At 40.7% G+C, this 51,227-nt stretch overlaps 4 protein-coding genes across 4 annotated transcripts in view; all 4 read left to right on the forward strand.

Moving 5' to 3' along the window:
• Positions 1 to 450, forward strand: part of nppal (natriuretic peptide A-like) — a 1,744-nt gene extending 1,294 nt beyond the window's left edge. The window contains exon 3 of the mRNA XM_054609942.1: positions 346 to 450. The gene's annotated coding sequence lies outside the window, so the exon portion shown is untranslated. The remainder of the gene's footprint in view (positions 1 to 345) is intronic.
• Positions 451 to 3,358: 2,908 nt separating this feature from the next.
• On the forward strand, positions 3,359 to 5,775 carry nppb (natriuretic peptide B). Its single transcript, XM_054608636.1, has 4 exons — positions 3,359 to 3,481; positions 4,025 to 4,311; positions 4,477 to 4,483; positions 5,755 to 5,775. Exons 1-4 carry the CDS (start codon positions 3,368 to 3,370, stop codon positions 5,773 to 5,775), a joined length of 429 nt encoding a protein of 142 aa, XP_054464611.1. The 5' UTR covers positions 3,359 to 3,367.
• Positions 5,776 to 7,573: 1,798 nt separating this feature from the next.
• nppa (natriuretic peptide A) lies at positions 7,574 to 10,391 on the forward strand. The gene is made up of 3 exons (XM_054608639.1): positions 7,574 to 7,684; positions 9,771 to 10,089; positions 10,387 to 10,391. The coding sequence occupies exons 1-3, from the start codon at positions 7,574 to 7,576 to the stop codon at positions 10,389 to 10,391; spliced, it is 435 nt and encodes a 144-aa protein (XP_054464614.1).
• Positions 10,392 to 15,120: 4,729 nt separating this feature from the next.
• LOC129099642 (rho guanine nucleotide exchange factor 10-like protein) lies at positions 15,121 to 50,977 on the forward strand. The gene is made up of 28 exons (XM_054608954.1): positions 15,121 to 15,323; positions 17,985 to 18,042; positions 22,523 to 22,795; positions 22,880 to 22,907; positions 23,730 to 23,803; positions 26,250 to 26,480; positions 28,212 to 28,345; positions 31,056 to 31,169; positions 31,419 to 31,527; positions 31,690 to 31,793; positions 33,310 to 33,387; positions 33,782 to 33,961; positions 34,836 to 34,952; positions 35,599 to 35,691; positions 37,331 to 37,501; positions 38,575 to 38,720; positions 39,078 to 39,244; positions 39,378 to 39,493; positions 39,746 to 39,873; positions 40,025 to 40,125; positions 40,909 to 41,030; positions 42,102 to 42,188; positions 43,086 to 43,306; positions 43,678 to 43,835; positions 43,969 to 44,111; positions 47,368 to 47,539; positions 47,949 to 48,065; positions 49,428 to 50,977. The coding sequence occupies exons 2-28, from the start codon at positions 18,006 to 18,008 to the stop codon at positions 50,021 to 50,023; spliced, it is 4,017 nt and encodes a 1,338-aa protein (XP_054464929.1). The 5' UTR covers positions 15,121 to 15,323; positions 17,985 to 18,005; the 3' UTR covers positions 50,024 to 50,977.
• The last annotated feature ends 250 nt before the right edge of the window (positions 50,978 to 51,227 follow it).

Genomic DNA, 51,227 nt, shown 5'->3' on the forward strand with positions numbered 1-51,227 from the left:
GCGTCCACATGCCCAAGGTATATATGATTAAGTGTTACAGAGAGGCACATTAAGGAATATACAGAATAAGCACATTGTTTGAAAATCAATAAATATACTCCATTAATAGTTTGTGTGTTTCAGGGGGGAGTTCATGAATTTACCTGAAATGAAAATGCAATCATATAACGCTTAAATATTTTTTTTAGAAGTGAGACACCAAGGGCACCTTCATCATTGAGCATCAGTCTGAGGTTTAGTGGCTCTTTTACTCAGCAGCTGCAGTTTTTGGCCAATGCAGATATGAAAATGTAACAAAGTGCCCTTTAACCCGGTGTGTTGACGTGCCTTTTGTTCGGTCAACAGGATGGATGAGTCGGGGGTTCTCCACTCACATCAGTGTGACCGTTGAAGCAGCTCCTCACCGCTCTGACTGACACTTTAAAGGACGGCTCCTCAAGTCTCTCCTCTCCACAGCTCTCTCTCAGAACTGTCATTTCTCTTTTCAGCTATTAAATGATAAATTATTGGAAATGTATTTATTATTTATTATTTTCATGTTGGATAAAGTACAGTTGCCTTGTATTGCAGTAAAATAATTATTTTGCATAACAGCCGAGTCTGTGATTGAATTTTTCTTTCTCCTTTGGGCTCTACTCAAAGCAGCTTGCTCACTTCTAAAGGGAATGCTGTCATGTTGTATGCACGGTAAATAAACCGGCCACGGTGTGTTAGATGGGGAAGCATTTTATTCATATTGATTTCTTTTATGTAATGTGTTCAATCTGAAGCGGTTTGTTCAGACGGTCTGAACATCAACGCGTTTCTGTCGATTTTTTTGTTTTATTCTCACATGTGATCAGTTACACACAATCGATCCGGTAACAGTTTGTGTTTTAGCATAAGTAGGTTAATGTTGAGTAACATGAATGACGTGAACACGACTGATTTCCGTGACAAGAATACTGGAATTATGAAAGGCAACCTGCTCTGATACAAGACGCACCAGACTGTCTTGACAATGAACCGTGAATAATCCAGAAATGCACGCGGTAAATAAAAGCTGATGGAGGTTTCAGAGTCTCTGGCAGATAAAAGCCTTCATCTGGTGCAACATGCAGATGTCGGTCCTATAACAATGAGGGGCGATGGAAGTCTGCATCGGAGCGAACGACCTGTACCTGACACTGCAGGGACATGGAGTGAAGGATCTGGTTCCACAGTGGATCCACAGTGGATCCCTCACAACATGAGATCGACTAACTTGGTATGATGCATCGACCGTGGCATCATCAAAACACCTGAACACATCATCAAAACAGTATAGAACTATGACGCACGCACAAATTTCTGCTTGAAGCTTGTTTTAGGCACGATCACAAACGCCACGTCACAAATAATAAATGATAAATCTAATTATTTCACAAGGCATATAATCATTCTGTACACATGACATCTATTGCATTCTGTCCATCCTGGGAGAAGGATCCCTCCTCTGTCGTTCTCCCATAGGTTTCTTCCTTTTTTCTCCCTGTTAAAGGGGTTTTTTAGGGGAGTTTTTCCTGTGCCGATGTGAGGGAAGGACAGAGGATGTCGCATGTGCACAGATTGTAAAGCCCTCTGAGGCAAATTTGTAATTTGTGATTCTGGGCTATACAAAATAAACTGAATTGAATTGAATTGAATATAAAGCATAAGAAGAAATACGTTCCCACAACAGCTTCATTCTTACATTTAAAAAAACTCTTAAAAGTTTAAAAACATACTAACTATTTTACTCAAGCACTGTACTTAAGTAAACATTTGAGGTATTGTACTTTACTTTTATTTCCATTTTATGCTACTATATATGTCCATTTTCGATTACGACTCCAAGTATCTGTCAATTATACTTGTAAGATGTAAAATACAAAATAAGTCATGATAAGCTTGTAAAATAAATAAAATCAGTGCTTCATAATCTTTTTTGGCTCGTGACCTCTGAGACAAACAAAAACTGTGTCTGGTTGAAGCTCCTCGTCATGTTTCTGATTCCATGAATTGTTAGCAGTTCCACCAAATAAACAATTATCCCCTGAACTTGTCACATGGTTTTAATTTAATAATATCAAAAGATGAGAGCAGATATGTGTTGCAGCACTTTCCCCACCACTTGACCAACTGTGTAAAGAGTAGTTAAAACTACAACAGTATCAATTCATCAGTATGAAATCATGAGAGAATCATTTAATATCAGCCTATTTTATTATTGATTTTTTAAGTACATTTAGCTGATAATATCTTACTGAAGTCAAATTTTATATGCAGGACTTTTACATGTAGGTAAAGTATTTGGACATAGTGGTATTAGTACTTAAGTTAAAGAGCTAAGTACTCCTGTACACTGTCCTTATGGCAGCTTGGACAGTATTCACTGTTTCCATTAATGTCACAAATAAAGAAGGCCAAATCCCAGAAACAATCAGGGCAGGTAACATGTATTACTTTGACAGGTTTTAGGGTTTTGGGTCAGATTCAAATAGGAACCTCAAAAACCAAGGTCCACTATGTTCACCAGCTAGTCTCTAACTGGGTCTGTCTGCTGTGGGTGCTGGGCAGGTGTATGTAGGTAGGTGTGGAAGGTTTATCAGAGCTTTTTCACTGAAAACAGCTGCCTGCTGCTGGAGACCAGAATGATGAGAGCGCTGAGTCTGAACCAATACTGTAAAACCAAAACAATGAGCTGATAGAGGCCAAACCGCTCTGTGGAGCTGAGGGGAGTGCAATGGGGGATCATGTGGGTGCTTCACTACAGGCAGACTGTAATATGCATAATGAGAGGCGTCACAGTGTTCTTGCTTCCCGCAACAGAGAGGTCAGAGGTCAAAGCCTGCCACTGAGCAGACACTGAGAGCTGGTAGGGCCCTTGCATCCTTCTCAAAGACCCTTGAGTGGAGTGTTGGTCTGAGTTGTGTTCCTCCCACTGAAGGCTGATCTCTACCCCACCACAATCACGTACACCCCTCAATTTAGAAACACCGTGACTCGCTCTGTTACTTTACTACTTCCCGTAGCTCAGTGACAACAATGTCACGCGTTCATGGGGGTTGGAGTATGTTTCTCAAACAAAGGAGCAAACGGAAGCAGCTATGTCACACGAATGCCCCATATCTAAGAGACAGCGCTTTAAAAGGAGCAGTTTCCGACAGCTCCTGTTATCAGAATCAGGTGTCTGGAATGCCCGTCAAATTCCCGGCATACCAACGAGTGTCCAGCTTATGTATAAAAGAGCAGAGGCTGCTGCTGTAGGCTCCAACATCCAAACAGCTACCAGGCAAAGAAGCCAAAGAGCATCCATCCATCCATCTATCCATCCATTGATACGACCAACAGGAACTCACAGAGAAACATGCATCTGTCTTCCATTCCTCTCTGTGGCCTCTTCCTCATCTTACACCTGCAGCTGTCCAGCACATATCCCATCAGCACCGGCTTGACTGACACTGACATGGACATCTTAAAGGTGAGTCCTCTAATGAATGATTCTGAAACTTGGGTTTGGAAAGTTGGAGTTCTAGAGGACATGGGTCCTTGTGGAAATCTGCAACAGCAAGACAAGCAAGCGCTTTAATTTATTGTACAGTATCTAACTTCAGTAATCCCACTCATATGTTGTATGAAGATCATCACTCAACAGCAACATCCTGTATGGACCTCGGGGACCATATATGTTTTAATGGGACTCTTTGATCTCATGTGTGGTAAATTAAGTTAAATTGGTGCTCTAAGTAAATAACAACAAGTGTAATGAGTATGTAATAAATAAGTAATGCTGCAGCCGTTTAGTTAACATTAATAATGTTTATGTGGAGCCTACACTGCAAGAGAAGATCTCACATGCTTCTCATGGTCTTAACATCTGCTTCTGATGCATCACAATGCTTAAAAGTGCTACAAGAAATGTTTGAAGGCCCGTCCTGTAAATGTAAATCCACAATGAAAAAATGAAATGTTTATTTTAAATATGCAAGAGTTAACCTGACTTATGTTTATGTGGATGTTGCAGGTGCTCCTTCACACTCTAGAGGAGTCAGTTCCTGATGTGGACCAGAGAGTGTCTGCAGGGAGGGACAGTCTGGACAGCCTGGAAATAGAGGAGGCCTCAGACGAACAGCAGCTACAAACTAGACTGGATGAGGCAGCGATCAGGGAGTTTCTCTCAGCAAAGAACCTGAAAAGCGTCCGCAACGACTCGTCCAGGAAGTCCTCAGGCTGCTTCGGGCGACGGATGGACAGAATAGGCTCCATGAGCTCTCTGGGGTGCAACACTGTGGGCAGATACAGTGAGTTACAGTCACACATCCTGTGTTTACGCCTACTTATAATGTGTTCATTTTCATATTCTATAGTTAAGTTTAGTGTACCATGAATTTACCTCATACACATTTGTATTAGTAATGAAATGAATCGAGAAATATGAATTAATAACAGAGTTGTTGCTATCTTGCTCTCTTGCAGATCCAAAGTAAAGATGAAGTCTTACCATCTCAGTCCTGGAACTGCAACGTCTCTACCATTTTTATTTGAACGCTATTTATTTACTAATATTTATTGAATATTGTTCGTGGCTTACAAGTATTATTTATTTAAGATAATGTAAGATTGTTCTTTATGTACCGTTGAATGTTTTAATAAATGTTTACAACTGCAAATCATTGAACCGAGTGTTGCTGAAGCATCAACATGCACACACACACACAAACACACACACACGCACACACACACACACACACACACACACACACACACACACACACACACACACACACACAAACACACACACACACACACACACACACACACACACACACACACACACACACACACACACACACACACACACACACACACACACACACACACACACACACACACACACACACACACACACAGGCTATAATGTGAATAAATCCAATGATTCACATGCAACTCATGTATCTCATGTATCCAATGATTCATTTAATGGACACTTCTTAAATTCAACATAGTTGCATCTCACAATGACAGAAGATACTGGCACATACACCATATCCTTAGAACAGTCTCCATAGTTGCATCTCACAATGACACCATATCCTTAGAACAGTCTCCATAGTTGCATCCTTGGTAATAACTCTTATGGGAGAGGGTTCATTCGTCTTGCACATGATGGTGTGACTCTGTTGTTGAGACGGTGACTGACAATGAGTGATAGCCCTCAAACTGGTCTGGTTTCTATCAGCATCTATCTTTTTTTATGTAAATAAACTGAAACCGACAAAGTTGAGCTGGGCCCTGTCCTCTCAGCTGCCTCTGACAGCTCAACATGTAGGTTGGACTCTGTGTGGACTGAACGGACTGGACGCTTCAGTATCACGTACGCACCTTTGTGTCTCACTTGTGATATGCAATCCAAGTAAGACACTTTCAGACATCCAAGACCCCACCAATAACAGAGATTAAAAAAAGTTCACTCCTGAATATTCGTGGAGAAATCTTGTAAGGGGACCTTGAGTTAAGAACTGCAATTACCAGTGTGTTAGTCGTAATGTAGGCGAGCATCGGCTAATTCCATAGCTGACTTTTGTAAAATATCTATATCTATGAGAACATATATATTGAACTGTTTCCACTCATTCAGACAGATCAAGTATGAATGTATTTATCAGTGAAAATCACTGACAAACGATATCCACTCAAGGCCCACTTACATTTTTGTTCCCGAGCTTTTAACCATCATATGATCTCCGTCCGCAGATAGAGTTTGCTCAGCCGTAGACGTTTAAACTTTCCATGACTCTTAGAACTCCAGGTCTTCGGTTCATGTCCATGGCCTGAGATTTGATATTAGCAGTTCATCCATTGGTCAACTTACTCTCTTGTTATTACGAGAGCTGTAAAATGTAAAATGTGGTTCAACTTTTTGGGGGAAATACATTTGTTACTTTTCTTGGCGAGAGCGAGATGAGAACATTATTGTCAATCCCATGTCTGTGTGTTAATATGAAAGTACATCCACAGAAGTTGATTAGCTTAGATTTGCTCTCCAGACACTGTTCGCTAAGAAAGATCTCCAGACCCTAACTGTTTGTTTAACCACAAATAGTTAACATTTCTGTTTGACAAATTAGATGTTGGCAGATGTATTTTGAACATTCGAGGAAACCAACCTAGCGGCTGCAGGTCTTTATGCTCAGTTGAGCTAATTGCTTTGTGGCTCTAGCTCCATACTTAATACAGACACGAGAGTTGTATCAACGCTTCCAGGGTCCTATGATCCCCAGCTCAATATCCTCCCAAGATGACACATTAGGAAACCTTTCAAATGATTTATGTCCTCAGCAATGTTTTTTCCATGGGTCCAATGTGTATGTTTCTCATTGGAAGTCATGTTGAAATTACCCACCTACAGCCCATAGCCTACTGATTTTATACTTTTCTTTCCTTTAGAAATTGATGTCTCAGCAGTGACTGAATAAAACATTTCTGTAAATGTACCAGAGTTAGCCAAGAGGCTATTTTTCATCTGTAGTCCCTACATCATCAACCAACTCTATCTCCCTTGATCCTTTGGTCATTTTGAACTGCTATGACAGCCTTTACCAATCTCTTACAAAGAGGACTTTGGAAACATAGGGGTAACTCTGTATCCATCTTTTCATCTCAATAGTATTAAGAAAGAGAAGTAGATTATTTTATAAAATGTCCAACAATTGTTTTAATATTTGACATCATCTACTCCTAATTCATCTTTACTGGGTTTTGTGGAAATAGCCCAGTAATGTTTTTCTGTACTGCCAGCATTCAAATGAGCATAACAGATATGCAATTTTACAAACAGCTAAACCCTGCCTCATAGACTGAACCATAACCCCAAACCAGTCAATTCATGAATAAAAAATCTGACATATAATGTAGCGTGAATGTCTTAAATTGATGATGACATTGGTTCCTTCCTCTCCTAATCTACACCATGTAGCCTCCATGTAGCCCAGCAGGAGCATCCGTTTTAACCTACTATGGTATTTCTCAGGCTTAGGAGTGTAGACAGTGGTAAATATTTGCATGATGGATGCTGCATTCCTATCAATACACACCACGTCTGAGCTCAGAGCTCCAAGATGGCTCCTGAGGTCATGCCACTGCTGGCTGGTAAGCGTGATGATACACAGACACATATACTGTACACACACACACACACACACACACACACACACACACACACACACACACACACACACACACACACACACACACACACACACACACACACACACACACACACACACACACACACACACACACACACACACACACACACACACACACACACACACACACACACACACACGCACACACACGACACCTACCACCAAGCACCACTTAAAGGGACATCTGACCAGCTGCCTTATCATGCTGAGGTGTCAGAATGTACTTGAGGCGATCTACAAAACGATGAGCCACCGACACTGACTGTCTGTTGCGTGACGAGTGTATGTGTGTGTATGTGTGTTGGCGTGTATATAAAATCGTGCAGGGCAGGCAATCATATCAGTAGTCTCAGAAGAAGGATAACATGGGGACTGCGGTCCTGTGGGGCCTGCTGGCCCTGCTGTGTCACCACACGCTGGTTAGCAGCCACATACTGGGAAGGCCCTCCTCTACCAGTGAGCTGGCTCAGATCAAGGTAAGAAACCACCACCTTCAGTCATCACGCCTGTTTGTGTGAAGACTGAATTAAAGACAGGGAGTTGGTTAACAATAACACGGTCAAAGGTGAGAACATGCTCTACAGGAGTTGTTGGAGATGTTGTGTTCATCCACAATGTGTCCAAAAATTCCACACTGTTACATCTTTAAAAAAAAAAGAAAATCTAATTTATTACTTAACTTGTGGTTTCTGATTACGTAGATAGTTTGAGATCTATTTGTTCAGAGATTTCTGCCTGGGACTGCACGGTTGTAGCTCCCACCAAGGACACTGAGGTCATGTCCTCTTTCCAGGACAATCTTGCAGTACGCGATCAATAACTTTAACATTTCTCAACTGTGATTACAATATTTTTACATTCAATATTTTTCTTCAATACTTTGCAGTTTTATTTATTTATTGCAAGACAAAAGTCAGAAACAACACAAGGAAAGTCAGAGAACAAGATAAGAAGGAGGTGTCAGTTGCTTGTTGATTGGATGTTGGTGTGTGTGTGCAAAAAACATGGAAAAAGAAAAAGAAATAAATGTACTGTTAATACTACTACAGCTACTACCACCAACACTACTCCTACCAATGTTACTGATAACATTAATAACAAGACAATAAGTAGATCTTAGTACTCAAAGTTTCCTTTAAAATAATTAACGCTTGTCATTTCCATCCTCATTCCAAGTCTGCCTGAGAAATCACAAAACTGTAATATATAAATTTGAAGGTTTTTCCTAGGAATCAAGATACAAATCCTAAATGCACGATTCATAGGGTTGGTCTGCGAACAAAGATGCAACCCTTAATCTAACCCCTAACCCAAACCTAACCTAACACTAACCCTGTGTAACACAGGTATTTTGTACGAAACATACTTATCCACTCCAGCAGCAGAAATTGTTAATGTGCGTTTTATCAGGATAAACTTGATCGAGATAAACTGCAGGTAGCGCAGATTTTCTCAGTGCCATAAAACCGTTGCAGAAGAAGAGGCACGATGAGAAAGAGCGTTTGTTTCACGTAGTATGTTAGAAAGGTCTGATGTTTCATCCGCTGTCAAGGAAGCTTCATGCATGTCATGAATTACTTGTTAAGTCTGTTTCCATTGCTGTTTGTCACATTTTTTTCAATACACCAACAATTCCACCTGAGCCGAACCAAAAATGTTTCTGCGTTATTTGGACTTTTGCTCAAATTTATGCCGTTTCCGCTTAGGTTTTTATTTGCAAAAATTACAAATGCACATTAAACAGGTAGATGAGTTACTCCATCAACACTACATACCATATTATATAGTGCAACTGGGACATACAGGTTTTTCTTTATGTTCCAGAAATATGGAATTCTCATTTCAAAAATTCTAGTTTGGGACATAACCTTACTCAACAGTATACGTATGTGGTTGATTCCATATGAGCACCACCTATGTTAAACACACACGTGGTGTCTTGCACATGCCTGTGTGGCGATACATTTACATCAGTAAGCTGCACTACAATAGCTACTTATAGTTCAAGAGGATTAAAGCATTAAAAGGTGTGATGTCAGTGAAGTGAGGCTTAGATTTGTATGAAACATTGAGTCTTTTCCACTTTCTCATTTATAAATGTGGTACATAAAGATTTATTGAGAGTAGGTTTGGTGCAGGCACAGACTCCTGGTCCAAGGCGGATCAGTTCCAGGCACCTCTGAACCTACCCGAGCCAACAATGTGAATTAAATCACCTGTTAAAGCCCTACTCAGTGATACTCCCCGCTTATCTCCTTGGGTCGGTCAGCCTCAAGGTCTGAATTGCGTCAGGGTGCTTGGACTGCATTATACTTGCTTGCAATTCTAGTATAAAAACTTTTGAACTATTAACTTCTACTTTTCTTTCAAACCATTCCTTTTCTAGCAACCTTTAACAACACCATCAACGTTACCACCACAAACACCAGCCAAGTTCACAGGTTCACTAGAAGGCTTACGGTTTCCTATCAGCATGTGTTTCCTTTGTCAACTAACTTAACCAGTATGAATGTAACCAGTTTGAGTTTTGAGTGTAAACCCATCTTCAACTCTCAACACCAGTCTTTACTTGAGCGCTTTGAGGAGACTCTGGCTGATGCGGCCCAGGAGGAGGACTCTGAAGCTGATTACGAAGGGACAAACCAGCAGCCTGAAAACAGCCAGGCCAGCAGGGGATGGAACCTGGACCAGGAGGGGGATCAAGAACCTTTGATATCAGAAAGATCCCAATTACCAGCCGAGGGCCACAGCAGGACCCCGAGTCAGAGGAGCCGTCTGCAGGACCTGCTGTTGACCGCCAGGAAACGGACCTCGGGCTGCTTTGGAGCCAGGATGGATCGAATAGGAAATGCCAGCGGTCTGGGATGCAACAATGGAAGAGGTAAGGCTGCAGCAGGAAATGGAATCCTGATTTAGATTAAAGATTCTGAAACATAGCGGTCAAAGGCTTGTGCTGGTTAGGTGCCTTGAGTCCAGCTCTGTAAATAACACACAGATATGAGATGGAGATTTTAGAATCAGCAGTATGTTGTTTTTACTCTCTAACTGTGGAATATGATGAACACTCCAGCCTCTAGAGGCTACTAACATTAAACAAATATGCATAAATCTGATCCACACTACATGACCAGTTGTTTATTACAAATCCTGTTCCTTTTTTGTGTCGTTTTCCCTTCAGGGTAGTCGGACCGTTTCCTGGGATGCAGGTTGGATTATAGTTTGATCTCCAACTGAGGACACAGCCAAAGAGATTGCATATGTATTATTTTGCATTAGTCACAGTTCAGCTGTGTGTGTATCTTGTATGTATTTGTCTATTTGAAGTCACAGATGGGCTGCTTCTCAACTATGTTATGAATGATCTATAGAGTCCATTATACACCTTGTAACATTAAAGCCCTAAAGGAGATGAGTTCACTACTAAAGTGCGGGGGGAATGCTAACAAGTAAATAAATAAACTCTTTTTTCATTTGTAGAATACAGTCGTTTTTTTTGTCTTCTTTGCCTAAAAACTTGTGAATTCAGAATTGCCAAGCAGCCAAGGGGCAAGTCATTGAACAAATTTTAATTTTAACTGATGCAGATTGGCTTCATATTTGTAGAAGAAAATGTAATACTATATCATTTCAGTTTTGTTTTACTTTGATATTGTCTTTGTGTATTCAGAATTCCTCAGCCGCTGCCATATTTGATCATATTTGATTTGATCCACTGGATTGACATTCATGGGATCACCAAAGTCATTAGGATACATTCTCTGGGAACCATGAATATATGTACATTCATCCAACATTTGTTGAGATATTTCAATTCAATTCAATTCAGTTTATTTTGTATAGCCCAGAATCACAAATTACAAATTTGCCTCAGAGGGCTTTACAATCTGTACACATACGACATCCTCTGTCCTTCCCTCACATCGGCACAGGAAAAACTCCCCTAAAAACCCCTTTAACAGGGAGAAAAAAGGAAGAAACCTATGGGAGAGCGACAGAGGAGGGATCCTTCTCCCAGGATGGACAGAATGCAATAGATGTCATGTGTACAGAATGAACAGCATAACAGAGTTACAACACATTCAATGTATATGACATAAATGATTCATATAATAAGACTACTTATAATAACAGCAGCAATTATTACAGTAGAATTATAGTTATGAAAATAGGGATAGTAATGTGATTAATAATAATAATCGAAGTAGCAGTGGGTGTCAGTCGGCTCACAGCAGGAGGCACGACTACGGTCCAGGTACCACAACGATTCATGGAAACCTAGCTTTCAGTCTAGTGTTACTTAATTAAGTTGAGTTAGTACATGTAAAATAAAAAAGTAAAGAGAGGGCTGATTATCATTTCAGGAGGTTTCATCCTTCTAACCACATCTTTCAAAATAAGCATGGATAATCAGGAATAGAAAAAGGATGGACGCACAGAAGCTAACTTCATGTAATGCTTCTAACTTGCTGTCATATACACATAGATAGTTGAGAGAAGAACGAAGTGATTCATGCAGGAAATAAGGCTGTGATTCACCCAGTGACTATTGTTGTCTAAATGCATTTGACAGGCAGCAAGAAGGAGACGTCACTGTGGGTTACAGTTGTGACAAAGGTATTGTCACACTGTTCTGTCCAGTTACGCTATGGAGATAATGGAGATCAATTAGACTCGGGTAATATACCAGTGAAGCATTTCACCTGATGGAAGGAACCAACCACACAGCTGCTGAAGTAAAGCAGCTGACCTGAGTTTTTAATGCTTTTGGAAACGTGCAGGACAGAACAGAGTGTTGAGGGGCTGCTGACAACAGTTGGATCCCGGTGATATCTTATCAATGAGAGTTAGGTTACCGTATCAGACTATGTGGAAAACTTGAATCTGTTCTGTAGAGATCTATCAAAGTAGTTCCCCAGCAGGATTCATTCTCTAACTGTACGACCGTCAAGGTCACTCTCTCTGGAATAAGTGTTAACCTGAAGAAGAGTGGTCGAAATAATTGTACAATTGTCAACAATATAAGTTATAAGTTCATAAGTTATATAAAATACATCTTGAACAAGCTGTACCTTATAAGACTAAAATAATTGGTATTCCTTTTTCATTTTACCTCCAAGCTGTGGCTTTTTGTGGAGAACCAGCACTTGAAGATTTTTTTTTTTATCACAGAGCACCCTCATGTGGAGCTTTTCATGTTCGTTTTCATATTTGAATTCTATTGAATTCTATTATCATTGTCACTTCATCATAGGCATTTTTAATTCGAATAAAACATTTTTTAATCTTATTTTATTCCACAATTACATTTTCCCCAATGACATCTTTATTTCATGTCAAGTTTTATGCCCTTTGTCCCTTTCCCAACTGCAACCAGATTTAGCCAGTAAAACAAATGTATTATTATATCTCATTTATCATATTTCTATGTATATAATAAAGATATTACTGATATTATTTAAAAAAATGCTGCTGAGGTGAAAGATAACATGAAATAAAAAACTGCTGTGTAAATAAAAACATCAATACAAATTCCATCAAACTTTTATAAAAATGAATCTTTCTTAAACAAAAAAACTGAATGAAATAAATCAAACTAATAAATAAATTTGATTAAATTACGAAATGCATTGAATCAAATTAAATGAAAAAGCATGTGATGATGTGAAAAAGAGTCTTTGGTGGTGATAAGCCTATAGAGATCTATCAGCTGAAACTATTTTAGGTTAAAATCTTACAATTTACATTTAGTTGTATTTTTATTTTTTTTACATCCTGTCCACTATAGTGGACTAAATTACCATTTTATTGTGAAAAGAATTCTCAATATAGTTTGCAGATCTCTTTGATTTGTGAATGCTGCTGATTCCAGTCTGCACGAGTAATGGGTCATCTTGACATTCAGGAAAAACAGGTGGCACAGGTGTGAAACTATTATAATGGAAGTAACACCAATACATAATAGGTGATAACAGGAATAATAATAAGCATCACACAAATCTAATTAGATCAAATATAGTCAGGTTCTAGTGTTTCAGTGGAACAAGTCCAGTGTTATGGATGTGATATGGTCTCACACTGACCATACTCATAAGAACAAATGAGATGAGCAGATGTAAACAAATTTGATGTTCCTAGACCAAGTAAATTTAAGTCACGTTATAAAATAATCTTAGATATAAATATCTTATAACGGTGCCTAAATCATTTGAACTAAATTGAATGTAAAACGTCAAAATATGAAGTTGATTAATCATTCAATGACGAGTAGTTGTGGTTTATTATTCAGTGTACTCTTCATCCTAATCTTTATCCTTTCCCTTTTTTCTGTTTATTTTCTGTTTAGTAGTTTAGTTTTGCAGTTTGTCTAATAAATATTTCATTTATAAAGAACTTGATCATTTGATTTGTGTGTAAATGAAATAATAGGTCCCTGTACACCTTTAGAAGAACTCCGTAGCAACCCTGAGATTAACATTACCAACTAGTTTGCAGCGACACACAGTCCAACGCAAAGTCTATTGTCCATTAATGTGTGCACACAATACACATGCACGCTGGGAGCTAACAACCTTTCTGAACGACTAGGTTTAATGGTTCCAGAGTTCAAAGTTCAAAATGGTTCCAAAGTAAAAATACAATTTCTGACCTTTTACAGTAAGTTTTATATTTTAAAAGTATTATTTTAATAGTTGTGTTCAGTTTGGGTTTGTTGGTACAATTGAAGAGTCTGCAGGTTGAGCCTGGGGCAGCAGTTGGGTGGTTAAAGCTTCTGACTGAAACATACCTCAGCATGTCTTCTACCACTACATCGTAGATCTGCTGGTACTCTTCCACCGTTGTAGATCTTGATCTTCTTGGCAATGTGGACCAACATTCAAAATTCAACATCAGAGAACATTGTCAGTCATCATGTGTGGTAAACATTGTGCCATTTTTATTTAGACTGGGCAGGATTGAGGCTCTGGCAACAATGGCTGAGGATTCAGGTGTTTGTTCTCCATAGGTCCAATACTACCAGCACCCCCTCCCACATTATCAGCTGATACTGTGTTTTATTTAAAAAAATAAAAATGGATTAAAGCCGCCTTAAGCAGGACAATGTTCTGAATGCAGGACTAGTAATGGAGTAACAACATATCACCAGCAACCTCTGGACCACAGGAGAGAAAAGGAGCAAACGTCGCCATCTAGCGTTCATTCTGATGCAGTGAAGAGCCTCCGCGGCCAACCTGTGCTTCTAAACTGGATTTAGTTATTGATAAGTAGGCCTCTAGTCCTAATCCAAACCGTATGGGCCTACTGAGTGGGACTTTTTTTTTTTATCCTAATGAAATGTCAAAAGATATACATTTATCCAACGGGCCATGGTTTAAGTCATTTAACATCAAATGTAAACTTTTCTTGTTGGTTCGTCTGATGGCTACACAACAAACCAAAGACAGACTGCTTCTGTTTATGTATAGAATTTACGGAAACACACTAACAACGACTTAGTTACCGGTGCTAATCATGGTTACTCTACAGCGCCGCCATGTTTATGTCGGTGAGCGCTGAATGTACAGCGTACAGACAAGAAGGACCTGGTGACTGACAGTAGGCAGGACTACAGTAGAGTGCTCACAGCTCTCTTATAAACCAGGCAATACATATAAATATAAATATAAATATAATATATATAATATATATATATGTACACACCTAAACCTATGAACATGTGGTATGAAATAACGGTGAGCTCAGCCTACACACCGACAGTGTGAGGGGGAAGCCTATAAAATCAATCTCCGCCCCAAAAAGTTCAACCGGCTACTCTCTGCAGCGGGAGAGCGGGACCGGGAGAGGAAGAGGAGGAGGAGGAGGAGGAGAGAGAGAGAGAGAGAGGGAAACACAACAGGAAAACCCCGGAAAGAAAGAGTTTCACACGAGTCTGTGTCAAACCAAAGCTCCAGGTTTTTTGGAAGTAGGAGTGCCGGGAAGCTGCCTGCGGGACGGCCGTGCTAGCGGGGACCGGAGGAGGTGAGCTACTGGAGCGTCAGAACAGATGGTCACAGACGGAGACGCTCGGATCCTATGTTCAGTTTATTCATAAGCTGGGTGGTGACCTCCAGACGGCAGGTGAGTGACACAGTGAACATGGATTATTAGTCATTATTAGTTATTAGAACCATGGAGGAGTGAGTGCCCTGCATGAAGACCCTGTGAGGGCTGTCAGTGGGCTGGTCTCTATACATCTTACATGCACACATATATATAGAGATATATTCATCATAGTAAAGTGTAGTCTATTGTCAACTGTTTTTTTCTTTTTTAGAGTTTATATGTAAATATAGTTCATAATGTAAGAAAAACAGACCACAAATTGTTTCCACATGAGACTACATTACATTGAGACAGAGGTGACAGCAACAGGACAGACTGCATGACCTGCTGTGAAAAACCAACATAGACCAATCCTGCTTCGTGAGTGCATTTGACATTTGACATTGCAGGTTTATTATGTCGAGGTGTGTCCACTACAGTTGGTTCTGCTCCAGGAAGACCTGGCGGGAGTGTGTGCAGGAACCTGCCAAGGGCAAAGTCCACTGAATCTCAGCAGCTGGACTTGTTTCTGTGATAACAGCTGACACTGCGGTCAAGACAGCCGCCTCTCGGGTTTGCCTGGTTACACAGTAAAAATACTTCATATTATTTGTGCAATTAGTCCAAGAAGTACTCTGTCCAAAAATATTAGACTCATAAACTACTTATAGAAGAAATAGTTTTTATCCCACATCAAAGTTTGAGAAAAAGGCTGATATATATATTCCATTGCATTACCGTAAGTATTGGAGCAATCGCACACTCCGAATACAGCGGCGGCTGGCTTGACCGCAGTCAGCTGATGAGGTTCTGCTATTCTGACAGTTAGCACTCACGTGAGACTACTTTAGTTTACTGTTTAACTGAGAGCATTTTTTTTAAAGACTGTAGTCACACACGACCTCATACCTTCTCCCCCCCCCATCAAGCTGCTGAAAATTCCACTGATACACTTTATAATCTGTTTGCACTGCCAAAACAAATGTTTACACTGCACTGTTTGCACAAATTGTAAATACTCACCTGCTGTACATAGTAAAGTTTTCATTCCTTTTGTGTATTTTTAATCTTGTATATTGTTGTTATTGTGTTTGTTGTTCGCTGCTGCTGGCTGGCTTGAGGGCTACCAAACGTTGTATCACTACAATGACAATGTTAACATCTTTATCTCTTTATCTTTATCTTATACCTGTTCTCGACCCTGAAACCCCGGCGAGAAGCCAATGGGGCATAATCTTGGCTTCAACTGAATGCTGCCATAACAGTGGGAGTCAGTAGATCACTCATCTCGACAATCAGAGGCAGTCTTCTCATCACAGCTGACAGCAGAGCTCCCTCCCTCTCGCTCTGCTTTTGTCCATTCAGCTGCCAGGCCCACGGCCCAGGGCTGTTTTTCCATACCGCCTGCTGAATTATTCATCAATCTTTCAACAAGAGTTTGTTATTCCCTGGGTCTTTTATGTGATGCTAATTTCAAACAAGACTTCTAGTATTGAAAGGTCAGTGTTCATGTTGTGGTGGGACGAACAGGTCTTTGCCATATTAAATACATATTTTTATGTCTGAATAGAAAATTATTTTGGGTCCTATTACTTAGTTTTGAGAATTATCAAAAGCTATGGTTTCGTGTTTAAGTGGCTCGCCATTCGGTTGAGTAACCATCAGGGAAAGAGCATGTCTGGATGTGCTGTAAAGGAATGTAATACTCACTTTTTGCCTCAGGGAGAATGCAGCAAAATACAGCTATAACACAGGTTTCCCAAACCTCTACCTGTCATTACCAGCTGAGACAGCGTGTGGCGGGTGATGTTTTCACCTTTTGAGTCTGTGTGTGAGTCAACACAATGTGGTCCTGGAGAAACCTACTGTAGCGGGAACCACCACAGAAGAGGGTATGAATACTTATTTCTGTCTGTCTGAGGACAGGTTTGGTCAATGCAATAGAGTCACAGCTGTGCAAGACGCAGTCAAGAACCTTTTCAGGTGTGTAGTTGAGGTCAAAATGAAGGTGGAGTTTGAATATGGGTGTGTTCAGAGTCAGGGCTTTGGATTTAGGGAGGTAGGAAGCGGGGAAATACTTTACTTTACTCCTCTGGCCCGATTTGGCGTCGGTGCTGATGTGATCCCAACGTAGGATGTGCTCTAGTTATCTAGCTACCTGGGTGTGACAATATGCATATGTGAGCAATCTGACTTTTCTAAAACGAGAAGAAATCCTTTACAATTATTAGTTTTATCATATTGGTACAATTGGTACACGATTATGTCATTGTAATGTATGTTTTGAATTTTTCTTTCAAACATCTTTTGGAATCCTAATTTTTTGACTTAAGTTATTTCCTCTGTATGATAAGTCTTCAGGTTCAATAGTTGTGTTAAGGATGACCACAGCAGAGGGCACAAATTACTTCTTGTGACTTCTCTGGAATGAAGAGTGAAGGGGTGGGTTGGGTCATTATAGACCTGGGTTGCCTTTTTGGTTATGGGCTGGTTGTATAGGTTCCTTGAATTCTAATTGCAGCAGAGGTCTCGACAGCCAATAATGACAACTGAAATCTATGAAAACGGGTTTAATTGCATTTTTGAATTTATGTTTAAGCAGTTACAGTCGTGTTTAATCTAAAACTAAACTGTTTTAACAAGTCACAACTGTTAATAATTGAACTGTCTTCAATGAGGTGATCTGTGTGTTCCCAGGAGCTGATGTGACCATTCAGAATGAGCTCTCCACATCCACTTCTCTGCCGCCCTGTGGGTGAGTCATTCAGCCATCATTCATTTAGATTTATGTGTTTGAATTCTTTATGACATAGCTTCAGAACAGCTCTTGGCCTACGTGGTAGGCCGGATTAATCATCAGCCTCTGTAACATATTTAACTAAGTCAATACATTCTAACATATTTGGACTTTAATTTGTTTGATTGATTAATACCTGGTAGGTCTACCATTAAGCCTGGCACAAGTCATAAGCCAGCACTTCTACTCCCATTAAAAACATCATGATTCCCCCAAAAGTATGTTAAATACAGGAAAAGAAAATTGAGAGGGAAGTATGCTAGTGCCAGGCAGCAGTATCTTCTTTTCATCGCAGTGTTTGCTGTTAGAAAATAACGCTTGACATAATAGTCATTATTTGTGTTATGTGAGATGAAAACTGTATTTTCACCAAGTGGTGCTGATGAATTGAAGAATTGATGGTTAGTTCATTAGACATCATATCAGGACCGTGTGCTGTCCACAGTATAACATTGAACATACATTTCCAGATATTTTGATTTGTCATACTATGAACTAAAGGACTACTGCAACTATTTAGTATTAGGGGGTATATGTTGACTTTTAAACTGTAGTATGGGTCAAGTTTCAAAAATCCTTGCTCCTACATTTCCCATAACGCAACTCAATGGTGTCTTTAATTAGTCTCTCCCTGCCTGTCCATGTATTCAAAATCTATGGCCACAATTTGTAACACAAGAAGTCTTTGTGAATTCTCAGAAAGTCTCCAGTCAAAGCAGAGATAACCCTAATGCCAGGAGGAGTAGTACTCTTCAGGACCTGAACAATATTATTATGAACCCACCATATTTTACATGTTAATGTTTCATAATGGCACTCTGCCCTGACATCCTGCAACAAGAAAAAAAGGTCTAAATTCAACTCGTGCAGCCGGTTCCACAGAATCGCCTGTAGGCAATGCCTGACTCATAATCCCCTGCTGGTCTGGGGAAAGGGCCTACTGGTCCAGCTACCATATGCTGTGTAAGAAGGAGCAAGCCTCCACGGCCATATGCTTCTGAGACAACCTTGACACAAAACTTCCTGTTAGGCTGACCTCAGAGGCACTTTAGCAGCAGTAACCAGGAGGATTGGCACAGTGAACTCTAGATGCCTCCCAATAGAGCAACGTGCTGTAAATATGCTGCAGTCTAGCAAGGGAGACTGAAGTGTTATACTGATGTTATCAACAAAGTAAAAAGGTGTTTTTATCACTCACCAGAATATCTACAATTTAATTTAAAGATAGAAATTAGATCCTGGGCCCCTATTGATTCCTACTTTCCTACTAGAGATGCGCTGATCGACTCTAAAGCCATTCAAATACACGTGAATGCATAAATCATCCACCTGCCACCCACCTTACTGATTGATTTTCTCAGATTTAGAGATCTAATAGTCTCTGTAGGCTTTTACTTTAAGGATAAGCAAAACTGCTTTCAGTAATTGTAAACGTTTCCATGCGTGCTGTATTGTCACTGCAGCAAATATCGTGGTTAATTGTAGTTAACTTAACGGAGGAAACACAACTAAACTTTTAGCTTTTGAAATAATTAGTGAAGTAAGACTGCTGTTCCTTGTGCGTAAATGTGCACAGCGTCTCTCACTTCTCTGACAAAAATGTTAAATGTGTACAGTTCTGAGCTGGAACACTCTCTGGCCCCATGTTAGATGTGTGATGTATTGATTAAACACAAATGAAGCCTGATGGACCCAATACTGGGCTCACCCCTGTGGTATAGTAACCAAAAGTAGTGATGAAAGATGTCTATTTATAGAAGTTATGCATGGTACACTGTTTTAAAAACAGGAAGTCTTCAGCTTTCAGAATCCGTTAATCTGTATGTTCAAACTTATTGTGAAGTATTTTAACACTAAATTCATACAAATTTTAACCTTCACAAATATAAAGAGTGATGTGTTCAAAAGATTCAGGATCATTTTCTCGTCAGTCTACAATACCATGCTTTGGATCACTGGAAACTAATAATTCAGAGCTTTCTAATGCACTGAGCACCAGCTATAAACGTGGAAACTAAATAGTCAAACTTTACATTTTACAATCACACTGACACAAATCTACTGATGCTAAAATATTTCAAAGTAAGGACGATGGCTCTTTCTGTATCAAAGCACTCACACCAACAAGTCGTATACCTTTGTATTCAGCTGGCTTAGATACATCTGTGGAGGACACTTAGAGGCCTGTGGGCCCTCCATTCTCTATATCTGCCTGTATAGCATGGAGCTCTTCAGTCATATGAATATTGATCCAATTTATTTTGTTAATTACTATTTCAATGTTTTGGGGAGATTTATGTTATTGGTGACATGGCTTTAATAGAAACGGATAGTGTTTGGAAGTAAACTCCCAGTAAGTTGTGACCGTGAAATGTGTCTCACCAGCACCATGTTGTGAAGACGGGCAGAAGAAAGTTGAAACCTGCAAAATACTTAACAAAACTACCACAAACTTATGCCATGCGGTGAATGCAAGGCTTTTGCGGGCCCGGGGGGGGGGGGTCTGGAGCCCTGAGGGTAATGCCTTGTGGTTGCTTGGGTGTGTATGTCTAAGTTGTGGTGCAAATGAGGAGTGACCGGTGAAGGGTAAGTGCTTAAACGCCATATGTTTGAGTGTAATCTCTCCAGCACTAACAGCTCTCCTGGGTTGTGGCATACAAGTGACTAATCCTCTGTTCTCAGTGGCTGCTGTTTCCCGTGCTGCTGCTCAGTGGAGCACTGGTCCACAATCTGTTCAGCATATTGCATTATCTTACAGTGAATGAGATGCTTGGTCTGGTCTCTGCCTTTTGGTTGGTCTGCCTGCTGACAGACTTAGTGAGATTTACTGAGATGACTCCAAAGGCACAGAGGACTCAGTTTGAGGGAATTTGGTAACACCTGCTAGGGCAGTTTACTGCTCTGCAACATACTAAAGCTGTGACATAAATAATTTTGACACAATTGTTTAAAAAATGAACATTTTTAGTGTCCTGGTAGCTGAGTTTTTACAGCGCATGCCAAAACCCTGTAATGTCCGCGGTTCAGCCTAGGACCCTATGTTGCATGTCATACTTCCCTCTTTCTCTCCTGTCTCCTCACTGTCAACAGACAAACAAAGATGACATTTTCAGTCCCTATATTTAGACATGCTGCGGCTCAGTAATTAACCTTCTGCTTTTATCAATGGGATGCTGCTACCAAGTATATAACATAGCTGGTTAGCCTAAGGTAGCATTCAGACTGCACCAACACCACTAACAGCTAATGGCAATTTAAGGCGAAATCACATGCTGAAACTATTTCTTGAAAAACATCAGTGTATCCATTCCCCTGAATGGTTTTGAAAAGCAGGAGTGGGGTCAGGGGCTTTTCCCCGTCGGAAGATTTTTTTTGTATTTTTAAATGAATGCATCAATCAATCTGGTGCACTTTGAAATGAAGTGGCTAGATCTATGAAGAGCTTTGTGCTCTTGTAAACAATTTTCCCTCTCAATCTGCCCAACCTTGCTTGTTTCGCCCTAACCAACTGATGTAGCTGTACATCAGGATTCTTAAGGTTCACACAGATGTGCATTAGAGTTTGCTACAGATTGAGCCATCCCAGCCAGTTTCCCAGCCAGTTTCCCAGCCAGCTCAATAACTGCTCAATAATGTTTGCCGCCCTTCAGTTATCAATGGTTATAATTCACATATTTTAACAGCATAAACCCTGATACATTTACTTATTTCAAAAATAGAAAATGTAATAATCTAAATATTACATACTGTAAAGCTTTAGTTAATAGTTACTTAGTTTATTTATTTTGTATCAATATAAATATTATATTATTATAAGTCAAGCCACCAAATGAGCTCCACCTTTACCAGCTGCGACATTAAGGCGATGAACAAATGCATCAATAATTATAATTCAATGATAAAATAATAATAAATCTTAAATGGGCCATTCTCCATAGAAATAACTTTACTTTGGGCACTTTGGACACTGTAGTGTTGTTAACTCTACTTTCACTCAATTCATTGAATACTTCCTCTACCACTGCTGATATTCCATTTCACCTTAAGGACTTTTAAATTCATAAAGATAAAAGAAAACACTGTCTGATGGTTTCTCATATAGGCTGACTTCTATGAAGAGCTGGAACAAGCCAATGCTTGTTCCAGCTCTTCATAGAAGTCAGGATGTTAACACTATTTGAAATATTCAAACCAAGGACTCCATGTTTGTGTCACTATTCTATTCAATTTTTTTCTCTTTTATTTTATTGTGACAGTGGACACACTGTTTGTTACCTTTTACCTAGCATTTTATTCTTTCAGCAAAGAAGTCTTGTATTTGCTTGTTGACAGTCAAAATCTAAATGACAAGTTTTCTAGGTGAACATCTGTGATAATCTCCACTAACTACAGTGAACAAGGGGGTATTTAGCACTATATCACCTGTTTCTTTCCTTAGTGCCTATATCTGATGGGGCGTCACTCATAGAGGAAGATGAGGAAGAAGAGGAGCAGGGGGAAGAGTTTGAGTTCGATGACATGGATGACATGGGACCTCCAGAGATGAGTTCCAGCTCTTTGATGAAGAGTCACTGGACCACAGACACAGCAGTTACAAACCTTTACGAGAAGACAATCACAGCCCCGGAGACAGCAAAGCAGGGCATGAATGGAACAACCAGTAGTGGGCAGAAGGGCCAAACCCCCCCACTGTACCAACAGCACAGCTCAGGTGAACATAGCAAGCACACACTATGTGTATGGATGATAAGGGTTCTATGCTTGTAGATGATAATATAATGTTCTTTTGGTCCAGATAAGGAGGTCAGGGAGTCACCAGAAGGGTAAGTTATGAATAAATAAATTATAGCCTGTTACGCATGCTAGAGAACACATTTAATTGATCACACTAAAATCTTTAAGCCAAACATAAGCAGACCAATATTCTTTGGAATTTCATTTTTCAATCAATGTTGTGTTTAATTTTAAGTACCTATACAACGAAAAACACATTGTAAACATTAAGGTAGAAATCTGACCACGTAGTTCTGGTACCTTCGCAACGAAAACCACAAACCAGTTCAACTCCACTGGAAACAAGCTAGATAGATAGAGATATTCCCCAGCTTTAAAATGCAATAAACACATTATTTATATAAAACTTCTATATCAATAGAAATCATCAGACTTCATCTCACCTAATACTTTCTTGTTATATCATAGGACAGAATTTGTTATTTACTACCATAGATTTGTCATTTTGTGGGTGTCACCAGTCTGGGATTGATTCTGTTTATGTGTATATGCTTCCACTGGACTGTTGTCTCTCTATTTAATGTAAGATTACAGCTGAACATGAATGTTCATTCTGGAATGGAATGAAAAAAACCCCTGAAAAAAACGTTTACTTACCGACTGTCTTTATCACAGATTGCATGATCCTTAGTAATGAATGTAGATTGTGTCTCAACAGATTTGTCTCCTATATACAACAACCTATTGTTTATTTTTTGGCAACCAGGCTTTTATCTATTAAGAGGTTCTGGAGTGCAGTTTATTCCCAAATGGGAGAGAACCCACCTCATGGGCTTATAAAGTATGTCTTATGATACTCTGGAAACGTCCTTTAAACTGCTATGACCTTCAGATTAAAATGCTTGTTGCAGACGTTCCATCTCCTCTGATCTGGGAGTGACTGGAGAGTCCGACAGTTTCCATAAAGCGAGCAGTATTTATGAAGGTAAGAAATATGAGGAAACATCGGTATCTGATGAGACCCTCAAGTTCAGCTGTGAGCCGGAGCTCTGGTCTGTGTCCATATGCTCACCACAGTGAGGATGTTTTTGTGTTTGATTGCATCCGGACAGCACAGACATCACTTCGAGCCAAGGAGTGGCTCAGTGTGGTCTCAGAGCTCACAGTGCGATTACACAAAGGTAAACAACCTGCCTGTAGTGTTAGCTCTGGTAGCTACGAGGTGCCATCTTTTCATTGGATAAATGTAAATGAATGAAGTTGGAATAGAGAGTCCAAGTCCTGTTAATACAGTCATTACTTCAAGCTTTCACCTAGCTGTTAGCATTAGGAATAGCTTGCTGTCCTCTGTTCCTTACCCCTGTGATGTATGAGTACTGTGTATGTTGGTGTTCACCCAGTAACATAGACCATTCTGTCTAGCATCTGAGTGGTAGTTTACAAGGAATTCAGTCAGACGTAATGTGCAGTAATAGTGAGTGTGTGGCTGTGCAGCAAGTTTTGTAAATTGTATTATGACAGTCTCTACAGGTCGGAGTCATGCATATAAGAAACCTGTTCTTCAGAAGCTTCCTTTGTCGTTAATTTAAATGCGTAATCTTCCCTGAAGGCGGTGAACCTGAGAAGTATTTAACCTGAACACCTCATGAGGTGAACTCTCCCACTTCTATGGATACAATCAATTATAATGCTGGTGTGTGGGGAGGTGCTGACTTCTTGTGTCGACCTGGTTAGGTTGGACCCCGGAGCAGAGACAGGACACCGGAGGATTTACACAAAAAATAGTTTATTAACAAAGTCACCAGAAATGATGCAAAGCGGGCAGTGGAGGCAGGAGGCTGGCTCGCAACAAACACACACCGGTCTGGAGGAGCGAACACATGCAGGTTCACTGGCACCAAGTAAAAACAAAAAGGCAGGTAGAGAGACCACCAAAAACCTGAAAACACGGAAAAACACGAATCAGAACACACTCCCGAAAATACACGGAGGAAAACTATACTTAGCTGGATGTGTCAGCTCTACCGAAAGGAAACTGAATTATCTGGCTGATCGGCAGCCAGCCACGCCCTCCTGCAAGAGGAGAGACAAGAAAAAGAGAGGAGAAGGAGAAAAACAACAAAATACATCTAGGGAAAAAAAGAAAAACCTAACACTTCTGTTACCAAAGTGAACGATGACATAATAAAATAAGGCCTTTTCATCAAAAGTATCCAAACATACATATATGACACCACATCCCTCTTTCAAACTACAACATGTTATAGAAAACTAAGTTTGACCCTAAACACAGTGTAAGGCCTAGCTTAACAAAGACCTTTGAACCCAAACATAATGTGTGTGCAAGGTAAGTTTGAGGGAGCCAGCCACATGTCTGAGAAGCTGCCTGGAGGCAAAGCCTTAATACCAACATTGGTTTCTACCACGGGGAAGGATCAGCATGCAGATTCCAATCCATCATAAACTGAGGCCAGAATGTTGAGATTAAACATATCAGGATTATGAGGAGGACAGATTGCTCCACACTGAAGTCATCAGCTATTGTCCATGTGAGAATAGAAACTATGATCATCACAGAAAAGAATACGGTCAGTCATGTAGCGCTGCAGGATGTGCTGTAGTGATGTATTACACAACATCAACGGGGAACAGAATCCCCTGTACTATAGTAGATCACATGATGAATGATGATGAATTCCTCATGACATAATCTTCATTTCATTAGCACGACAACCACAATACTGTGCTCTGCTTTTTGTTGGATGACTAGCTGCTACTATTAAAGAAACAGCTCTTGGTGCTTTCGCAATTAAAACACAAAAAAGGTCCTGAAAGGGAGCAGATTACTAAAGCTCCTGAACTGCTGAAAAACAGATTGACGTGTTGAGTAGGAAGAGACTTCTTCTTAAAACACAGTTTCATAAGATATCAATCTAAAACAGGGGATTACAAAGTCTGTGTCAAAGAACTCTTTAAGTTGAGGTCATAAAGTCCCTGAATACACACACATACTAAGCCCATAGTCCTTGAAAGGGTTCCAGGGATCTGGTCAAATTGACAGATTAGTATCTGTCAATTTGACCAGATCCCTGGAACCCTTAGTTTCACAAAAAATAAATATAATTTAGAGAATGTATAAAATAGTATAAAATACTTAAGAGCTTAATCAACATGAACAACAATGTTCTTATAGACAGGTTCAAAGGGACATTTTATTTTCCAAGTTATTTTAATTTCATAATATTCCGACTTAATAACCATAAACTTGCATGTTTACTGAATTGACTCCTAGAATTGAAATGATAATCAATGGCAACTGAATCTTAAAAACACACTGCTGCATGTTTTAGACAGCAATCAACAAAATGTAAAGTGTATGTGATATTAAAAAAAAGGTTTCTTTAACACTGTGTTTTGTTCTTTAATGGCAGAAGGCGGTCAGGATGAGTCCGGCAGTGTAATAAACGGGGGCGACCCACAGCAGGACAGGGCTGAGACCAAGGTGTCCTCTTTAGCCGGTCCACAGACGCAACATCACACAGCTGAGGAGGACAGACCAACCAACCAGAGTCCAGAGATCTGCAGTCCAGACAGTGTGGTCAAAGACCCGGAGGTCATCTATGACGACGTGCCCGCTGAGAACCTTCAGCACCCAGTGGAAGGTGAGTCATTGATTGTGTCTTACATAACTCTGACACCAACACGCAGCATTCAACACTGTGGACTACATCATTTTAACAGGCTGCCTGAAACAATACAGGCTTAAAGGTTCTCTATGTCTCAAGGCTAACTGCGCTTACAGGGCAAACAGCGCTAACAGGGCAAACAGCGCTTACAGGGCAAACAGCGCTAACAGGGCTAACAGGGCAAACAGCGCTAACAGGGCAAATAGGGCTAACAGGGCAAACAATGGTAAAAGTTCTGACAGCGCTAACAGTGTTAGCCTGAGGGGGAACTGGAGGGTTGGTGATCGGTCCCGATATGTCACGGTTGGTCAGGGCGGCGTTATCAGCTGTAACCGCTGTATGAAAGCAGCGCAGAGCGGCGGCCGTTAGCTAACGAGTGGAGCACACTAGAGGCTCTCATGCACTAGGAGCACGCACGGCCCAGCTATGTAAAGAAAGCACAGATAAGCTCTGAAAACAACAGAGAGAGAGAGAGTGACATTAATCTACTGTATCTATACATGTGCTGCTTTATTAACGCATAGAATCCTATATAACCTACAGAACCTTTGAGGATATATTATGCAACTTCTTTTACACTAAAATATCAGATTCTTAATAGGGAGAATGGCACCTCTTTAATTCCCACTCTGTGCCCTGATTTAGTTTACTTGGTTTGGGTTAGCTAAGAGGCTATTTTGTCTCTGGACAGGTGCCACAAAGTCATGCTTAAAAAACAGAATATCAATTTCAAATTGCAAAGTTATTCATCATTACTATTTATAGGCATGCAGACACAATATAAAAGAAGAGAGAATAATAATATAAGTAGAAACATCATTGAAGACACCCTTATACAATATTGCTAAGTACTAGTAAGACATGCCACACAGAGGCTCATGAAACAACACATGCAAAGCAAATAAATGATGCATAATTATGTTAATAGAAACATGGACTAAAGACAATATGATGCTGCATTGTAAGACTCTAAAAACATATAGAGCAGAAGCACAAAACATAAAATCAATCTGAGACAGCAGAACAACGATAAAAGACATGCATGCAGGTTGATGAGGGATGACAGACAGACTGAGGGAAGTTCAGCACAGACAGATTGAGGAAGTAAGGTGCAGTTACATTCTAGTGATGACAGAGCTGTGTACTAATTAACCCTTTCTTTAAAGAAGCTTTAAATGAACTGTACATGTCCAGTTTTCTAATGGTGACAGGATGGAATTCAATTCTAGTGCAGCTTTTACAGAAAATGCAGACTGACTGAAAGCACTTTTTCTGAGTTGGATGATGCAATCCCCTCTGGCTGCACATCTAGTGAGCACTATGTTCCTTTGGTGAGCAGGTATGATCTCCCTGGTGAAGTGAGCACACACATGATATTGAGTGAGCTAATGCAGGCTTGCAAACTGTTTATACTGTCCTGACATAAGCTAGAGTAGTCTCAAGGCTAACAGGAAAACCACAACAATCTGACATCAGAGTGTTTATCACTGCCAATGTTATTTATGAATGATGCAACGTTGCCGGTGTCATCCCTGTCCCTGTGAGTTTTGAAGTTTTTCCACATGTCAAAATTCCAATTTAAACATTTAGCAAACTGTGTATATGGTCTGAAAGTACTAGCCATATTTCAGCAAAACCAAGGCGCAAAAATACCAATTATTGACCCTATTATATGAAACTGCACATTCTATTGGCTTCTATGTATAGATGTTGATGACATCTACGAGGACATCCAGAGACCGGATCACCGGGGCTCCAACGGCTGGAGCTCCAGTGAGTTTGACAGCTATGATGAGCTGTCTGACAGTGAGACTGTTCCTCCAGCCAGCAGCAGTAGCAAGGTAACTCATTGATGTGATGAGGTGAGATGTCTTTTCAATGTGAATACTAAGATTAAGACTTCCTCATTACTGTATATTCCACTGTCTGGCAGGAAATGCCAATTCCACAAAAGTAGTATGGGTAATGCTTCCTTTTAGTGGAGCTGAGATTGTGTGTAATTGTTCACTGAAAGTTTCCATTTACTTGATCATATGAGTACATGAATCATGTGTTCAAGAGTTGATGCCTGTTGAGAAACATTCAGCTGAAGAGGTTTGGGTCATTTCAATGCCATGCTACAAATGATGTGACCTTTTTGCCCACATGCATGATGTTAACGTGCATTCAGACTGTATGGGTTTTATGCTTGTTTTATTTACAGTACCAGTCAAAAGTTTGGACACACCTTCTCATTCAATGGACTTTCTTTATTTTTATTTTTTATTTTTTTCTACATTGTAGATTAATAATGAAGACATCCAAAATATGAAGGAACACATATGGAATTATGTGGTAAACAAACAAATGCTCAGCAAACCAGAATATGTTTTATATTTGAGATTCTTCAAAGTAGTTGAATGAGAAGGTGTGTCCAAACTTTTGACTGGTACTGTATGTATTTATTTAGAATAAGTTCACTGGTTTGCAAACTGCTTTACAGATCAGGAGAGGGGGAAAAAAATACTAGCTAAAGCAAATGTTGTTTTATGAGGTCGTAAAATAAAATAATGAACATAATGGCAAAATAATTGGCAGTCATTAGGAGTGTTAGGGTCCATGTGATGAATGTCAGTCCACTATTCTCTTAGCTCTGTCTTTGGTCTCCACCAACTCCTGATGAAACATCTACTTATTGGTGTTCACCAGCTAGTCTCTAACTGGGTCTGCCTGCTCTTTGCTGCTGAGACTTAAGACTGAACCGAAACAGTGAAAGTGCTCCCCGGCCAATCAAAACTGAACCGAAAGAAGGCAAAACACTGAGAGGAACTGCAGAATTTGTGATGAGTCTCTCTAACCACTTATTTTATAGTCATGTGTCCTAATGTTGATAGAAGAGTAAGGTTTAATGCAGCTTTAAGGTGAGGATTCTAGCTAGATGTCCAGTGGAGCTCCGTTTCACAAATTTGCTTTAACATTTACACAGTTTTTATTATGGATCTTAAAAAGTCCATGTCAGTCCGACCCAAAAATCACACTGGTGGCTAAATAGCCACAGCTCCTTTTTATAATGACTGTACAGTGTGAATGAAACCTGGTTTGATGTAAAGAGGAAGTGAATTATTTCTAGCAGTGCTCCGCTCAGTCAGCACTTCTGTGTTCTGCTTCTGTCACCATGTGTTACTCCTGCGGAGGACTTTCCCCACTCATCTTATGTGTTAGTGTTTTGAAAAGAACACAGTGTGACTGCCGTAAGCTTTCAGTGTGGAGATGTTATGAAGGTTATAAGGAGTTTATCAGCTGGAGTTTGGAAGGAGAAATCATTTGTCTGAATAGAGGGGATTCACTGATATATGAGGTATGTGCCTTGTCCTCTAAGGTTATAAGTAAGAAACAGCAATAACTAGAGCTGGGTATTTATCACATTACTCTTTGAGTACATATGAAGTCACCCACCTAAATGTTGTGCAGATTCTGAGTCTTGTTCAATTTAATTTAATTAAAATGTAATTTAAAACATTTATACTACATAGGCATGTTCATGTGTGGCTGTGAATTCTTGAGACAGCATTGGACATGAATGCACATAGTCTCAGTATCAGTCTGGCCATCAGCCTGTGGTGTATACGTAAATACCAAGGTCCAGTTTAGAGTTCAAAGAGGGGATGCTGCTTCCTTCAGTGTGTTTAGATTGTATTTCTTCAATGTGTCTCAACAGCAGTGGTCTATTTGATATTTTCTGTCAGTTTTAACAGATTGGACATTTTTTTTGCTAACTAAATAGTGAATTTTGTGCATTCTGCTAACAAGTGATGGAATTCAATATGCTCAGTCATATATTAGTTTCTGGTGACCTATCTAATCTTCATTTGTAAAATCAATTGAGTGCCCCTCTAATTATTTCATTTTTACTGAGGTCCAGTGTGTTCAGTGTGCTGCTGCCATCAGCAGGAACAATTGTTGGTCACCACTTCTGTGACAGTCAGTTGGTGTTGACAGTCGGCAAATAAGATGACTTACTCCTATGATCCAGTCATTCATTATACATTCTAGACATTAAATACAAACAACTGCTGAAATCGTGTAATGAGTTATTTTAGAATCAAGTCCATCATGTTGAAGAGTTAACTGTCCTTGTCATCTCATTCACAGTCTAATCCAGAATTAGCATTTTCCCTTTTCTTGCCTCTTTTGGAATACTGCTGATGATTGAGCTTTTTCTTGTTGGATTTTGGCAGTTGCTTAGCAGAGTAACTCAATCAAAGTCGTCCAGTGTGTCAGTGGTGCTTCTTTCTTAATTGCCAAGAGTACAAATTTGTTGGTATAAAACCATGTTTGGTATGTACTGTATATTCTTTGTATGTTTCAGTAATCTGAATGTCTGTTCCCATCTTTAAATCATAAAAGGTGTGTATTCAATATTCAGTATTAGATCCCTGACCGAGGCGAGATTTAGGTGTGAGCTAACATCGTGAACTCCTGGCCACAGTATGTGATGCAGCTTTAGTTTTTTCAGCGGTGTTGATCCTGAACACTGTTTTTCTGCTCTGCTGTCTGGTGTTTGATCACCAGCTGCCTGCAGATGTGCTGAGGCTGAAGGAGCGTTGTGCCGTCACCAGGAGGGAGCTGGCTCTGCGTCTCACTACACCTCATGTTGCCAACATCAGACAGAGCTGTGACACTAAGGTAGGAGTCGGACTGAGACGTGTCTCTCTTCAGTCCTCCTCCCCTTTTTATAGATAGAAAAATAGTCCTCGAGGGAGGAAGGACTTGTTCTGCTGGCCCTTTTAAAACCCAGGATTAACCAACTAATGTGATACAAATGAGGGCTGATAAGTCCAACAAGATTGTTTGACATATTGCATTTGTTACATGTTTGTATCAGCTTTGATAATATGCATAACCTTGGTTTTACAACTGCATTGTGTTTTCCAGGTGCAGCAGTTGATGAAAGCAGCGAGGAGTGGTACCAGGGACGGTTTAGAAAAGACCAAGTTAGCCATGTTTCGCAAAGTGTCGTTCCTGCAGAGAAAAGATCCCACAGGTGCATAAACTGGGATGACCAAATTCACCTAATCTGTTCAGTTTGTGGAGAGCCGTTATATAGTACTTATCAGCACCAAGAATGCAGAACGTATCAGTTATAAATATCTGTAACAAAGCTACCAGACCAGATTCATAAAGGGATTGTGTTTCCTTTTTGCAGGTGAGGGAAAGGATGAATCAGGTTACCTGGATGTCTCTGTGTGTGAGTTGAAGCACCCTCCAGCACAACTGTGCCCCATGCCAGAGGGGCTCAGCAGTCAGCAGGCGAGTATGCACACTCAACATGACCGGCTTTAGTTCTTCTGCAGAGGGAAAGAGGACGATCCAATGTAACAATGGACCGTGGTCGTGCCTCCTGCTGTGACCCGGCTGACACCCACTGCTACTTCAATTATTATTATTATTATTATTATTATTAGTCACATTACTATTACTATTCCCTATGTCATTATTATAATTCTACTATAGTCATTTCTGCTTTTATTATAAGTGGTCTTAATTTTTTTCCTTTGTTACTCTGCTTACTACTCTTATTATATGAATCATTTATGTCATATACATTGAATGTGTTGTATCTCTGTTATGCTGCTCATTCTGTACACATGACATCTATTGCATTCTGTCCATCCTGGGAGAAGGATCCCTCCTCTGTCGTTCTCCCATAGGTTTCTTCCTTTTTTCTCCCTGTTAAAGGGGTTTTTTAGGGGAGTGTTTCCTGTGCCGATGTGAGGGAAGGACAGAGGATGTCGCATGTGTACAGATTGTAAAGCCCTCTGAGGCAAATTTGTAATTTGTGATTTTGGGCTATACAAAATAAACTGAATTGAATTGAATGGAACAATCAGCTGATTTAGAAAGCAGCACACTGGTTTTAGTCATTGCATGACAATCAGAAAGATTCACTGCTTCCTATGATTAACCTCAGTACCATTAACATTTATCTTCTTCAACGAGTATAAATACCATCCACTCTCACTTATTTACCTCAACTGTAGAGAGAACAAGACATTTTCTGATTCTCCCTGTTTGTTTATCATGTCGTAGTAAGAAAACCATTTTTTATTCAGCTGATAACTCGACACATCCTCCATGTGTCCTCCGTTGTCTCAATGAATTCAGTAAAATGAACATTTCCACAACACTAATTTCATCAGTAGAACAACAGTCATGTCATACTCACCACTCTACTGTCTTTGTTACAGTAATACTGCTTTTATTCACTAATCAGTCACTTGTACTTCGCTGTTTTCTCAGTTCTTGTTGAATTAATACTTCACACAAATTGACCATTTGTATATCGATTACTGACCTGTTACTTTGAATTCTTGAGGAAAATCTAGTTTTTCTCGCAGGCCTTCACTATTAACGGAAAATCCAAAAACAGCAAAAAACGGCGAAAGAGTATACTGCACGAGTTTTATGGGAGTTTGTAAACTATGTTGATTATGTGTTAAAAGAGAACAAGAGAGCAGCAGAGTGCTGAGTAGAACATGACCCAGTTCATGTTTTTGTACCGATTGAATTAGTGCTTTAGAAATGTACATCAAACTGAATTCACCTTAGCATAGCAGTACAGGTAATTCTCTGTTGTTGTTTTTTAACCAGGCCTTTATTAGTGACTTTGTTTGTGCTGACCACAGCAATTATTTGAGACACCGTCATTATTTTAATATCAGTCTTTTAATTGATCATTTATAGGATACAATGTGGTATATTGGGATAACCTCTAAACAGTAATTGCAGGTGTTTGAATGTTTGAGTTTCTTACTTCCTCCATTAGGTGGTCAGACGTCTCATCCTCAGCTCCATTGTGCAGAGTGAGAGCAGCTACCTGGACTCTCTGAAGAGAATCCTCCAGGTGAGTCACGTCCCTCCTCAGGTAACCGGATGTCACATTGTTTGTATGGGAGAGAGTGAGGGTAGAACATATCTATGGTCTGTGTTCACTGTTCTGTTGAGAAGATCATAACAACATCAGAGCATCAGTGGTGATGGAGCTCTTCTGTGGTTCTTCACTTTGTGATTCATGGTGATAATAATCCTTTTTTAAAAATCCTGACGTGCCAATTTAAGTCATTGTTAAGCTATCAGGAATTGATTAAGAGAGTCAAAGTGCAAAGTACACACTATGATCTGCAGCATGCAGTTAACTGAATAAGAAAATTGCTGCGTAAGGTTGTAATCCTGGTGGAAGCCAATAGAAACAGCCGCAGATCTACAGTTTGCCAAGCTGACCCTTCTTTGTCTGTTAGGAGTACCAGAAGCCTTTGCTGGAGCCACAGAACTGGATCCTAAAACCCAAGAAGGTGCGTCAAATATTTTACCGTCTGCAGGAGATCCATCAGTGCCACTCAATGTTCCAGATCGCCTTAGCGTCCCGCGTGGCCGAGTGGGATCACAGCGAGACAATCGGAGACCTGTTCGTCGCCTCGGTCAGTCACTCACACCTTTGATTCACTGATTCCTTCTTCCTTTCCTTCTTCCTTTCCTTCCTTCCCTCTGACACCAGCAGTCTTTCACACTCCACACCCCCTGCTAGTAACACAGGCTCTCTCTCAGAAATGTGTTGTCTCCATCCGTCACCATGACGCCATCAGGGTTATGTTCTCAGACTAAACAAAGTTCCTCCACTGAAACAAGAGACGTTATGATCCAGCGGTTCACAAAGGCTGAGTGGTTCTAACCATGAGGGAACTCATCTTCATGTTTGGTGCCCCTTTAGTATGAGCCTTAATGAAAAGCTTTTAAAAACATACACAAGGAGCCATATCGTTGTATTGATGGAGAGTCAAGTTTATTTAGAGCATGCATTAAAGTCTGGCTGACACCAAGATGAAAAGTGCTCTTGTTTCAGAATGAAATTTTTTATTTAAAACAGAATCAGAAGTAAAGCAGATAGTAATTTACATAATTTCTCTGTGACTCTTGGTTGAAGCTATATGAGTGAAATATTCAAACCAAACCAAGACTCCATGTTTTTTATGGCTGCACTGTTTCATCAGATCATATATTCTAGATGACTAGTTTATCATTTTATACACGTTTTCCCCAAACATCAGCCTGGCGTATGTGTTGTCTTTGAAATTCACCTAGACCTGTTTCACCACTGAGCCAGCAGTGGGTCAGTGGTCAGTGTTTGAGCAGTTGAAAAATAGCTTCCATGCTACTTTAAAGTGAAATCTTCTTTTTGCAGCGCTAGTGTTAAATTTGTGTGCATGGACAGAAACGGTGGACTGTATCACTGGTGGCTGTGCCCATTGTTATACAAATGATCCTGAGTCATAAGTCACGGTCTTTCCTCCACAGTTTTCTAAGTCCATGGTGCTGGAGGTGTACAATGACTACATCAACAACTTCACCAACGCCATGACACTGATCAAGAAGGCCTGCATATCTAAACCGGCTTTCCTGGACTTTCTGAAGGTGCTCACTCTTTGTGTTTTAAACCAAAGGGTGTTTAGAAGTGTGGTTGAATAAGCTTATTCTCCCTACTCAGTGTATTACTACAGTAGATGGGAGCCAATGAATGTACTGCTGTGATGTTTTTGAGACAAGAATCAGTATCTGTCTAAGTGTACTTTATATTTAGGATATTTTCACCTCATATTTCTGATGGGGAACTGAAGCCGTTCGCTATTCTCTCTTCAAAGCCACAAAACTCCTTTAACAAAAACAATTATTTGACCTGACAGAACACAGGAGTAGCTGGCCTACTGCTGCCTACACAAAGTTAGTTTGTGTTTTGTGTGACTATTAAAGGATTAGTTTGGATTCACCAAAGTCAGTGGCTGCAACTTGGGTGTGTGACGCAACTACTTTATGTGATGGCAGCTGTATTACACAATACCCAAAAGCACATTGTAAATATGAAGTAGTTTGAATGAGCGGTTCTCCAGAAAGCTGCAACACCACAAGTTCTGAACAGCATGTTATCCCATGAAAGGAGTACACATCTATCTCACATTTAATGATGCACCCCTTGTTTTGTTACACTCCACATGGTTCATATTTTAATTTACCATTATTAAAGCAGAGAACACTAATACTCTACTCTCCATGTGACTTTCAGAAGAAGCAGGGGTCCAGTCCAGACAGAATCACTCTGTACGGCCTGATGGTCAAACCCATCCAACGCTTTCCTCAGTTCATTCTGCTGCTGCAGGTGAGTGACCGACACACTGGTCACACCTTAAACACTGATCACACCGTTAACACAGATCACACGTTAACACTGATCACACCGTTAACACTGATCACACCTTAAACACTGATCACACCTTAAACACTGATCACACCGTTAACACAGATCACACGTTAACACTGATCACACCTTAAACACTGATCACACCTTTAACACTGATCACACCTTTAACACTGATCACACCTTTAACACTGATCACACCTTTAACTACTGATCACACCTTTAACTATGATCACACCTTTAACTATGATCACACCTTTAACACTGGTCATACCTTTAACACTGGTCACACCTTTAACACTGGTCATACCTTTAACACTGGTCACACCTTTAACACTGGTCACACCTTAAACACTGATCACACCTTTAACACTGATCACACCTTTAACACTGATCACACCTTTAACTATGATCACACCTTTAACTATGATCACACCTTAAACACTGATCACACCTTTAACTATGATCACACCTTTAACACTGATCACACCTTTAACACTGATCACACCTTTAACACTGATCACACCTTAAACACTGATCACACCTTAAACACTGATCACACCTTTAACTATGATCACACCTTTAACACTGATCACACCTTTAACACTGATCACACCTTTAACACTGGTCATACCTTTAACACTGGTCACACCTTTAACACTGGTCACACCTTTAACACTGATCACACTGTTAACACAGATCACACGTTAACACTGATCACACCGTTAACACTGGTCACACCTCACACCGTTAACACAGATCACACGTTAACACTGATCACACCGTTAACACAGATCACACGTTAACACTGATCACACCTTTAACACTGGTTAACACTGATCACACCGTTAACACAGATCACACGTTAACACTGATCACACCTTTAACACTGATCACACCGTTAACACTGATCACACCTTTAACACTGATCACACCTTTAACACTGATCACACCTTTAACACTGATCACACCGTTAACAACGATCATACCGTTAACACCGATCACACTGTTGGGAGTAGTAAACAGGAGTAGTAAATCTCTCAGAACGGTGCAGCATGTGGTGTGCAGCCAAGTACAGTATTTGGTTTCATTTCAAGGCCTGAATTTTTGCTGAAACTCTGTGTTGGAGTTTCTGACAAGAGGAAGTGAAATGCAATCACTCTTGCGTCTGCTGCAGTGCATTGTGGGCAGATGGAAAAAAGGTCTCAAAATTCCCCCTCTAAACACCTGCTATCAAAAAAAAAAAAAAAGACAAGCATGATTATTCTCTTATCCTGTTGTACTTAAACGTAACAGAGCGGAGGAAAATTCCTTGCAATATATCATACAACTGTTCAAAATATGTTCATCAGATGAGATCAGATCACTACTGATGAACAGCTGAAGAAAAGCATCAGAATGTTGATATATTAGATGTCGATACACATTGATTGTTTAAGATGAGAGACTGTATTGGCTTAAGAATATTGTGATGATGATTATTAGATCAATTGTTCTTTACTTAAGCTCACTGGTTTCTCTTGAAGTGAAAGGACCTGACCCCCCCCACTCTTGGTTAAGACATTGTGGCATTGTTGTTGTTGTTGTTGTGTTGCATCAGGACATGTTGAAGAACACTCCAAAGACCCACACTGACCGGCTGCCCCTGCAGCTGGCTCTAACTGAGCTGGAGACTCTGGCCGAGAAGCTCAACGAACAGAAGCGTCTGACTGATCAGGAGGCTGAGATCCAGCAGTTAGCACACAGTGTGGGGGACCGCAACCTCAGCAAGGTGACACACCGTGCATCGTAACACACATGCATGAGCTATTCATTCAACCTATGAGTTGGTGTCTTGTGAACTGAGATAGTCCTAGTATTTTGACTCATAAAGCACACTACACTATTCAGCATCTCCTCTTGGTGTCAGAGAGTCAATCTGTCCAATGAATAGAATGACAGTATGTCTATTAAAGGGCTAGTTTGTGTGGTTGTATGAGCCACTTCTTCATAGCCAGTGTATTACTTCAGTAGATGGAGTTTAGAGAAACAGACAGTAGAAGCAGCATGGGAGCAAAGTAATATAAAGCTGTGATGTATTTAAGACACCTAAAAAAAACAGTATCGGTTTAAGTGTACGCTTTATTTAGAATATTTTCTGACATGGAACTGAAGTGAGAGTGAAACAAATACTGTTTTTGTCAACGGAGTCTATTAGCTTTGAAGAGATTATAGATAACTTTCTCTTTCAGATCAGTTCCCCATCAGAGAGGGCTGACTGACGGGAAGATAAAGCAGTGAAAATATTCTAATACTGCGTACGGTTCTAGAATATGTTTGCTGCTGCTCTCATGTCCAGCCGTTTCTCCAAACGGGGTGTGCCGACTGCCATCTACTCTAGGTTATATACACTGAGTATGAAGAAGTACCTCATACAACAAAACACAAACTATCCCCTTAAATTTGAATGTGTCTTGTATTCAGTTGATTTATTTTGGCTTTATGACGGTGCCAGAGGATAGGCGAGTGAAGATCCTCAATAAACAGCCTCTGGGGACCATGACTATCCAAACTGGCTGGTAGTCATTGAGATACCTGGTAGAGGACAAAGCCACAGAAAGCTTTTGAATTCCAAACTAATCAACGTCCAGACAGCTGCATTCATCAGCGAACCTTTGTCTTAATGTCATCTGGTCATTTTGAAGATCATTAAGTACGGAATGTACTTGGGTCGGACCAGCAGTAGCATTCAGCTTTCATTCCAAGACGGCTCCAGAAAAAGTTAATTTACTGGTTCTAATAGTGACTGATACTGAGAGTGTAGGTTAGGATCTACTTTTTCAATGAACTGCTTTGTGCTTCCAGCTGCTGAACTCGGATCAGAGGCAGCTGATTCAGTGTGAACTGCTCACTGAGATTGTTTGTAGTGATCAAGGTCAAGTTCTGAAGTCGAAAGAGCGGAAGGTCTTCCTCCTCAATGACACCCTGATCTGTTCCAATGTTAACCTGAAGTAAGTCACCCCTACTGTAGACCCTGAAGCTGCTGCTTTAGCTCCACAATCTCTCCTGGAATCTCTGTTACAGTTGATTAGTTACATGCTATTTTGTGGTAATTACATTTTCACATTGCTGGTTTTGGAGCGGTAAGCAATCAATCGTCATGCTGAAGCGTGAGAGGAGTTTCTTGACTAACAACCTCTAGGTGCAGTGAGTCTGTTCTCAAGGAGCTACCAGGTTTCAGCTCTGTTGACGAACAAAACCCTGATGATGTCATGGCGAGTGGGGGTGCTGTGATTTGGACTGATGAGACAGCTCCTGCACCGAGTAGCTGCCACGTAGTAAACATTTAGAACTTGTTTGTCCACCAGGGGTCCCCCTGACATCAACAGCCTGGTTCCTGTTGGTCCTAAGTACACGGTGAAGTGGTGTGCCCCCCTGCTGCAGACTCAGGTGGTAGAGGTGGGACAGGACAGTCAGCAAAGAAGAGACAATGTCATCACAGCTAGACGCCACAGCTCCACGTCCAGCACCTCTGGTACATACACAGCCTCACACCCACCACACAGTGGTATATATATAGAGAGATTTTCTTTTGTCACATGGGTGCTGATTTGGCAGTTAGTTTTATGTTTAGGTGTTTAGCCTGAAGGTGCCTCCCTGTGTTTCAGGTAAAGTGTTCCTGGGTCCTCCCAGACTGTACCAGGAGCTGGAGGAGCTGCAGCATGACCTGGCTGTGGTGGAGGAGGTCTCACTGCTGGTGGGCACGCTCCACGGAACCTACCAGGTACCAAACGCTTTTTGTTAACTAATCAGTGCACATCTTCAAACACATTTCTTTTCTTTAGACTTTTATGTTATAACTTTGTATTTTGTGGTTATTCTCTTGCTCTCTTTTCTTCCCGCTCTGAAGCATTAGTAACTTAACTTCAGGGATATATAAATGAAATACTTGATTAAAACATATAAAAATACATCTTTCTCCGAGAAAGTTTATAAAGTAAAAGAAAATCTAACGGGTCCATCCTTCCTTTTCCAGAATCTAAACACCACAGTGTCTGAGGACTGGTGTCTGGCTCTGCAGAGGCTCATGCGTCTGAAGGAGGAGGAGATCCAGAATGCCAACAAGTGTCGCCTGCGTCTGTCCGTACCAGGCAAACCTGACAAGTGAGTGTCAGGAGGTTGATGTGGGACAGGCTTAGAGCAGCGACAGGGAGGTTCAGCTGTAGTTAGGTTCAGGTCCAGGTGTGTTAACTTGGATTGCATAGGATTTTGCATATTGATGTGCTTTCATGTCCACTGTGTGTTTTGTTACCAGGTCTGGTCGTCCAGTGAGCATCTTTGTTGTCTTCAACACTCCCAGCCCCCTCAGTAAGATCTTCTGGGTGAACCGGCTTCACCTTGCCAAGATAGCTCACAGTGAGTTCAGCACTGTGTGTGTGTGTGTGTGTGTGTGTGTGTGTGTGTGTGTGTGTGTGTGTGTGTGTGTGTGTGTGTGTGTGTGTGTGTGTGTGTGTGTGCGTGTGTGTGCGCGTGTAGGTGTGTGACATGACAGATTCTCACAGGTTCAGATGACCGACAACAATGTCTGTGATTTACCAACACTTGTAGACTTAGTGTACATACAGCATTGAGACTGTAGGACACTAAAACTATCTCCGTCTGTATCACCGGGCTAGGTGCCAGATGTTGTTGCAACTAGATGAACACTGAAGTTGATCCACTTGCATGCAATTCAATATGATATTGAAAAGTCGTTTGTGATGATCTTTGTTTGTAATTGTGTGGTTTGGAAGGTTTCTTTTTTCCCTTTTAGTTTGAAAACATCTGTTCTATATATGCTCTGTACAAAGTGATCTTTCATAAGTGATCCCAATATTTGTTCATGGTTATATGGTTATGTTAAAAAATATCAGATAACAATACCACAATTGTATCACAATCTGATTCTTAATGATTGGTATCCTGTAACAGCCATGCTATTATCACGACTTTTGATTGACACCTGTGACTTTTCAACTAAATTAAGTTCTGATCATCACCCAACGCAATAAATAGTAGAGTTATAAGACACAACTATTTTGTAAAAGCCTATGTGTGTGTGTTTGTGTGTGTGTGTGTGTGTGTGTGTGTGTGTGTGTGTGTGTGTGTGTGTGTGTGTGTGTGTGTGTGTGTGTGTGTGTGTGTGTGTGTGTGTTTCAGGTCAAGAAAACACTCCAGGGTGGGAATGTGCTGAAGAAGACGTGAAGACAAAACCTACGTTTAGTTTCCCACTGTTAACCTGCAAACTTCCTGTCTTCTCCTCCAAAATCCGCACACTGAAGGTGAGAGCTGCTGCTGGCTATTGATACAAATATACAAAAAGAATGATATATATATACAGCATATATTTATATAAAACAGACCTGGTTGTGTTTTTAGCTCACTGATAAGCAGCCATGTATTCTGGTTGTGTTTCATAAGTAAACATATGGCTGCGTAGAAATGATATTTACATCACACAGAGGAGGCTGCAGCATTTCAACGTAGAAATGAATTTTAGGAAAACAAACTGTGAAAAGGCATAAGAAGATGATGAAATTGAGAGCATCACAAATCTTGAAAATCCTCTTCCAAAATGTTTTTCTTTTTTTCTGGCTCATCAGCGTCTGTTTTGGCCGTGATCCTTTCCAAACCTGTGTGATTATGTGGGTGGTTGTCCCTGTCTTGAAATAGATACAGAAATATTCGAATAAATACATGTTGATAATCACTCAAGGCGCAAATAATGGTATGAATTATATGTAAACAATATGCAAATGTATTCATTTTCATATATTTCTGTAATGTTAGTACAGTCTACCTCATTAAGATACAGACAGAAATATAGAGTATAGAAAAGAGTAAATGTAGATCTATTTCTTTCTGATTAATTACTAAAAAAGATTATTACATTTTTAATAATTTATTCATGTGCTCATTTCAGCTTTTACTATATTTTTAATAGTATTTGTTTTTGTATTGCTACGAGTTTATTTGTGTATTTAGTAATTAATTCGATTTTTAATTTTAGCTGGTATGTTTGTTTTGGTTCTATATATATATGTATTTATCAGTAAATATTTTTGGTTGTTACACAGCAGATAACCGTAGTATATTTAGCATATATTAATATTCAGTATGTTCCATAATGCTCTTACATGGGTTGGATCCTCTTCAGACTCTTCATCTCTTTGACCCATTTTCTTGGAAGCTGTGCAGTGATTTTTTTATTTCGAAAGTTATGACACATGAAAAAGCTGTCCATCTGGTGCCAAAGCATTTTTAACGCCTCTTACTGAACAAGTGTGAGGAAGAACTTGATGGAGTCCAGGAGTCCTTCAGTAAATGAAGCATGTCTCTGTCTGTCTGTGCAGCTGGAGGCAGCTCTTCACAGTCCGTCTCAGTCCAGCCTGCTTGGGTTCTGCATTGCCAGTACGTCTTTACCACAGGGTTACCTCTGGGTGAGTACGGTGGGAGGGGATCTGAGGTTGTCACCCTTTGGGGAGCAGATACACAACACTGAGGAAAGCTTAAAGAGCTGCACAGTGTGTCCATAAATACTATTATACAGTGCATATATAAAGCTGTCCATGTAGACCAAAGCTAAACTACAATTGTTGTCGTTGCTCTGTGATGCCTCTGCTGTCTCACTGGGGGACAAAACAACAGCTGATTTCAGATCTGTTGTTAAGGTTACTGTAAAGCTGTATCATGTTTAAAGGCTGTAAACAGTCTAACCTTTTCCATAATGTTTGCAGCTATGGTTTAGATTGATCATCAGTTTAGCACAGCTCACTAGTTTCCTCCCTTTGGTGTTAACAAAGACCAAGTACTGTATTTCAAGTGTAGTACAAGGCATGGTCTATGTACATTTTTAGTTGAATTGAATTTTCATAACAAAGTATTTCTCTTTTTTCACATTTCAACTGTAGTGTGAATGTTGAATAATCAAATGAAGGAGGCCTCTGTCCAACCGATAAAACAGAACATTCTTTCAGTGTATGACATGAATATTCATCGGCTGTGTGGGTTTATATATATATATTCATGCACTTTCTTTCCCATCATCTTTGAGTCATTTCTTCAAAGTTTATTCTCAAATTTATTCTCATAATAACATACCGGTTGGCCATCTCAATCTTCCTTCTTACCCTTGGCCAATATTCTCTCATATATTGTGTTATACTCATATTGGATACCAAATAACACGTTATCAATAGTTTGTTAACTTTTTATTTAAAGCAATTGTCATTACATTTATTCATGAAGTTTAATTCATTCTTGGGGAGACAAACTTTTATTTATGTATGTATTATTTTCTTATTATCATTGTCATTTTCGTCTCTAATGGAGTTCAGGTTGCCGGTGGAGGAAGCACCTTAAACCATGGCCAAGTGGACATCTATTCCCTGAACCGAGCCACTCCTCGCCTGGTCAAGACCGTCCCGCTGAGGGCCCCGGTCCTCTGTCTGGAGTATGTGAAGGAGCCGTGTCCCAGCACAGAGGAGAGGGAGGCTAAGAAGGCCCAGTCTGCAGCCAAGATAGGAAACATCATCTGTGTTGGCCTGCAGGACGGCAGGTCAGTCATTTCCACCAGCTCAGAGACAGACTGATGACCTTTCATCTGGTCCAGTCAGTCGGCTGTGAACACATCTAACAGACCAAATACAACACGTTCCTAAGTGAACTTAAAAAGCTGGTTGGTAGGTGTAATTTTGAACTTTGGAAAGAGCTAGGATAGCTTTTCCCCCCTGCTTCCAGTCTTTATGCTAAGCTAGGCTAACCACATCCTGACTCCAGCTCTGTACTTGATGGTACCTTACACATGAGGTTTGTCTCAGTCTCAACCAATTTCCCAAAGTGTTGAACTTTTCCTTTAAACATGTCTTCCATTTGATGTGATGTGTAGAATTTGACCTTTCAATGTAACGTGTCTCCTTGTCTTCTCAGCATCGGTGTGTACAGCAGCGTGGACACAGCTGTTCAGTGCCTGTTGACCTTGGTGAACCCCAACAGCTGTCCTGTCCTCTGCCTCAAACACTCGCTGTCTTTCCTCTTCGCTGGACTGGCCGATGGCAAAGTGGCTGTTTACCACAGAAGGGCCAGCGGTGAGTTCTCACTGAACAATTCCATCACTGGCGTCATGCTAGTTTGCTTTTCAGAGTGAAGGGACTGTGGTCCACGTTCACTGTATTACAGTGCAGTAGTGGGTACTAAACCATGGACCCCTCTTCCCCTCAGAGAGACTGTGGGACGTGAACTCGTGCAGGCTGGTGTCGCTGGGCTCTGAGCCGGTCTGCAGTCTGCTGACCCTTGAAGACGCTGTATGGGCCAGCTGTGGCAACCAAGTCACTGTCATCCAAGGAACCAGCCTCCACACACAGGTATCAGCAACAGGTGGACAGTTGTATCAAATATGGGAATTCAAAAGGGTTGGTGTTGTTATTTTTGAGGAAGTTAAAATGAGTTTTAATGAGTAACCTGGGCTAAAATAAGTTATATGGCGTGTGATTTACTTAGATAGGCCATTTTGGGTAATTTTGGCCGATTTTAAAGAGCATCCCACTGTTTCACATGTAGTCAAATGCCACTCCAGTCAAGAGATGGTGTATATGGAATGATGTTGGTAAGGAATCAAAAAACGTCTAACCCCAGAAAGTCATCTCTGCTGGCTTACAGGGCAGGACTGCTGTCCTCATTGTTCACAGCAGCTGAAAAAGGATTTAGCTTAAAGGCACAATGAGTAGGATTTTCATAAAAAAAACAATGTATATACTGATACAAAAATAATCCTCTCCATCATCTCTTCTGATCCAGTAGAACTGTGTGTTGGTGTCTGTATCTACAGAGACCCTGCCCTATGCATGGATGTTCTTATTTAACTCTGTTGGAGACGTTTCTGTCCGTCAACCACTTGTTGAACATTTGTCATTAACGCAATGTCTCAGTAATACCTGGAGGTATTTGCTTCAAATTTGGCACAAACATCCACATTCATGGATGAACGAATTAGATTTTGGAGGTCAAAGGTCAATGTCACTGTGACCTCACAAAAAACATGTTTAGTCATAAGTCAAGATAACTACATTTATCTTGACTTATGACTAAACATGTTTTTTTGTGAGGTCACAGTTTGTGAGGTCATTTGATAGGATAAAATGATGGAGTGAAGACATATTTGGACTGACATGGATGTTAACTAAAACTTGACTGGTTGGTGGAGGAAAACAACCATTGGCGTTAAGTCTAGTTGATTTTGTCACCTCCCTGGTATTATTATCAACAATGAGCTGCCTGATCGCCGTCGACATGTTGAGAGCCATTGAGAGGCAATCAAAAAGATCTATGATGTTGCACCATTAAGCCTTTTTCTACAATGCAGTACAATGAATTAGATCATATTTAATGGGAATCTGGCCACTTGTTTTCAAGATTTCATGCTAATGAGATGAGCTAGATGAGCTAATAAAGAACAGACTAATTTACCAACAGAATTTCAAAAAGATGAACACAGTTGTAAAAGGAGTTACATGTTGCCATTGTGTGCTTCTGATTTCTCAATTCAATTCAATTTATTTGGTTTAGCCCAAAATCACAAATTGGCCTCAGAGGGCTTTACAATCTGAACACATACGACATCCTCTGTCCCAGGACCGAGAATAATATGACCCAGAATAATGATGGAAAAATTACAACTACTAATAATTCAGTCAGGAACACACGTCATATATTTTTATCTATTTATTGCAACATATAGAAATACATTTCTATTGGCGCTGGTGTCTCCGCTCTTAAAAGGCTCCCTGGATTAGCCAAGCAGTTTACCAAGCCAAAAGAGGGAGCGACATGCATAAACCCCCTGGTAATACAGGAATGAGCCAAAGTAATACTTTGAATACCTTTTTAACCATTTACTATGCAAGATGAACTCTCAAATAAATAGGCTGGAGGGGGCAAAGCTTTGCCAGCAGCACGATCTCTAACAGCATTGGGGTAGCAAGGAAAGTCAGTAATGTGCATTATTGGACATGAACTCTTACAGACAGAGATAAAGAGGAGGAGAAATGAGCTCAGTGTATCCTAGGAAGTCCCTCGACAGTCTGGATCTATAACAGCATATCTAGGGGCTGGACCAAGGCAACCCTGATCCATTCCTAACTATAAACCTGAGCCAGTCCCAACTATAACCCTGAGATCTCCCTAACTCTAAACCTGAGCCAGTCCCAACTATAACCCTGAGATCTCCCTAACTCTAAACCTGAGACAGCCCTAGCTCTAAACCTGAGACAGCCCTAGCTCTAAACCTGAGACAGCCCTAGCTCTAAACCTGAGACAGCCCTAACTCTAAACCTGAGACAGCCCTAACTCTAAACCTGAGACAGCCCTAGCTCTAAACCTGAGCCAGCCCTAACTAAACCTGAGACCCTAACTCTAAACCTGAGACAGCCCTAACTCTAAACCTGAGACAGCCCTAACTCTAAACCTGAGACAGCCCTAGCTCTAAACCTGAGACAGCCCTAACTCTAAACCTGAGCCTAACTCTAAACCTGAGCAGCCCTAACTCTAAACCTAAACCTGAGACAGCCCTAACTCTAAACCTGAGACAGCCCTAGCTCTAAACCTGAGACAGCCCTAACTCTAAACCTGAGACAGCCCTAACTATAACCCTGAGCCAGCCCTAACTCTAAAGCCCCCTGAAACCTGAGCCCTAACTCTAAACCTGAAACATGCCAGCCCTAACTATAAACTAAGCCCTAACTCTAAACCTGAGCCAGCCCTAACTCAGCCCTAACTCTAAACCTGAGCCAGCCCTAACTCTAAACCTGAGACAGCCCTAACTCTAAACCTGAGCCAGCCCTAACTCTAAACCTGAGCCAGCCCTAACTATAAACATGAGCCAGCCCTAACTCTAAACCTGAGCCAGCCCTAGCTCTAAACCTGAGCCCCTAGCCCCTAGACAGCCTAACTCTAAACCTGAGACAGCCCTAACTCTAAACCTGAGCCAGCCCTAACTCTAAACCTGAGCCAGCCCTAACTCTAAACCTCTAAACCTGAGCCAAACATGAGCCAGCCCTAACTCTAAACCTGAGCCAGCCCTAACTATAAACCTGAGCCAGCCCTAACTAACTAAACCTAAACATTTGCAAACCAGAGACCCCTAGCTCTAAACCTGAGACAGCCCTAAACATGAGCCAGCCCTAACTCTAAACCTGAGACAGCCCTAGCTCTAAACCTGAGCCAGCCCTAACTCTAAACCTGAGCCAGCCCTAACTATAATCCTGAGCCATCCCTAACTATAAGAGTTATCAAAGAGGAAAGACTTAAGCCTGTTCTTAAATCTCCATTTACTTTACATCCCCCCTGCTTCCCTAGTAACCTATTGTTCTCATAGTGATGGGACTGAGGACCAACATGAGTATGTAGTGAGTGACTGAGGTTTTAACTGTACACTTATATTGATAATGGCAAACAAACATTTTTTCCTTTCTTTTTTCCTTCTACCAAATATAATTCATGTGCTCACAAAAAATGTTTTCCCAAAAAGTATTCCACAGAACCCATATGTGATATTTGAGCGTGTGCTGCTGCTGACAGATGACCTGCAGACTGTGACCCTCTCTCTGCCTCCCTGTACTTTAGAGCTTCACAGCCCACTCTGATCCAGGCTGCAGTGTTAGCCACATGATTCGTTCAGGCGGGGGGGTTTGGATGGCCTTCAACCAGGGCTCCTCCATTCACCTGTTTCACACCGAGACCCTGGAACCACTACAGGAAGTCAACATCTCCACCCGCACCGCCCATCTGACACCAGGCAAGGCCAGACCAGATGGAAATACAGAGAATAAAGTGCCATGCTCAGATCACACACTTCCACACAAACGTTTACTGAACATCATTTGAAATCTAAAGCTAATAAAGGCTATTTATATAAAGTGCTATTTGCTGAGCAGCTCAGCAGCTGAGTCCTAAGTGATGTCACCAATAGCCAAAATGTATATAAAGGTTAATTCAGGCAGTGAACGAGGAGTAGTCTGATTTGAGATGATTTGTATTGATTTCAATAGTCAGTGTAATCATTTTTTGTTACTTTGCACCCACCAGATGTCCTTGTCTCCCACTTATAAATCAGTAAGAAGACCGCTGTGAACATGGACTGTATTCCTGTTGTGGCAGTAGTAATGGTGGTCATGTTAAAGGTTGAATGTCTCTTTGTACACCAGGTCAGGTGTGTGTCTCCAGCTTGCTGATCTGCCAGGGCCTCTTATGGGTGGGGACCAGCCAAGGCATCATCATCACCTTCCCTGTGCCCACGCTGGAGGGCATCCCCAAGATCACAGGTCAGTGCTGAGTACAGTAGCTCCCCTGATGGCAGCATGTTGTTTGTATACATCTCTGAAGCATGAAGTCATGACATGTAGTTAGTAAAACACCTCCAAATGGGGAGCTAAACTGTCACAGCAGCCAGTGTAACGACTGAATCAGGAACTATATTTATTTTGCAAGAATAACATTATCAGGGATCGGCAAATATATAAAAGCATAAATTATGTCCTAATCGCATATTTTACTTAAAATCGAAAATAATTTCACACTGTGATGGTTAACATTAAACTGTGTAGTTAATCCGCGGTTCACATGCCTGCTGAACCACGAGGGGGGGTCCGTTACACCACTACCCTCTAGTTTTGGACCTACATCAGGTAGGGTGTGTTTGTCCCACTCATTTTTTTGAATAGTGTCTTTTCAAAGTAAACGTCTGTTTTCATAGGAAGATGGATACAAGCAACAAATCTACTTTGGTTGTTTAGAAGAGCCTGGTTGACGTTAACTTGACTGACTAATGAGTCACGTCACCAATAACTTACGTGACTCACAGGACTAATCACACTAATAACTCAAGTGACAAGATGTCAACAGGTACTTTTTGTTTTGCGTGGGAAACCAACACAACAAAAGTCCTGTGTTTTCTTGACTCACTCACCTCCCTTTTCATCTGTCCCGTGGACTTTCTCGCTCTATATACTTTTTCATTCTGTAAAGACGTGGGTGGGTACTTGAAAGTGCGATGCATCAGGATCAGGCTGACCGGCCGTCGGTTATTGACATGTTAACATTTGCCCTTTGCCAACTACTGAAAACTAATAACATTATATAACTAGTTATAGGACATTTATTAGTATCTTGACACTAGATTAAAGCTCCCAAAAGTTCATTGGATTGAAAAAAGGCAACATTTTGTGTGTGCACTGAGATACATTCTCTGGATTTGTTTCCTTAATACTTCGTCTCTCTCAGAGAGGATTTTGATATTTAAAGCACAATGAGTAGGATTTGTCAGATTGTAAACACAACATTCAGAGTTGGCTCCTCCTCCAGATTCACTCTCGTATCTCGTTTTGAAACGAGATTTGTCCACTTGGCATTTTTGTATCAGTATATACATTGTTCCTAAAAAAATTGCTTTGTAAACCTTTCCATTTTAACTAAATGTCCCCTTGAACTACTTTTTCAGACACACACAAACACACATATACACACTCACCTGCTAGAATATCAGCAATCTCTGGTCGTTGGGCTGACGGTGGTCAGCTGGAAAATATTAACCTAACCCTGATATTTCTCTTGTTGATACACATCATTTATTCTTGTCATCGCCATGTGAGACACCGTGGATTCATTTAGAACTGTCTTACCCTCAGGTAAGGGGATGACGTCTGTGAATGCCCACTGCGGTCCGGTGGACTTCCTGGTGTCCACCTCCAGCACCCTGGCCTCCAACTTGCTCAGACGGGACTCCGTCTTCAACGGCAGCGAGGAGGGTGCCAACAGAGAACCAGAGGGAGGTAAAGGTGATGGGGGAGGAGATGAGGAGGGGCAGAGGTGGGAGCAGAGCAGCCTCCCGCAGGACTCAGAAGCTCCTCCTCCAAGGGGGGAGAAGCCCAAGCGTCTCTTGCTGCAGTATCGCCTCCACTCCACCTGCCAGCTGCCGGGGAAGCTGCTGTCAGCCCAGCCCGAACAGGGGACCCACAGGCCCCCCCCAGACTCCCTGGAGCACTGCCCGGAGGACTGCTCCATCTACGAAGTGAGCGAGGACCCTGATGTTTGGGTGAGGGGGCAGCCCGTGGATCGGGGGAAGGAGGGGGAGGCCAGGCGCAACAAAGTCACCTCAACAGCCATCTTCTCCGGTGGAAGAGGACACCGCAGGATAGGACAGATGTCCTCACCAGGCCCCTGCTCAGTCTCCAAAGAAAACACACTGCTGGTGTGGCAACTCCCTCTGACTCTCAGCCAATGACAGACGAGCATGTCACATGACTGTCCTGACTGGCCACTTAATGTCAGCAGTTGGGTTGTGACAGGTGAACACTGAAAGCACATGTTAGCAGGCTAACATTAAAGCTAACATTACTTGTGAAGCCTACCAATACCTGAGTCAGCAGCTACCTCCAGTGATGTGGAACATTATGGATGGAATGTATTTAGACAGTTCCTATTCAACATCCTGCTAAAGGTTTCACCTGGTTGGAGTTGCTCTTTAAACCTGTGATGAACACTGACTGACTGAAGCACTGACACAGGGACCAACAATCATTGACCACTATAAATATCAGCGCTTTGGGTAATATGAACAAACATTTCCATGTTAACAGCGAAACAATGGAATGTTGTGTATTGAAACCTCATTGTTTATACGACCAATTCGTGAAAATTTATGAACTCAGTTACTTTAGAAATTGCGTCACTTTTGTCCAGTGTCCAGGTTTAAATCTATTACAGTGATACATTTGCAGATAAATGTGCTTAATTTAAAGACAGGCACCTTAACATGCTCTTTTATAATTATGTGCTTACTTTTGTTGTATTATAAAGTTGTAATATAAATATCCCGATTATGAACCATTTTTTAAATATCTTTTTTTTTTTATTAAACGACTAGAAAAGAAAGTCAGAATATTTTGAGGTTAATGTTGTACTTTTACTAAAATAGAAGGGAATAAATAATTTTAGAGAATAAAGTTGTTTTTTTTAAATTCATGACTTTTGTGAAATGATTTGCTTTGATTCACACAAGTTTTGGTGTACTAGATGGAAAGGTTATGAAAATACAGGGGTTGTAATAGTATTGTGGAAGAATTGCCAGGTTCAGGTAAATTCTTTATTTTCACCCTGTGTTACTTCACCTTCATAGCGGAAATGTAGCCATGCTGGATGCAGATGGTCTCAGTATTTAGTGGTACACTTTACACTGGCACATTGAAATAAATAAAAAGAAATGATACTGAAGGGATAATATCTATTTTCTTTTTTATTGCTGGAACTGATGTGCACCATGACAGAATGTGTTTTGCTTAACACATTATTACCCAGTTGTGGAATATTTAAATCTAGTCATTGAAAACATTGTTGCCTTATTACATTTTGAAGATTTATTTGTCACACACAACATATGTCTACATTCTGCTGTGACATGCGTTATTGCCTCCATCAGCACTGTGCTT

This window comes from Anoplopoma fimbria, chromosome 12, assembly GCF_027596085.1.
Source record: "Anoplopoma fimbria isolate UVic2021 breed Golden Eagle Sablefish chromosome 12, Afim_UVic_2022, whole genome shotgun sequence".
In the NCBI taxonomy this organism is placed as follows: Eukaryota; Metazoa; Chordata; class Actinopteri; order Perciformes; family Anoplopomatidae; genus Anoplopoma; species Anoplopoma fimbria.

What these genes read in the sequence shown, in the direction of transcription:
- nppb (XM_054608636.1), top strand. Translation starts at nt 3,368, where the DNA reads ATGCATCTGTCTTCCATTCCTCTCTGTGGCCTCTTCCTCATCTTACAC. An exon ending in CTGACATGGACATCTTAAAG is followed by an intron (nt 3,482 to 4,024) that starts GTGAGTCCTCTA and finishes TGGATGTTGCAG; the next exon opens with GTGCTCCTTCACACTCTAGA.
- nppa (XM_054608639.1), top strand. Translation starts at nt 7,574, where the DNA reads ATGGGGACTGCGGTCCTGTGGGGCCTGCTGGCCCTGCTGTGTCACCAC. An exon ending in GTGAGCTGGCTCAGATCAAG is followed by an intron (nt 7,685 to 9,770) that starts GTAAGAAACCAC and finishes TCTCAACACCAG; the next exon opens with TCTTTACTTGAGCGCTTTGA.
- LOC129099642 (XM_054608954.1), top strand. Translation starts at nt 18,006, where the DNA reads ATGAGCTCTCCACATCCACTTCTCTGCCGCCCTGTGG. An exon ending in CTCTGAAGAGAATCCTCCAG is followed by an intron (nt 33,388 to 33,781) that starts GTGAGTCACGTC and finishes TTTGTCTGTTAG; the next exon opens with GAGTACCAGAAGCCTTTGCT. An exon ending in GAGACCTGTTCGTCGCCTCG is followed by an intron (nt 33,962 to 34,835) that starts GTCAGTCACTCA and finishes TTTCCTCCACAG; the next exon opens with TTTTCTAAGTCCATGGTGCT.